Source organism: Lynx canadensis, chromosome X (genome assembly GCF_007474595.2).
Source record: "Lynx canadensis isolate LIC74 chromosome X, mLynCan4.pri.v2, whole genome shotgun sequence".
Lineage (NCBI taxonomy): Eukaryota > Metazoa > Chordata > Mammalia > Carnivora > Felidae > Lynx > Lynx canadensis.
Window position 1 is genome coordinate 55,569,253 of NC_044321.2, and position 72,089 is coordinate 55,641,341.

General features: G+C 42.5%; 3 protein-coding genes across 3 annotated transcripts; 2 read left to right on the forward strand and 1 right to left on the reverse strand.

Moving 5' to 3' along the window:
* Positions 1–14,734: 14,734 nt before the first annotated feature.
* Positions 14,735–36,416, forward strand: LOC115507503 (ectodysplasin-A; the record flags this gene model as incomplete). The annotated part of the gene is made up of 6 exons (XM_032592060.1): positions 14,735–14,756; positions 25,069–25,248; positions 26,868–26,902; positions 27,833–27,884; positions 30,499–30,629; positions 32,440–36,416. Coding segments are annotated over 6 exons (672 nt in total), but the record flags the coding sequence as incomplete, so codon positions are not given.
* Positions 36,417–37,621: 1,205 nt separating this feature from the next.
* Positions 37,622–45,647, reverse strand: AWAT2 (acyl-CoA wax alcohol acyltransferase 2). Its single transcript, XM_030305937.1, has 7 exons — positions 45,563–45,647; positions 40,088–40,198; positions 39,635–39,705; positions 39,184–39,388; positions 38,781–38,955; positions 37,997–38,196; positions 37,622–37,776 (listed from the first exon to the last, which is right to left on the reverse strand). Exons 1-7 carry the CDS (start codon positions 45,645–45,647, stop codon positions 37,622–37,624), a joined length of 1,002 nt encoding a protein of 333 aa, XP_030161797.1.
* A 24,384-nt stretch (positions 45,648–70,031) lies between these two features.
* On the forward strand, positions 70,032–70,907 carry OTUD6A (OTU deubiquitinase 6A). The gene has a single exon (XM_030306414.1). The coding sequence runs from the start codon at positions 70,032–70,034 to the stop codon at positions 70,905–70,907; it is 876 nt and encodes a 291-aa protein (XP_030162274.1).
* The last annotated feature ends 1,182 nt before the right edge of the window (positions 70,908–72,089 follow it).

Consider the following 72,089-nt stretch of genomic DNA (forward strand, 5'->3'; position numbering starts at 1 on the left):
GATGTAACAGATATATACAGAACATTCCATCCCAAACAGAAGAACACAAATTCTTCTCAAGTACACATGGAACTTTCTCTAGAATAAATCATGTTATCCCACAAAATGGATCTCAATAAATTTCAGAGATTGAAATCACATCAAGTATCTTTTCCAACAACAATGGTATAAAATTAGAAGTCAATTAGAAGGAAAAAAATGGAAAAAACACAAACACATGAAGGCTAAACAACACGCTACTAATCAACAAATGGGTCAATGAAGAAATCAAAGAGGAAATCAAAAAAGAGCTGGAGGCCAACAAAAAATGAAAACACAACAATCTAGATTCTTTGGGAGGTAGCAAAAGGAGTTCTAAGAGAGAACTTTACAATACAGGCCTACCTCAAGAAACAAGAACAATGTCAAATAAACAATCTAACCTTACACCTAAAGTAGCTAGAAAAAGAACAAAGTCCAAAGCTAGCAGCAGAAATGAAACAATAAATATTAGAGCAGAGTAAGTGAAATAGAGACTTAAAAACAATAGGAAAGATCAGTGAAATCAAGAGCTGGTTCTTTGAAAAGATAAACAAAAGTGATAAACCTTTAGTTAGAGTCATCAGGAAAAAAGAGGACCCAAGTAAACAAAACCAAAAATGATGGAGAAGTAACAACTGACACTACAAAAATAGAATTATAAGACAGGGTGCCTGTTGAGAGTTCAACTCTTGATTTCAGTTCAGGTCATGATCCCAGGGTCATGGGATTGAGCCCCCACATCCAGCTCCACAATGAGTGTGGGGCCTGTTTAGGATTTACTCTCTTCCTCTGCCCCTCTCCCCCACTCATACTCTCTTTCTGTCTTAAAAAAGAAAGAAAGAATTATAAGACAGTAGTATGAAGTTATACGCCAAAAATTTGGACAACCTATGGGAAATGGATAAATTCTTAAAACATACAATCTTCCTAAACCAAATAGGAAAAAATAGAAAATTTGAACAGACCAATTACTAGTAATGAAAGTGAATCAATTTTTTTTTAAAAAAGGGGTGCCTGGGTGGCTCAGTTAGTTAAGTGTCCAACTTCAGCTCAGGTCATGATCTCACGGTTTGTGGGTTCCAGCCCCACATCAGGCTCTGTGCTGAATGTTTGCTCAGACCCTGGAGCCTGCTTCAGATTCTGTGTCTCCTTCTTTCTCTGCCCCTCCTCTGCTTATGCTCTGTCTCACTCTGTGTCTCAAAAACAAATGTAATAAAATTTTTTACATTAAAAAAAACAAAAGAACTCCTAACAGACACGTCTGGGTGGCTCAGTTAGTTGAGCAACTGACACTTGATTTTGGCTTAGGTCATGATCTCATGGTTGTGGCATCAAGCCCTGTGTCCGGCTCCACACTGGGCATGGAGGCTCCTTGGGATTTTCTCTCCCTCTGCCCCCTCCCCTGCTCATTCTTGCTCTCTCTCTCACTCTCTCTAAAAATATAAAGTAAACTTCCTAGCAAACAAAAGTACAGGACTAGATGGATTCACAGGTGAATTCTGCAAAACATTTTAAAAAGAATTAATACCCTATTCTTCTCAAACTATTAAAAAAATAAACAACGAAGAAAAACCAATATTCATTTTGCGAGGTCACCATTACCCTGATACCGAAACCACATTACAAAAAAAAATTCATGTCAATATCTATGATGCACACAGATGTAAAAATCCTCAACAAAATATTAGCAAACCAAATTCAACAGTACATTTAAAAAATCATTCACCACAATCAAGTGGGATTTATTCCCAGGATGCAAAGTGATTCAATATTTGCAAATCAATTAATGTGGTAAGTCACATTAACAAGAAGAATACAAACCATATGATCATCAGTACATGTAAAAGCATTTGACAAAATACGGCATCCATTTATGGTTAATAACTCACAACAAAGTAGATTTAGAGGGAACATAGTTAAACATAATAAAGGCCATATATTTAAAAACCCACACCTAACATCATACTCAGTGGTTAAAAACAGAAAGCTTTTCCTCTAAGTTAAGGAAAAGACAAGAATGTCTGCTCTCACCAGTTTTATTCAATACAGTACAGAAATCAGACAAGAAAAAAATAAAAGACATCAAAATTGGTAAGGAAGAAGTTAAATTGACACTATATGTAGATGATAGGATACTATACATAGAAAACCCTAAAGACTCCACAAGAAACTATTAGAACTAATAAATTAATTCATAAAGTTGCAGGATACAAAACTAATATACAGAAATCTGTTGTGTTTCTATACACTAATAATGAAATAGCACAAAGAGACATTAAGAAAACAATTCCCTTTACAATTATATCAAAAAGAAAAATTAGGAATAAATTTAACCAAAAAAGTGAAAGGCCTACACTCTGAAAACTATAAGACATTGATGAAGGAAATTGAAGATGACACAAATGGAAATATATACCATACTCATCAATTGGAAGAATTAATATAATTAAAATGTCAATACTACCCAAAGCAATCTACAAGTTTAATGCAATCCCTATCAAAATACCAGTAGCACTTTTCACAGAATTAGGAGAAAAAATCCTAAAATTTTTATAGAACCACGAAAGACCTTGAACAGCCAAAGCAATCTTGAGAATGAAGAACAAAACTGGAGGTATCACAATCCCAGATTTCAAGATATATTGCAAAGCTACAGTAATCAAAACAGTATGGTTCCAACACAAAAATGGATACATAGATCAATGGAACAGGATAGAGAGTCCAGAAATAAACCCATGCTACATGAATAAAGCAAGAGTATAGAATGGAGAAAAGACAATCTTTTCAATAAATGATGTTGGGAAAACTAGACCGCTAAATGCAGGAGAATAAAACTGTACCTCTTTCTTTTTATAATCTTTATTTACCTTTGAGAGAGAGAGAGACAGTACAAGTGGGGGAGGAGCAGAGACAGAGGGAGACACAGAATCCAAAGCAGGCTCCAGGCTCTGAGCTATCATCACAGAGCCTGATACAGGGCTCGAACCCACGAACCACGAGATCATGACCTGAGCCAAAGTCGGACGCCCAACTGACTGAGCCACCCAGGTGCCCCTGGACCTCTTTATTAACCACACACAAAAATGAACTCAAAATAGATTACAGACCTAAATGTGAGGCTTGAAACCATAAGGCTCCTAAAGGACAGTGTAGACAGTACTCTTTTGGACATAAGCCATAGCAATACATTTATGGCTATGTCTCCTCAGGCAAGGGAAACAAAAGCAAAAGTAAACGATTGGAACTACATGAAAATAAAAAACTTTTGGGGGTGCCTGGGTGGCTCAGTGGGTTAAGTGTCCAACTTCAGCTCAGGCCATGATCTCACAGTTTGTGAGTTCAGGCCCTGTGTTGGGCCCTATTCTGACAGCTCAGAGCCTGGAGCCTGCTTCAGATTCTGTCTCTGTCTCTGTCTCTCTCTCTCCACCTTTCCCCTCCTTGTGCTCTCTCAGTTTCTCAAAAAATAAATAAACATTAAAAAATTAATAAAAATAAAAAACTTTTGCATAGCAAAGAAAATCAGAAACAAAACAAAAAGGTAACCTAATGAAGGTATTTATAAATTATATACCTGGTAAGGAGTTAATATCCAAAATATATAAAGGACTTCTACTACTTAGAATTCAGGAAAATGGTGGCAGAGTAGGATGGCCCTAGACTCACTTCATCCCATGAATACAATTAGATAACTATCAAATTATCATAAATACCCCAGAAATTGATCTTAAGACTAGCAGAACAAACTCCATAGCTAAAGATAGAAAAGTGGCCACATCGAAGAAGGTAGGAAGTACAGAGACATGGTTTGGGAGAGAAACAGATCATGGCCACTGCATCAGGGAGGGAGCCACAATTGTGAAGAAGGGTGAGAGACAGACTAACATACAGGAGAATGCATGAAGAAAATGAATTCCCCATAGCAATTGGCTTGGAAAATGAAGGGGGCTGAATTTTGTAAGTTATTGCAACCAGTGGGGATTAAAGCCTGGAATTCTTAAGGTCAGTGGTCTTGCTAGGGAAGAGTCTGGAGGCATTGGAGCTGCTCTTGGTGAGACGGCAGAGCAAACAGCGTGAAAACATACAGTATGTAAACAGCAATCTGAAGAAGGCTTAAGTCACATAGTGGGGAGGTTATTTGCTCATCTCAGAGCTTGTCTCAGAGAGGCAGTATTAATGGAGACACTCCTCCAGGAACAAAGGAACTGATAGGCATCATTCCCCCACCCCCACCACTCCTCAGCATAAACACAGAGCCACCTGTAGGAACCAGTACAGTGCCAACACTGGCTACCTACATTGCTTATACCAAGCCCCATAGTTCATGCTCTGTTGGAACCACCCTTCCTAGTCATACTTGCCTCAGCCCCAACACAGATGGCCCCCTCCTCCAGAAGACCAGCCTAAACCCATACCCACGCCATGTCTCCTGACCCAAAAGTTTTGCAGGACCTTGTTTCCAGCAGCAGTAGTGACAGGTCTCATTTCACAAGTACACCAAGCACACCTGGTTAAAACACACCATATTCAGGCCAGGAACCAAACACCACCTATAACAGGCAAAGGCATCCTCTGCAGATGACTGGCCAGAAGGATAAAGCAGCCAGGACACAATAGCTGAGTACACACAGCACACATTGGAGACATTCCCTGTAGTGCCAGGACCTGGGGAACAAAGGACACACTGCAGGGCACTATAAGTCCTCTTCTAAATAAGGCCATTACTCTCAACAACAGGAAAAGTAGCTGATTTTCCTAACATACAGAAGCAGGCACAGAGACTTAGACAAAATGAGAAGACAGAGGAATCTGTCCCAGATGAAAGAACAGAAAATGGCCACGAACAGATATCTAAGTGAAACAGATATGAGTAACATACCTGATAGAGAATTTAAGGTAATTATCATAAAGATACTGGACTAGAGAAAAGAGTGGACAACATCAGTGAGACCCTTGACACAGAGTTAAACAATAACATACCAGAGATAAAAGGCTCAATAAACAAAATGAGAAACACATTTGCTGGAATGAACAGCAGGCTAGAAGAAGCAGAGGAATGAACTAATGACTTAGAAGATGGAGTAATGGAAAATAATCAAGCTGGAAAAAAAAAAAGAAAAAAGAATTATGAATAATGAGAATAGACTTAGAGAACTCAGTGAATCCATCAAATGTAATCACATTGGCATTATAGGAATCCCAGAAGAAGAAGAGAGAAAAAAGAGGGCAGAAAAATTATTTGAAGAGATGATAGCTAAAAACTTCCCTTCCCTAATCTGGGGAAAGAAACATATATCCAGATCCAGAAAGCACAGAAAATCCCAAACAAAATCAACAAAGCCAAATCCACCCAAGACATATTATAATCAAAATGGTAGGGGCACCTGGGAGGCTCAGTTGGTTGAGCATCCGACTTTGGCTCAGGTCATGATCTCACAGCTTGTAAGTTCGAGCCCTGCATCAGGCTCTGTGCTGACAGTTCAGAGCCTGGATCCTCTTCGCATTCTGTGTCTCCCTCTCTCTCTGCCCCTCCCCCACTCACACTCTGTTTCTATTGCTCAACAATAAATAAACAAATTTTAAAAATTTAAATGGTAAAATATACTGACAAAAAACTTTTAAAGCTGCAAGAAAAAAAAGAAAGCAGTTACATAAAAAAAGAAACCCCATAAAGCTACCAGCTGATTTTTCAGCAGAAACATCCCAAGCCAGAAGGGAGGGTCCTGATACATTCAATGTGCTGAGTGGGAAAAATCTGAAGCCAAGAATACTGTATCCAGCAAGGCTATATTAAGAATAGAAGATGAGGGGCGCCTGGGTGGCGCAGTCGGTTAAGCGTCCGACTTCAGCCAGGTCACGATCTCGCGGTCTGTGAGTTCGAGCCCCGCGTCAGGCTCTGGGCTGATGGCTCGGAGCCTGGAGCCTGTTTCCGATTCTGTGTCCCACTCTCTCTCTGCCCCTCCCCCGTTCATGCTCTATCTCTCTCTGTACCAAAAATAAATAAACGTTGAAAAAAAAATTTAAAAAAAAAAAAAAAGAATAGAAGATGAGATAAAGAGTTTCTTAGACAAATAAAAACTAAAGGAGTTCATGACCACTGAACGAGCCCTATAAGAAATATAAAAGGGGACTCTTTGAGTCAAAAGGAAAGAACAAAAGTGGCAGCATGAAGGTAGGAAACACGAAAGCAGTAAAAATAAATATTTCTATAGATATCAGTCAAAAAACTCACAAAGTAAAAGGATATAAAATATGATGTCATATACCTAAAACATGAGGATGAGAGGAGTGGAGAATGGGTTTAACCTTAAATAACCATCAACTTAATATAGACTGCTATATGCAAAAAAGGTTATATACAAACCAAATGGTAACCATATATCAAAAATACTAATAAATATGCAAACAATACGGAGAAAGAAATCCAAATATATCACCACAGAAATTCAGCAAAAATGAAAGAAAGACAAGACAGTATCACAGAAAATCTTCAGAAACAACCACAAACTAGTAATAAAATGGCAATAAATATATATCTATTAATAATTACTTTGACTGGAAATGGACTATATGCTCCAATAAAAAGACATAGAGTGACAGAATGGGTAAAAGAAAAAAACATGGCCCATCTATATGCTGATTACAGGAGACTTATTTTATTTGTAAATTTTTTAATGTTTATTTTTGAGAGAAAAAAAGAAGGAGTGGGGGAAGGGCAGAGAGAAATGGAGACACAGAATCTGAAGCAGGCTCCAGACTCTGAGCTGTCAGCACAGAGCCCAGTGTGGGGCTTGAACTCATGAGCTGTGAGATCATGACCTGAGCCAAGTCAGACTAAGTCACCCAGGCACCCCTAGGAGTCCCATTTTAGACCTAAAGACAGCTTCAGAGTGGAAGTGAGTAGATGGAGAAATATTTATCATCCAAATTATTGTCAAATGAAAGCCAAGGTAGCAATACTTATATCAGGCAAAATAGACTTTAAAACAAAGACTGTAACAATAGATAAAGAAGAACACTATATAACAATAAATGGGCAATCCAACAAGAAGCTATAACAATTGTAAATATTTATGCACCCATCAAGAAAGCACCCAAATACATGAAACAGTTAATAACAAATACAAAGTAACCAATAATAATATAATATTAGTAGGGCACTTTAACACCCCACATACATCAATGGACAGATCATCTAGGCAGAAAATAAACAAGGAAACAATGGCTTTGAACGATACACTGTAACAGATGGATATCAGATGTATTCAGAACATTCCATCCTAAAACAGCAGAATACACATTCTTTTCAGCTGCACATGGAACATTCTCTAAAACAGATCATATATTAGTCTACAACAGAAGCCTCAACAAATTTAAAAAGATAGAATTCATACCATGCATCTTTTCTGACCACAATGCTAAGAAACTAAAAGTCAACCACAAGAAAAAAATCTGGAAAGACCACAAGTACATGGAGATAAAAAAACATGCTACTAAACAATGAATGAATCAGCCAAGAAATAAAAGAAGAAATAAAAAAGTGCATGTAAGGGGTGCCTGGGTGGCTCAGTCAGTTACGCTTCACCACAGGTCATGATCTCATGGTTCGTGAGTTCGAGCCCCACGTTGGGCTCTGTGGTGACAGCTTGGAGCCTGGAACCTGCTTCAGATTCTGTGTCTCCATCTCTCTCTGCCCCTCCCCCACTCATGCTCTGTCTCTCTCTCAAAAATAAACAAACATTAAAAAAATATTTTAGGGGGGCGCCTGGGTGGCTCAGTCGGTTAAGCGGCCGACTTCAGCTCAGGTCATGATCTCACGGTCCGTGAGTTCGAGCCCCACGTCGGGCTCTGTGCTGACAGCTCAGAGCCTAGAGCCTGTTTCAGATTCTGTGTCTCCCTCTCTCTGACCCTCCCCTGTTCATGCTCTGTCTCTCTCTGTCTCAAAAATAAATAAACGTTAAAAAAAAATTAAAAAAAAATATTTTAGGGCTGCCTGGTGGCTCAGTCAGTTGAGTGTCCAACTTCGGCTCAGGTCATGATCTCGTGGTTGGTGAATTCAAGCCCCAAGTTGGGCTCTGTGCTGACAACTCAGACCTGGAGCCTGCTTTGGATTCTGTGCCTCCCTCTCTCTCTCTCTCTCTCTGCCCCTCCCCACTTGCACACTGTGTGTTTCTCTCTCAAGAATAAACATTAAATTTTTTTAAACAAGTTTTAAGTACATGTAAGCAAATTTAAATGAAGACACAATGGTTCAAAACCTTTGGGATGAGACAAAAGCAGTTCTAAGAGGCACATTGATAGCAATACATGCCAACATTAAAAAGAAAGATAAAGCTCAAAAAACAACATAAATACATAACTAAAAGTACTAGAGAAAGAACAATACACAAAACCTAAAACCAACAGAAGGAAAATAATAAAAATAAATATTACAGCAGAAATAAATAAAATGGAAATGAAGAAAAATAACAGTTCAAAAGATCAATGAAACCAGGGGCTGTTTTTTTGTAAAGATCAATGTAATTGATAAACTTCTAGCCAAATAAATAAAATTACAAGTGAGAGAGGAGAAATAACAACCAACACACAGAAATACAAACAATTATAAGAGAATATTTGAAAAACTGTATACCAACAATCTGGACAACCTAGAAGAAAAGGATAAATTCCTAGAAACAAATAAATTACCAAAACTGACACATGAAGAAATAGAAAATTTGAACATACCAACAACCAGCAGAGAAATTGAATTAGTAATCAAAGAACTCCCAATAAACAAAAGTCCAGGACGAGATGGATTCACAGGCAAATTCTACCAAACATTTAAAGAAGAGTTAATAGCTATTACTCTTAAACTATTCCAAAAACTAGAAATGGAAGGAAAACTTCCAAATTCATTGTATGAGGCAAGCATTATCTGATACCAAAACCAGATAAAGACACTACAAGAAAAAGAGAACTACAGGCCAATATCCCCAATGAACATAGATGCAAAAATCCTCAGTAAAGTACTAGCAAACCAAATCCAACAATACATTAAAAAAATAATTCTCCACTATCAAGTGGGATTTTTTTCCTTGGTTGCAAAGGTGATTCAATACTGATAAATCAATCAACATGATACATCACATTAATAAAAGAAAGGAGAAAAACCATATGATCATTTTAATAGATGCAGAAAAAGCATTTGACAAAGTACATCCATTCATGATAAAAGCCCTTCAAGAAAGTAGGGTTACAGGGAATATACCTCAACATAATGAAAACCATATATGAAAAACCCACAGGTAATAGCATCCTTAATGGAGAAAAGCAGTGCTTTTCCTCTATGGTCAGGAACAAACAAGGATGTTCACTCTCACCACTTTCATTCAACATAGTACTGGAAATCCTAGCCCCAGCAATCAGATAACAAAAAGAAATAAAAGCCATCCAAATTAGCAAGGAAGAAGTAAAACTTTCACTGTTTGCAGATGACATGATACTCTATGTAGAAAACCTGAAAGATTCCACTAAAAAACTGCTAAAGCTGATAGATAAATTCAGTAATTCACAAGATACAAAATCAACATACAGAAATCTGTTGCATTTCTATAAAGCAATAATGAAGCATCAGCAAGAGAAATTTAAAAAACAATACCATTTACAAGTGCACCAAAAATAATAAGATACCTCAGAATAAACCTATCCAAAGAGATAAGAGATCTGTACTCAGAAAAGTGTACAACACTGATAAAAGAAATATAAAATGACACAAAGAAATGGAAATACAGTCCTGCTTGTGGATTAGAAGAACAAATACTACTTTTTTAACTTTTTAAATGTTTATTTTTGAAAGAGTGTGTGGGATGGGAGCAGAGAGAGAGGAAGACAGAGCATCCAAAGCAGGTTCCACACTGACAGCAGAGAACCCAACACAGAGCTCAAACTCACAAACTGTGAGCTCTTGACCTGAGCCGAAATAAGACACTTAACCAACTGAGGCATCCAGGTGCCCCAAGAACAAATATTCTCAAAATGTCTATACTACTGAAAGCAATCTACACATTTAATGCAATCCCTATCAAATTATCAATAGCATTATTCACTGAAATAGAACAAACAATCCCAAAATTTGTATGGAACTACAAAAAAACCTTGAATAGCCAAAGCAATCTTGAAGAAGACAAGCAAAGTAGGAGGTATCACAATTAGGACTTCAAGTTATATCACAAATCTATAATAATCAAAACAGTATGGTATTGGCACAAAAATAGACACATAAATCAACAGAACAGAATAGACAACCCAGAAATGGACCCACAACTATATGGTCAACTAATCTTTGCCAAAGCAGGAAAGAATATCCAATGGAAAAAAGTCGCTTTAACAAATGGTGTTGGGAAAACTGGACAGCAACATGCAAAAGAATGAAACTGGACCACTTTCTTACACCATACACAAAAATAAATTCAAAATAGCTTAAAGACCTACATGTGAGACAGGAAACCATCAAAATCCTAAAGGAGAACATAGGCAGCAATCTCTTTTACCTCAGCCATAGCAACTTCTTACTAGACATGTTGCCAGAGGCAAGAGAAACAAAAGCAAAAATTAAGTACTGGGACTTTATCAAGATAAAAAGCTGCACAGCAAAGGAAACAACTAACAAAACTAAAAGGCAGTCTACAGAATGGGAGAAGATATGTGCAAATGATATACCTAATAAAGGGTTAGTATCCAAAATATATAAAGAACTTATCAAACTCCCCACCCAAAAAACAAATAATACAGTTAAGAAATGGGCAGAAAATATGAATAGACATTTTTCCAAAGAAGACATCCAGATGGCTAACAGACACATGAAAAGATGCTCAACATCGCTCATCATCAGAGAAATGCAAATCAAAACCATGATGAGATACAAAACAAAACAAATGAGCAAAGGGGTAAAAGAAAGAAAGACAAACTAAGAAATAAACTTTTTTTTTCTTTTTAGCTTTGTATTTAAATTCTAGTTAACATACAGTGGTTTCAGGAGTAGAATTCAGTGATTCATCACTTGCATACAGCACCCAGTGCTCATCCCAGCAATTGTCGTCCTTAATGCCCATCACCCATTTAGCCCATCCTCTACCCACCTCCCTCCGTCAACCCTCAGTTTGTTCTCTATCTTTAAGAATCTCTCCTTGTTTGTTTCCCTCTCTCATTTTTCTTTTTTGTTTCCCTCTCCCCTGTGTTCATCTATTTGCTTCTTAAATTCCACATATGAGTGAAATCATATGGTATTTTTCTTTCTCTGCCTGACTTATTTTGCTTAGCATTGTCTAGGTCCATCCATGTCATTGCCAATGGCAAGGTTTCATTCTTTTTGATGGCTGAGTAATATTCCATCATATATATATATATATATATATATATATATATATATTCCATCATACACACACACACACATACCCCATCTTCTTTATCCATTTATTACTTGATGGATAGTCGAGCTCTTTCCATAGTTTGGCTATTGTTGACAATGCTGCTATAAACCTCAGAGTACATATATCTCTTCAAATATATAGTTGTGTGTCCTTTGGGTAAATACCTAGTAGTGCAATATCTGGATCATAGGGTAGTTCTATTTTTAACTTTGAGGAACCTCCATACTGTTTTCCAGAGTGGCTGTACCAGTTTACATTCCCACCAACAGTGCAAGAGGGCTTCCCTTTCTACACATCCTGGCCAAAACCTGTTGTTTCCAAGAAACAAACTCTTAACTATAGTCAACAGACTGATGGTTACCCAAGGGTAGGGGGTGAGGGGATGGGTTAAATAAGTGATGGGGATTAGGGAGTGCAGTTGTCATGATGAGCTTCAGGTGATGTATGGAATTATTGAATCAGTATATTGTATACCTGAAACTAATATAACACTGTATTTTACTAACTGACACTAAAATAAAAACTTAAAAAAAGAACTTTTACAATTCAACCCCCCAAAAATATAATTTAAAATGGGCAGATGACCTGAATAGACATTTATCCATAGAAAACATACAGATAGCCAAGAGACACATGAAAAGATGCTCAACATCACTAATCACTAAGGAAATATAAATCAAAAACACAAGAAGATACCACTCGTCAGAATCACTAGAATCAAAACAATAAGAAATAATATTAGCCACAGAAGAGTGGGATCCTGCAAATTGTGACATTGATGGCCCTAGAAGGTATAATGATGCTAAGTGAAATAAGTCGGACAAGGAAAGATAAATACCATAGATTTCACTTACATGTGGAATCTAAAAAGTAAAACTAATTAATAAACAAAGAGCAGAATCAGAGCTATAAATACAGAAAACAAGGTGAGAGTTGCCAGAGGCAAGAGAGGTAGGGCGATGTGCAATGGTTGAAGGGGAGTGGAAGATACAGGCTTCCAGTTATGGAATGAATAAGTCACAGGGGTAAAAGATACAGCATAGGGAATCAGGCCCTGTGCTAAAGGCTCGGAGCCTGGAGCCTGCTTCGGATTCTGTGTCTCCCTCTCTCTCGGACCCTCCCCTGTCGCACTCTCTTTCTCTCTCTCAAAAGTAAACATTAAAAATTTAAAAAATAAAAAGATACAGCATAGGGAGTATAGTCAATAATATCTTAATAGAGATGTATGGTGACAGATGGTAGCTACACTTGTGGTGAACATAACTTATAGAGTTGTCCAATCACTATGTCATACACCTGAAACTAATGTAACATTGTGTCAACTATACTTCAGTTAAAAATAAGAATCACTGAAAAAAAGAAGAAAAGAATGGAATAAAAATAGTTGTGTTTAAAAAATATTTTTTCTTTTTTCTCTTCCTTTTTATGTACATATGTATGCATTTATATATGTACAATATAAACACAATAGAAGTTAGAACATTTTTTTAAACTTCCCTTTCCCTCTTTTCTGTTGTTGATTTAGTTCAGACTTTCTCCAGGAAGCTTTTTTGTTCAACTAGCCAGTATATTCCCTTAGGTCTCCCCTCTTTAGTATTTTCGTATCCAATTGTAAGTTCTTTCAGGATAGAGTTGTGTTTCATTATTTACTGTGCTGCCTTCCATAGTCATGTTTGGTGAGGGCTGGTTGCTTGGTGATGGTCTGATTTCCTCAAAACCTGCTTTGAAGTATGATGTAACAATGCTACCTCCAGCCAGCTAAAATGGTCAGAAACTTGTCCAGGGCTAGCACAACTTGTCTATGAGTGCAGTGTTGCTGCATTGGCTACCATATCACCATTCTGCCAGGCTGAGGTAGCTGACCAGCTGGCTGGTAGCTGGCTGATGGGACTGGGTTTTTCCGTGTAAATTGTTCCTCAAATAGCTTTTTTGGTCAAGGACATGGCCCTTCTCATGTTGAGTGCTGCCTCTTAGTCGGCAGTATTTGTGTAGCCATGCTTCCTTGCCAGAACCTCCCTGCACATTGTCAAGAGCTGTCAATGCCATTAGAAACATAAAGGATAAGCCCCAGAGAAAGAATACAAAGGACTGGGAGGAGGAAAAAGAATGGAGAGGTATGACCTTAAGTGTGCAGGTTGCTAAACACAATGTAAAACACACCCTGCACATAATAATTCCTACTGTTACACATGAAATTTAGCAGGAAAATTATGAAAATAAAATTATTTTGCAAGGGGAGTCTACACAGACATTGGTTTCAAGGGACCTATATAAGGTTTCATGGCCACACTGGTGGCCCTCCAGGTTGACTTCAGATTGAGCCTGCCTCTGTTAGAGCCTGCTCTTATAAAGATCATTCTAGGCTTGTTGCAAGGATAAAATGATATGATGCATGAAAATTATAAAACAATATGCAAATACTTGGTGTTCTTTTTGTAAGCTCCTGAGGGCACTGACAGTGGTTTAATGTTGTCCAATAGTGTCTTCATGGGAGTTTGGAACAGATTTTAAACACCTGTATCTGAAGAAAATCAAATCCACCTACAGAATGAAGAGAATTGGGTCCCCAGGAGGGAAAAACATGTCTGGGAGATACCTAAATTGTGTCTGGGGAGTGGTCGTTACCTAACCATGTAAGAAAAACCTTGGGTTTCCTGAGTGTCCTCAATTGATGAGAATTGTTTTCTTTAGAAGTAATTTCCAAGAAAATGCCTGTGATCTCATTGTCAGTGAAACTGTTGACACTTCTTTAAAAAGTGTCTGTTAACTTATAGTAAATTACAGTGGGAGTGCATGTGGTCCCCACATGAATGTATTATGGTCACACTGTTTTAATAACTAAAATTTAAATCACAGTAAGTGACTAAAAAGTAAACTGCTGCTGCTTCTGCTGCTTCCATGAAAATGACCCTTTTTTCCATTTAGCTTCAATGCATGAGATTTCATATCAGTTCTTCACCTGAATGCATGAGTCTTCAATCTCAGGAATGGTTGTTGACTTCTGTGTTTATGGGCATTTCATCCCCATGAAGCACTACCCATTCCCTCGCTGCAAAGACTGAGCCTGAAAGATTTTTCTAAGGAAGAATCTTTCTTATACCTTTCTTGTTACAGTAGTCAAAAAACACAAACAGACTGGGGAGGTCTGATAGTTGGGAGATACCTTGCCAATAACCTGACCCTTGGTGTGGAGCTCCCTCCAACTCTACAATGTCATGGGAGTTTCTCCTGTGACTGTCGTGGAGAATAAACACTCTCTGCTAATGTCCAGTGACTTAATTTTCCATTTTCTTTTTTTAACAGGTCCAGTTAAAAACAAGAAAAAGGGTAAGTTAAGCTCCTGATTTTATGAAATTGCTCTCATGTCTTTTCTAAAATTAGAAGAAAAGGGGCACCAGGGTGGCTCAGTCAGTTAAGCATCTGACTTCAGCTCAGGTCATGATCTCACAGTTCGTGAGTTCAAGCCTCGCATCAGGCTGTCTGCTCTCAGTACAGAGCACACTTGGGATCCTCTGTCCCTCCTCTCTCTGCTCCTCCCCCTCCCTCCCTCTCTCTCTCTTTCCCTCTCTCAAGTAAATAAACATTTAATTTAAAAATTAAATAAATAAGTAAATAAATAAATTTAGAAGAAAAAAAGGGAGTAGGATTTTTATATATTCTTTCAACGCTGTTTGTTCATTGATTTATTCAATCACCTGTGATCTTCTCGAGTATTGTAGCTTCTGTGGAACAAGAAATAGAGATTGTGTTTTGGTGATGATCCATGAAATTGCTACTCTAGCAGCATATGAAAGTTGTTTTTATTTTTCTTTCTTGCTCCCTCTTTCATACAATTAAATTTACATCTCTTTTATTCATTCTTCCTTACTCTTTTCCCTGTCCTCCTTTGTCCTTTTTTTGCTCTCCTTTATCAAATCACTGATCATCTATAAATTAAGTTCTGATGAATTAAGTCCTGAGACAGCTTGTGGGGACTAGGTATACTACCTTCTGAAAGATGTCAGTACCCTATTCTTGGCCTAAAAGCTATCCCCATCCTATGTCTCAGTCAGGGAAGATGTTTCTTGCTTTGGAGTTTCAATATCATTTTCTCTGTGATGGAAAAACTAGGCTGAAGTAATACCCTGATCTTTTAGTCTTTTCAAAGAAGCTTCTCATTGAGCAGATCCATTTTGCCATTGCTGGCTCAGTAAGTTTCTGATATACCTCCAACAGGACTGGTCCAAGAGCTTGTATAAGCACTTGCATACTTGAAGAGTATACAAACATACATACAAAGAGTATCCAAAGACAGAACAAGTTCCAAAACACAAAAGTAGGCAACATGGCAATATGGTCCACTCCTTAGGACTAAAAAAAAAAGAAAGAAAAAGAAACTACAAAACCAGTTTTAAATACCTATTTGTTTCTGTTTTCCTACATAGAAAGAAAAAAGAGTGAAATTAATGATTTTTCATTAAAACGCTTTAACCAAAATGGTTCGGTTAAGATTTCTGGAGCTTCATAGTACGCCAATCCCAGAGTAGTCCAAAAAGACTGGTTTCAGCCACTGCCTGCCACTTCTCTGAGCACTAGGGTACTCTGGTGGCTTGAAGTACCATGGCCCACATGGAAAACCTATGTTGCTACTGTAAAGAAACTGAGGAATAGTCTGGCCTCCTGAGGACCTCATCTGAGCAAAGGTGGAAAAGAAGCCAAGAGCTGGGATCAGTTAGGAAATCTTTCTCCATTGGGCCTGGGCACTCACCAAGATATTATGTATTTAAGAAAGTAAATTTGACTTTTAAGCATGTATATTTTTTTTCTAATAGTTTTTTTTTTTAAGAGCAGGTTTAGGTTCACAACAAAATTGAGGGGAAAGTACAGAGTGTTCCCATATATTCCCTGCCCCCACATGTGGATAACCTCCCCCACTGTCAGCACCTTGGACCAGAGTAGTACATTTGCTGTAATTGATGAACCTCCATTGTCATACCATTATCACTCAAAGTCCATAGTTTACGTTAGACTTCATCTTGGTGCTGTACATTCTATGGGTTTTGACAAATGTATAATGACATAGATCCCCATAGATTACAGTATTATACAGAATAGTTTAACTGCCCTAAAAATCCTCTGTTCTTTGCCTCTTCATCATTGCCTCTGCCCTAAGCACTGGCAACCACTAATATTTCTATTGTCTTTTTAGTTTTGCCTTTTCCAAAATGTCAGTATGTAGCCTTTTGAGACTGGCTTCTTTCACTTAGTAATATGCATTTAAGTTCCTCCATGTCTTTTCATGGCTTGATAATTTCTTTTGATTTTTTTCCTTTTTTTCTTTTAAGTTTTTATTTTAATTCCAGTTAGCTAACATAAACTGTAATATTAGTTTCAGGTGTACAGTATAAAGATTCAACAAATCCATACATCACCCGGTGCTTATCACAAGTGTACTCCTTAATCCCCAGCCTCTATTTCACCTATACTCCCTCCCCTCTGGTACCATCAGTTTGTTGTCTATAGATAAGAATCTGTTTCTTGGTTTGTCTTTCTCTCTCTGTTTCTCTTTCCTTTTGCTTGTTTGCTTTGTTTCTTAAATTCCACATGTGAGTGAAATCATATGGTATTTGTCTTTCTCTGACTGACTTATTTTGCTTAGCCTAGTACCCTCTAGCTCCATCCATATCACATCTTCTTTCTCAATTCATCAGTCAGTGGACACTTGTGCTATTTCCATAATTTGGCTACTGTAGATAATACTGCTATAAACATCGGGGTGCATGTATTCATTTGAATTAGCATTTTTGTATTCTTTGGGTAAATACCTAGTAGCACAATTGCTGGACTTTAGGGCAGTTTTATTTGTAACCTTTTCAGGAACTTCGATACTGTTTTCCAGAGTGGATGTACCAGTTTGCATTCCCACCAACAAGGCCAGAGGGTTCCCCTTTCTCCACATCCTCACCAACACCTGTTGTTTCCTGTGTCATTAATTTTAGCCATTCTGACAGGTGTGACGTGATACCTCATTGTAGTTTTGACTTGCATTTCCCTGATGATGAGTGATGTTGACCATCTTTTGATGTGTCTGTTGGCCATCAGTATGTCTTCTTTGGGAAAATGTCTATTCATGTCTTCCACTCATTTTTTAATCAGATTATTTGCTTTCATGTGTTAAGTTTTATAAGTTCTTTACATATTTTGGATACTAACCCTTTATCAGATATGTCATTTGCAATTATCTTCTCCTATTTTGTAGGTTGCCTTTTAGTTGTGTTTATTGTTTCCTTTGCTGTGAAGAAGATTTTTATTTTGATGTAGTCCCAATAGTTTATTTTTTATTTTGTTTCCCTTGCCTCACGAGACATATCTAGAGAGAAGTTGCTATGGCCAATGTCAGAGAAGTTACTGCCTGTGTTCTCTTCTAGGATTTTTATGGTTTTAGGTCTCACATTTAAGTCTTTAATCCATTTTTAATTTATTTTTGTGTATGGTGTAAGAAAGTGGTCCAATTTCATTCCTATGCATGTTGCTGTCCAGTTTTCCCAACCCCATTTGTTAAAGAGGCATTCTTTTTCCTACTGGTTATTCTTTCTTGCTTTGTCAAAGATTAATTGACCATATAATTGTGGGTTCATTTCTGGGTTTCCTATTCTGTTCTATTAATCTATGTGTCTATTACAGTACCATACTGCTTTGATTACTACATCAAGCATGTAGTTTTTAACTTTTGTCATATCTCCTTTAAAATAGAAATTATATACTAGCCAACTGGATCAAACAATACATTTAAAAAATTATTGGGGCGCCTGGGTGGCTCAGTCGATTGGGCGTCCAACATCAGCTCAGGTCACGATCTCGCGGTCCGTGAGTTCGAGCCCCGCATCGGGCTCTGGGCTGATGGCTCAGAGCCTGGAGCCTGCTTCTGATTCTGTGTCTCCCTCTCTCTCTGCCCCTCCCCCGTTCATGCTCTGTGTCTCTCTGTCTCAAAAATAAATAAACATTAAAAAAAATTTTTTTAAATTATTCACCACGACCAAATGGGATTTATAGGGATGCAGGGTTGGTTCAATATCCGCAAAACAGTTACCATGATTCATCACATCAATAAAAGAAAGGCAAGAACCATATCATCCTCTCAATAGATGCAGAAAAGCATTTGAAAAAATACAGCATCCTTTCTTGATAAAAACCCTCAAGAAAGTAGGGATAGAAGGATCATACCTGCAGATCATAAATGCCATATATGAAAGACCCACTGCTAATATCATCCTCAATGGGGAAAAGCTGAGAGCTTTCCCCCTAAGGTCAGGAACATGACAGGGATGTCCACTCTCACCGCTGTTATTCAACATAGTATTGAAAGTCTTAGCCTCAGCAATCAGACAACAGAAAGGAATAAAAGGCATCTAAATCGGCCAGGAGGAGGTCAAACTTTCACTCTTCGCAGATGACATGATACTCTATATGGAAAACCCAAAAGATTCCACCAAAAAACTGCTAAAACCAATCCATGAATTCAGCAAAGTTACAGGATATAAAATCAATGCACAGAAATCGGTTGCATTCCTATACACAAATAATGAAGCAACAGAAAGACAAATCAAGAAATCAATCACATTTACAATTGCACCAAAAACTATAAAATGCCTAGGAATAAATCTAACCAAAGAAATGAAAAAATCTATACACACCAGAAACTATAGAAAGCTTATGAAAGAAATTGAAGAAGACACAAAAAAATGGAAATATACTCCATGCTCCTCAATAGGAAAAACAAATATTGTTAAAATGTCAGTACTATCCAAAGCAATCTACATATTCAGTGCAATTCCTATCAAAGTAACACCAGCATTCTTCACGGAGCTAGAACAAACAATCTTAAAATTTGTGTGGAACCAGAAAAAACCCCAAATAGCCAAAGCAATCTTGAAAAAGAAAACCAAAGCTGAAGGCATCATAATCCCAGACTTCAAGATGTATTACAAAGCTGTAATCATCAAGACAGTATGGTACTGGCACAAAAACAGACACTCAGATCAATGGAACAGAATAGAGAACCCAGAAATGGACCCACAAACGTATGGCCAACTAATCTTTGACAAAGCAGGAAAGAATACCCAATGGAATAAAGACAGTCTCTTCAGCAAATGGTGCTGGGAAAACCAGACAGTGACATGCAGAAAAATGAACTTGGACCACTTTCTTACACCATACACAAAAATAAACTCAAAATGAATGAAAGACCTAAACATAAGACAGGAAGCCATCAAAATCCTAGAGGAGAAAGCAAGATAAAACCTTTTTGACCTTGGCCACAGCAACTTCTTACTCAACACATCCCTGGAGGCAAGGGAAACAAAAGCAAAAATGAATTATCGGGACCTCATCAAAATAAAAAGCTTTTGCACAGTGAAGGACAATCAGCAAAACTAAAAGGCAACTGACATAACGGGAGAAGATATTTGCAAATGACATATCAGATGAAGGGTTAGTACCCAAAATCTATAAAGAACTTATCAAACTCAACACCCAAGAAATGAATAATCCAGTGAAGAAATGGGCAAAAGACATGAATAGACACTTCTCCAAAAAAGACATCCAGATGGCCAACCGACACATGAAAAAAATGCTCAACATCATCATCATCAGGGAAATACAAATCAAAACCACAATGAGATACCACCTCACACCTGTCAGAATGGCTAACATTAACAACTCAGCCAACAAAAGATGTTGGCAAGGATGCAGAGAAAGAGGATCTCTTTTGCACTGCTGGTGGGAATGCAAACTGGTGCAGCCACTCTGGAAAGCAGTATGAAGGTTCCTCAAAAAATTAAAACTAGAACTACCCTACAACCCAGCAATTGCACTACTAGGTATTTATCCAAGGAATACAGGTGTGCTGTTTCAAAGGGGCACATGCACCCCCAATGTTTATAGCAGTTCTATCAACAATAGCCAAAGTATGGAAAGAGCCCAAATGTCCATTGATGGATGAATGGATAAAGAAGACGTGGGGTGTGTGTGTGTGTGTGTGTATCTATATACACACAATGGAGTGTTTCTCGGCAATCAAAAAGAATGAAAATCTTGCCATTTGCAACTACGTGGATGGAACTAGAGGGTATTAAGTTAAGTGAACTTAAAGACAAATATCATATGACTTCACTCATAAGGAATTTAAGATGCAAAACAGATGAACATAAGGGAAGGAAAGCAAAAATAATATAAAAACAGGGAGAGAGGACAAAACATAAGAGACTCAAATATGGAGAACAAACAGTTGCTAGAGGGGTTGTGGGGGGGGGATGGGCTAAATGGGTAAGGGGCACTAAGGAATCTACTCCTGAAATCATTGTTGCACTATATGCTAACTAACTTGGATGTAAATTAAAAAATAAATTAATTTTTAAAAATGGAAATTATAATAAATGTAGAAAGCTCACCTGGCTTTAACAAGGATACTCTCTGCTCCTAACACAAGTCCAGGGATGACTTTCCTTCTTAATAGGTAGACTTGGGAACACTTTCTAATTACAGCTACTAGTTTTGTTTTGTTTTTTTTCACCCATTAACTAAACAATGAATAAGCATGTTATATTTATCAGGAATAGAGATACTGAGGTAAAAAAAAAAAAAAAAGTGGGGAAAAAAAAAAGAAAAAAAGAAAAGTGGTGCCTGCCCTCTATCTTGAATAGTGGAAGTACACACAAATAATTACAGTGTAAAAAATGCTATCATAGAAGCATGAACAGCGTGCTGTGGGAGCATAGAGAAAGAACATGTAGTTCTCCCTGGTGGAGTAAGGAACCACATCTAAGAAAAAAAAAAAAACAGGGCTGCCTAGGTGACTCAGTTGGTTAAGCATCTGTCCGACTCTTGATTTTGGCTCAGGTCAGGATCTCAGTTCATGAGTTCAAGCCCTGTGTCAGGCTCTGCACTGACAGTGCCGAGCCTGCTTGCGATCTTCTCTCTGCCCCTAGCCCCCCCTCAAAATAAATAAATTAATAAGCATTAAAAAAGACAGAAAGAAAGGGGTGCCTGAGTGGCTCAGTTGGATGTCTGACTTTGGCTCAGGTCATGATCTCAAGGCTTGTCAGTTCGAGCCCCCATGTCAGGCTCTGTGCTGACAGCTCAGAGCCTGGAGCCTGCTTCAGAATCTGTGTCTCCCTCTTTCTTTTCTCCTCCCCTGCTTGTGCTCTCTCTCTTCTTCAAGAATAAATGGGAAAGAAAGAAAGAAAGAAAGAAAGAAAGAAAGAAAGAAAGAAAGAAAGAAAGAGAAAAAGCAGTATTTAACCTGGACTTTGAAGGAGAGGGGAAGAAAGAGGGGGAAAAACATTCCAGCAAAGGGAACCGCATATTCAAATCCCCCAGAAGGATGAGAGCATGGCATGTTTGGTGGAACTGCAAGTAGGCTAGAGATGTACTATAGGCCATGTGTGTGGTGGGGAGTGGCACCCAGTTGTAATGTTCTCCAGTGAGTGAGCACTGAGAGAACACACCTGCTAGTGACAATAGAAGGCAATTGTCCAGGCTAGAAGCCCTGTAATTACAATCCATAGAATGCAATGCCTCTGGCAGGGACTCGGATTGCTGCTTAGCACTGCTACCTTGTATGGGCCATTATTGGAAGGAGAATGCACATAGACCTTAAACATTTACTTTGACTGAAAGTGATTTAGAAGCCACTTAATACAGATTTCCTTGGACACAGCGAATAGGCACATGCGTGAAGAGGTAAATTGAGTTGTTCATTTAATTTCCATCTCTAGTAGAATTTTCCCCTTCTATAACTAACTCACTCACACTCATTCTCTGTCTCTCCCTCTCCCTCCCTCCCTCCCTCCCTCCCTCCATCTCTCTCATTCTCACTCACTTGCTTTGATTTGTTTTTTCAACAATTTGGTTTTCACTAAAAGGTTAGGGAAATGCCCCTTCTGTGAAGTTTAGCTTTGAAAAGAATGAGATTACTCTTCCATCTAAGACTGCACAGGATAATTTTCTAACTACAGAAGTCTATGGGCTTTTGTGTCATGAAGCATCCTGTTAAAGTAAGGAAACCTGGAGAAAGAATTCAACCCTGTAAATGCATCCTCTCATCCAGAGGTCATTTTGCACATGCTTCTCTCTGGGCCAACTTTCTGGAAGTTACACAAGTGTGAGAAGCACACATGCCTAAGCCTGGTTACAGAGGAGCAAAGAGGACCAGCTGCAGAACTGGATCCCAGCAGGAGCTTTTTTCCAAATGCTTTCCAACATTTTCATAAGTGAACATCCTCTGTTTATGCTGCAACCATTATTCTTTTTGACTAGAGGAGTTTCTGGCTGTAATTCTTCCAACATTACATTAGCAATCACAAGAGATTCACAGTCTTGACACTGAAGTTTGTACCCAAAGAACACCCTCTAGCTTGAAAAATCAGCTAGGCCTGAAAATTCTGGGACTTAGAACAGTCTAATATGCACCTTCCTCTACATCTATGCCACCCAGAGAACAATATGGAGAAACAAACCTTACAACCAGGCTAGGGCAGTTTCCTGACTGCCAGGGTTAAGTCACTCTTCCTTATGGAACCTCAGTCTTGGGAAGAAACTGAGAGAAATCATCAAGGCCAAGCTCCTCGTTTCACCAATGGAGAAATTAAGGCTCAGGGAGAGGAAGGGATTTGCCCAAAGTGCGTCTGTGGCAGACCTGGGGCTTACAGCCTTATCTCCTGACTACAGATTTTGTGTTCTTTCCACTGCACTAGCTGGAATTGAAACTTGGGCACTGAATAAGCCTGACTTGGAAGCCGCCCAAATCTGAAGGGAGATGGCTTTCCTGTTCAGCATCTTGAAATTGGCTAATCTAGAAACTGGGCAGACCCAATCTTTTGCTGCTGCTACGTGCAGGGAAAACACTAAAGCTCCTTCCTGCCTCTAGGTCTTTAAGTCTCCAGGGACACTCCATGGGAGATAAGCTCTTTGGACCTTCCTTTCCTCCCTGGGGAAGGAGCTCCACAGTGACCCCGTTGTTTCATTCCAAATGCAGATGTGGTTAGACATGGACAACTGGCCTCTTAAATGGCATTGCCATAGGGATTGAGTTTCTTGAACATGCAGCATTATTTTTAAAGGAGGGCCTGATAAACTAGGTCACGATTCTCCTGCCTAAGAGTCTGGGGAGTAAGGAGTCATAGTTATTAAGGAGATGTTTAAGTGAGATTTAAGAAGGTTACATTTAAAACTAAGAGAGTACCACTGGTGGAGATACTGTCATGGAGTCTCTGATCAAAGCCCTGTATTCCTAGGATTTCCACAAAATTGTGAGAAAGTAGTGAAGGGAAGAAGACACCCCTTCTATGGCTACCTGCAGTGGGTAAATTGGGCTGCACAGAGCCAAGGAAGTAAACAGGACTTGCAGGTTTTGGTTCAAGACCACAGTTATGACTCAGTCAAATAGCTACATCCTGGTGGGAATGTTGGAAAGACTGGAATATAGAATAGAAGGGCCAGGATTTTTCTGAAAGGACAGTGAGGAGGAAAAGGGGAGGAGTTGGTGGGTTTGATTAATAATACATTTGAGAGAATAAGGCTTCTGAGGAGAGATGTTGGGAAGCTACATTGTGCAGCCTATAAAAATGGAGGTTGATAGGTGATTTAATGTCTTTGAGCATATGAGGGTGATTATGTGTATGATGGTAACTATTCTTCTCTATCTACACAAAGAATAGAATAAGAGCTTCAATTGCCACAGGAGGAAATTTCAGTTAAATATACAGAAGAACTTCCTAACAGTGAGGGGGTGATAAACACTGGAACATGTTACCAAGGGAGTTTGCAGAAGTGTCTTTCCCAGAGATCTTTAAAAATAGGGTTTAGAGAGGTCAGCTGAAAAAGCAAAACCTGCCAACTGCCTCTTTAGCTTTTTCTACTCTCCACCTCCCCTTCTTTCCTTTAATCTCTCTTTCCTTCCCTCCCACTCTCCCTCCCTCCCTCCTTCTCTCCCCATTCCCCCCAACCTCTCATCTCCCAAACTCCTTCTCTTTTGCAGCTACAACCACCTCTATACCAAGCCCTAATTCCTGTACATCCTGACTTCTCTAGGAAACCTTCCTGGAGTTGATATTATTCCCAAGGCCAGGCCGTCCTCCTAGCTCCCTCTTGTCATCTGCATCAATTCCACCAAACTGAGCAGTAAATATGAAAGCCACACTCTTTAACTATAGCCTAATTCTCAATTCTAAAAAGTGACCCACAAGTCTGGCCACTTGGTAATTCTAATCTTTTGGACTCAGCTGAAATGTAACCTGTTTTTTGAAGCCTTCTCTGACCTCTTAAAAATTTTGTCTACTAATTTTGCCACTAATATAGCACTCATACTATCCTGTGACTGTGTCTGTTTCCTAGTAGACTGAGCTCCTTAAGGGTCATTTATTTCTATATCTTCAAACCAGTTCTGTAAATAATTATTCATGAAAGAGGGTAGGGATGTGTGTGTGTGTGTGTGTGTGTGTGTGTGTGTGTGTGTGTGTTGTATAGTGTAATAAAGGTGTTTACCTTTATTACAGCAGGAATTCCCAGAGGGCTGACCTTGTTTCCTTAGAAGTCTGTAGAACTCCTGACAGTATATTATCAGTCAATAACTACAAATTTAACACTAAATCTTGTCTTTTAGGAAAGAAGGCAGGACCTCCTGGGCCCAATGGCCCTCCAGGACCTCCAGGACCTCCAGGACCCCAAGGACCCCCAGGAATTCCTGGAATTCCTGGAATTCCAGGAACAACTGTTATGGGACCACCTGGCCCTCCAGGTCCTCCTGGTCCTCAAGGACCCCCTGGCCTCCAGGGACCTTCTGGTGAGTTCCTCTGTCTCTCCACCTGCCCCCAGGCTCCTTGCAAGTACCTTAAAAGAGCAGGAGTAGGGGCGCCTGGGTGGCGCAGTCGGTTAAGCGTCCGACTTCAGCCAGGTCACGATCTCGCGGTCCGTGAGTTCGAGCCCCGCGTCAGGCTCCGGGCTGATGGCTCGGAGCCTGGAGCCTGTTTCCGATTCTGTGTCTCCCTCTCTCTGCCCCTCCCCCGTTCATGCTCTGTCTCTCTCTGTCCCAAAAATAAATAAACATTGAAAAAAAAAAAAAAAAGAGCAGGAGTAGGTGATCCTGAGAGAAGTTTCAAATGGTGGTGATGGCTTTGGTGAGCAGTAAGAAAAGCAGGTCTCCCAGCTCCCAGCTCCGTGGAGAGCTGGGAATGTAAGAAGGCAGGAGGGCCTGCCCTACTCTAACTTCCTGTGTATACCAACATGTCAAGGACAGGCCACCTGTTCTCAACCTTTTCATCGCAATCCCTCCCTGACTCTAGGCCTCCCTGTATTGAGCAAGTAAACTCGTATATATCAGAGTTCCAGTGGGGGGTGGATTTGGTCTGTTCTGATTTTCAGCATCTATCACCACATGGCCGGCATCTGATTAGAAGCAGGCTATGGAGAGGAATGTTGGGGACTAGAAAAAGTGGCAAGCTTTATAATAGTCTCCTCCCATGAACTCTGACGTGCCTTTCCCATAGAGGTAGAAAAACAGTCACTGGTGGTCAAGCAGTTGGAAACTTACAAGTCCCTCAGACTGTGGAAGAAGCAAATGCAGTCACTGAGACTGAGGAACCAAGTGCCTCTTGCACTACATCATTACTGCACCTCATTGCCCATTCAAATAGCATCTAATCTCTTTGCATCTTTTCCCTTGGGCCCAGAAGGGCATCCAAAAGGTATAGATGCCAGTCCAAACCTGCCTAATTGGAATTGACAGGAGTCAGACTGCCAGGGCTTAGGTCAGTTGTTATTTCCTCCTCCTGCTCCCCTCTTGTATCTTGGGGCTTTAAAGAAATGGACTCTCTACAAAACTGATTTCTCTAGGCCCCAAAATTCTGGGTCTTTGACTCATAGTTCAAGTGGGGCTAATCGGCATTACTGTGACCACAAGAGAAGGAGATAGAGGGTTTTTTTTTTCTTTATCCAATCTTTCCACAGATACTGAGCATTTTCTACATACAAGAGATAGATTGATAAGTGGTCCCTGTTCCCATGGAGTTCATGTCCTAGAAGAGGAGAGACCTGATTAAAGAAGCAAGATATTTACAAATGGCAAAGCTGTCTATGAAGAAAATTAAAGAAAGGGAGCAAAAGACTAAGGAAGCAAGTAACATTGTCTCAGGGTTACACAGTGGCAGGACTGCTCTCTCATCTGTCTTTATGGGTGCACAGTGAGGCTTGCCTTGGGCCAGCATTAGCAAGAGGCCCGTTTCCCTGCTGGATGCTAGGCCCTCTGAAGAGACAGGTCAGGGACAAGTAACAGAAGGAAGTGGTATCCTCCCCCATCCCCAGGCCTGGCTGCCCAAAGCAAGTCTCACTGCCACTGGCTGCCTAGGTAAGGGGAAAGGGAAGTAGAAGGAGCATGCCCTCTGATTGTCCTGTCCTATTTTGCAGGTGCTGCTGATAAAGCTGGACCTCGAGAAAACCAGGTTGGCTGGGAATTGCTTTCTTCCTGGGGAGGAGGGAAGGCCACAGGCTAGAGCCACCTTAGAATTTGCTCCCTATTAAAATTGCTGAGGCTTTGTTTTGGAAGGATACCCTGGAGCTCCTGAGATGGTTCACTCACAGCCCCCTCTCGTCTATGAGCAGAAAAGCTTTTCCCCAGGGCCTGCCATTAACTAAGGGAACTGAGTCTTGCCAAGGCCATTCCCCCCCACCCCCCACTGCACAGAAGACAGAGGGTCACCATATCCAAGCTCAGGAGTCAGCTGAAATGAGATGCCAGTCAGGCCTATCGACCTGAGCCTCCAACTTCCCAGCTACCCCAGACACCTTGTCAGCACTCAGGCACTCAGACCGCCTAGGATCAGGAGCTTGAAAATCAGCCAACCAGCTCCAAGCCAAACCCAGCCTGGGCTTCTGCCTTAAAGGCCCAAAGGGCTCCTCCCTTGTCTTTAGAGCTTCCTAATCTTTGTCTATTGGCAAGTTCTGCTGCCTTGCCTCATCTCATCTCAGCCCTCCCTCACTACAGCTGTTTGGCCACAGTTATAAATGTACACAGCTGCACAGTGCTTGATGGCTTGCAGGGAATTTTATATCCATCACCTCATTTGATCTTCAGACATCCCTGTGAGAGAGGCCAGACAGAGATTCTTTAAAATCCCCATTTTACAGTTAGGGAAATGAAGCTTAGAGGCATTCCATTCTGCTGAGGTCACATAGCTAGGAAGTGGCACAGCTACAAATCATATTACTCACTAGCAGAAATGTGGTCACTGGCATCCCAAGACAGGAGAAACGGGTCAGAATTGGGATATGAAAGGAGAGTAGAAGTCAGAGGTGAAAACATGGAAACTGGTGGCTAAGCAAGAAGCCATTACTCCCAGTGACTACTCTTTCTGTCCTTCTCATCCTCCCAGCCAGCTGTGGTGCATCTACAGGGCCAAGGGTCAGCAATTCAAGTGAAGAATGGTAAGAGTCCAAATAGACTCTCTCCCCAAGAGGAGCTTCTCCTCTTCCTTACCCCTAGCCTTCAGGTAATCACCAGCCTAGCTCCTCCTGGGCTGCTAAGTACCCTTGGCGGTAGGGGGCCATTCTGCATGCCATTTGCCCTCTACTGGCCATCCTGGGTAATTGCTTGCACTGAGACTCATCACCACATACCAATTCCATTTACAATCACTGATGAGGAAGCTGAAAGGGACTTGAGACATCATCGAACCTGGGAACTCCTGGGAGAAGCAGGTTGTATCAGAGTCACCATGGGGATATGTGTAGTTTGATCAACATTTTCCCAATACAAGCTAGAGAAGGTAAAACTACAGAAAATTAAATTCTTCTTGTCTGACAAGTCTCCACAGAAAATGGGTGGAGGGATTTTTTTCTCAGGGTGAGGTGGGAGCATGTTAGACTCTCTACGGAGTATGAGATGCTAGTATCTATAAAAAGGTGAAACAGGTTTAAGGAGGTTAAAAAAACAGATTTAATGTAACCCCTACATTTAAAAGATGGGGAACCAGAGTCCCAGAGAGATTCAATAATACCATAAGAAATCATACTGCCTTATATTTGTATGTACTTTAAAATTTTCAACATACTTTCTTTGTCTTTCATGTTATATGATCCTCACAACAACCCTATGATATAGGTATTAGCTCCTTTGTGCAGAGACAGAAACTGAAGCTCAGAGAGGCTAATTAGCTGGCCCAGGTTTTCAGCTAAGTGGAGGAGCCAAGATTCAAAATTATGTCCATCTGATTCTTTCCACTGCACTATGCTACTTTGGTGATGTATGTACACTCCCCTGAATGGCTAGGTTCATCATTTCCCCCAAAGAGACATGAACATTCATTAACAAACAGCACTTTAAAATAATGTCCAGTCCCCAGGGTGCACAAAGCCTAAAATGCATGAACCCCCAGGAGCCTTGGGAAGCAGCAAGCCAGCCAAGATGCCAGATGCTTACAGAGCTTGGAGTGGAAGGGAGGGGCTCTGAGTGCAGAAACAGTGAACGAAGCTTAAGAAACCTGCTGCATGGGGACAGCTCCTAAGAGCCCAGTCAGTCCTGAATTGGCTGTGCTGAGCTTCGTTAATGATTGGGCTTAGCCACATCCTGGACTGCCACCTGGATGCCTGGAATTTAATAGCCTCAAAAGTATAAGTAGGAACAGAATAGTAGCAAAACCCAAACAATCCTGCTGGGACCAGGTGCCTTGGGTCCTGGGGTCTTGGATGGGCCATAATCACCATCTGTCCAGGGAGGAGTGAGACAGGCAGGAAATAGATTTGTCTGGGTGGACGGGTGGCCTCTGTGCTTATTCTATGCCGGAAGCTACAGATTTTGCTCCCACTACCACACAGCAAGACTGATTCCAGCCCCTCTGGGCCAATCCCTAATAGTAGTTTATGCTGATCTTCAGTTCTACCACAAGCAGAAGGGAGGGAGGCAGGGGTAGAAGGACATCATGCAGAGCAGTCATTTGAAGGGATAGAGCCAGGGCTCGCTTCCTAACTCCTATCCCACCCACTTTCACCTCGAGGGAAGATGAGGTCTTCCAGAAGGCCGGTTTCCTCACACCTCAGAGAACCAGGCCTCCTGAGACTAGCCCAACATGGACATTCAAAACATAATTTCTTGGGTGAAGAACGGAAGGTTTTGATGGGTAAAGACCCCATGGGCTTGGACTCCCTCCTCTGGTGGTAGGAAGGAACATCCCTCTCTGTGCAGGATTGAAATGGAAGCTTGTCCTCTGCCCTCACATACAGTTTCTCACTGTCCAGCAAAGGTGGTAGGATTCTCCCTCTGCCCCAAATGGGGTTGGGCTGACAGACAGATGCTTTACTAAGGGTGCCTCAGGTCCCAGATACCCTCAACATCCTTTTGGTTCATTCTAGTGCTGCTTGGTGGGCTATCCCTCACTCTCATAAAAGATACCCCTCTCCTGTGGGGTCCTATTACCAGTGGTCACCCATCCCAGCTGCCATGAAATCTGACTCACTCCTGATCCCTAAGGTTCTTCAGGTGGACAATTCCTTGGGCTGAGTGGTTTCCTGGAGGGCCCAGGGAAGCCTTCCAAAAAGGAATGGGCATGAAAGAGCTATAAAAAGGAATCTTTTAAGGAAAAGGCCAGACAACACCCACGAACCTGTAAGACAGGAGAGAGACTCAGGAGCTATGGCTGAAGAAGTAGAATGGAATAATAAGACCTAGCCTGCCACTCAGTGTCTGAATTTTGCCTGTGCAGTCCCCAAAACAACAAAGAAAATAGGGCAGCATGCCCACTCTCTTCTTACCCCCACTCCCAATTCCAGCCAGAAGGTGTTAGTTACAGACCCTTCCAGATGGAGGGGTCAGGAAAGGAGAGAGGGAGACAAACAAGTAGACCCCAGGAGCCTGAGGCAGGCCTGGCAGCTGCTTCACAAACTGAATGCTGTCTGCTTCCAAATGCTGTTCTTAAAGCTTGGCCCCCTGGGCTACCCAGGTTGCATTGGGATAGGGGTAGGGGGTTGCTGCTTGATATTTCTTGTTTCTGTTGCCCAGATTATTCTGACATGTACTGAGTGACTGCCCTTCTCTCATACTGAGATCTTTCAGGTGGAGTGCTCAATGACTGGTCTCGCATCACTATGAACCCCAAGGTGTTTAAGCTACATCCCCGCAGCGGGGAGTTGGAGGTACTGGTGGACGGCACCTACTTCATCTATAGTCAGGTAGAAGTGAGTACGGTCTCAGGCCTAACTCTTCTTACATCCAGAATGCAGATCCGGTGTAGGCCACATAGGGGCACTGTGGAGCCAGCCAAGACCAGCTAACTTCCTGCTTTCTAGGGTGACTGGGGTGGGGGCCCTTCACTAGGAGAGAGTTGAAAGGAGGGGAGAGAGAAGGGACTGTTTTGGTTTGGATTTTTTGCCCCCTAGCGAGATATCCTTGAAAAACTGAAAAGAGGCCCTTCCCACACCCTGCCATCTGATTCCCTCCTGCGGGGCCACAGAGCCCTTGTTTCCCCACCGAGCTGTTTGGTTCTACTGCCAAACTTGATCTCTGTCTCCATGTATTCTTTGAAAGTCAGTTGCAGGGCTGCTGAGCACCCCTTCCCCCCCGCCACACACACGGCCAACTTTACAATAAATAGTGCTCCTGCAGACTTTCTCTCCACCTCGAAAACATTTTTGACGGTCTTTCCTTCCTCTCTCTCCCATTTGCTTGTCTACCTTTCTGTTTCTCTGTCTTTCCCTCCTCCTTCCTGCCATCATTCTCCCAGCCCCTTTCACCCCCAGTTTCTGTCCTTGTCCTGCCCTGGGCCCATTCCCCACATCTGCCAATGCCCATCCACTTCCACGCCTGTTGTTTGCCTCCACTGTGGTGGCTCCTCCAAGCTAGAGGTAGATGAGCCCTGAGGTTGGGGCTTCTGTGGGGCAGGCAGCAAGCAGGCAGATGGACAGAAAGACTACAGAGCCAACAGAAGGATCTCACGGGACAGTGGCCAGAGAAGGTGGGTTAACCAGCACTTGCTAAGCCCACCAAGCATTCTGGCACAGCCTGGGTCCTGACCCAAGAAATCATATGGCACCCAAATACAGTACTCCTTCCTAAAGAGCCTATGGAGGGAGCAACCTTTCATAAAGTGATTTAGGATGACAGATGAGGGTTCCAGTGTCCAGGAGGCCCATAGGTATAATCCCAATGTCCTATAGGCCATTTCTCCTAAACTCCATTGGCAGGGGGAGAAGGGGACTCAAAGCTTGGGCTGGGGTGTTTTCTGGGCCTAGAATAGAGCTGGGAGTGGCCTCAGGCCTTGAACACCTTGACAACTGGGAAAATTTCCCTTGACACCAGACCTTTGAACATAGGTTAGCACTTCCTCCAGGCCTGGGTTTTGTCCTTTATCTCATTCGTGGTGGATAGCACTCCAACTCTCTGGATGTTTCCTTAATCATCAGGGGGCCAAGAGGCAACTGTCAAAACCAGTGAGAAAAATCCAGTCACGGGGAGGGGGCACCACAAGCTGAGTGAGTGGCCATCCTTAAAGAGCCTAAGGAATGGCAGGTTGTTACTCCACCCTGTCTGGGGAATCAGTGACTTCTAAGTTCAGCCACAAATAGCCCTTGGGGCTTGAATTTGGCAGTTAATTTGTATTCATTTGTCTGTAGCTCCAACTGAGCACCTACTGTGTGCAGAGCACTGTGCTTCATACCAGAGCTGAGGAGGGCAGAGGGCAGGGGAGGGGTTAGGGGGAGGCAGAGGGGTGATAAGGGCATGGTTCCTGCCCTCACAGAGTTTACAGCCCGTGTACTATTGAAAAAAGATTTGCTCAGCCACCCAAGCCAGATGGAGTGGGGGAAGCACCGTGTATAAGCCCATCATCTTGCCTTTCCTGTTGACCAACTAACATGCCCTCAGTGGCACTGCCCCCTTCACGAGGTGTGCTCGCAGCTCATCTGAGACAGTCCTGTCTGTTGCCGCAGGGAAGGGCCCCACCCTCTCTTTCCTCTCTCCCCCAATCCCTTCTCGTTGCCTCTCACCCAGGTATACTACATCAACTTCACTGACTTTGCCAGCTATGAGGTGGTGGTGGACGAGAAACCCTTCCTTCAGTGCACCCGCAGCATCGAGACAGGGAAGACCAACTACAACACTTGTTACACCGCCGGCGTCTGCCTCCTCAAAGCCCGGCAGAAGATTGCCGTGAAGATGGTGCATGCTGACATCTCTATCAATATGAGCAAGCACACCACCTTCTTTGGGGCCATCAGGCTGGGCGAGGCCCCTGCGTCCTAGATTTCCCCTGCCCTCTGTTTTGCCCCTGCTTGTGCCCCTGCCCCAGGTTTGGGAGCCAGGACTCCCAGAACCTCTACAAGCTGCTGTGGAGTGAGGTATATGGGTGTTGCAGCCAGAGACAAATACCCCAGTGCTATTTATTCCCCAGTGACTCCAGGATGACAAGGCCTGCTTGACTTTCCAGAACAGCCTTGAGTTAACAGGACAGTTGATAGAGCCCCAGAGTTTGCATGAAGCAGGACCTTCTTCCTTGGCTTCATGTTTACTGGCTCCTGGCGTGACTCTTCAACCTCAAGCTCCCTATTGTCAAAGTTTTATTGTTTCTTGCACTAAAGTGAGGTTCCAGGGAAGCAGGCAAGAGAAAGCAAAGGTGTACACCAGACTGCGGGGAGTGGGGGAAAACCTCTGAGCCTAAGGGGCTACTGTTCCTCTCTTGGGTAGGGCTAGGGGCAATTGTGGGATGAGAGCAGAGTGCTGAAGCCAGAGCACAGAGGCAGGGAGGGGAAAGGCACGTGCTTGTGGCAGAGACCGAAAGAGAAACCTGCCAAGCAGGGCATCCTCAACAGTGGAAGCATCCTTGCTGCTCTGCGCCACAGCCTGCCAGAGGGTCAGAGTGTTCTTCCCACTCAGGCTGAGAGCCACTTTGAGGCAACTCACTGGGCTTTGGGGACAGGAGGTTTGCTCTTGGAGCAGTTGCAGAAAATGGCCAGAAACCAGCCTGCCTAAGAACCTGAAGGCATACTGGGGCAACACGTCTTTCACTTTGTTTACAGCCACACTCCATGCTCAGAAAAATCTCTGGCTCCCTTTCCAATTGCTCTCTTTCCCAGCCTGACCAGAACTCCTGTCTTCTCTCTCCACAGAGCCTACCTCTGTCTGAGACAGGTGCCTAACCTGGGACCTGTGCTTATTCAAGTCTGGGATACTCTTTAGATGACCTGGGCATAAAGAGACTTTCCCTTTTATTAAGCAACACAAATATTCATCTAGTCAAGTTGTGTCTGGGGGCAATGGGTTGGACTGGATGGCCTCCAGGAGTCCCTTCAAATTCTAATATTTAGCTTCCATGATAGTCTACAAAAATTCCCAAACCCTAGCCTGCCCCTGGGCATCAACAAGGCAGAACTTTTCTGCATGACCCCAAAAGGGCAAGAAAGAGGAGAGGACAGTGGGCTTTTTTCAAGTTAGCTGCAACCCAAGTGGTCATTAGCCTAGGCCTTATCCAAAAGGGCAGCACCTGATGCCCTACTGACCCACTTTTCTTCACTCTGGCTTTAGAAAAGCCACAGCAGAGTCACCATGGATTCCAGTGCTGCTTCCCTGAATCCAGGCTCAAGAGAAGCCAGCATCTAGGCACTGGGCAAAGCTCTGTCCTGTACCCAGGTCCAAAGACACCTTCCCCCCGCCACCCCAAGTTTCCCACTGAATCATAGAGTGGGACCATTCAAGGGCCTTATTTCTAACTGCCTGGGACCAGTCTGGTTTCTGGATGCTGGGTCTAGTCCAAAGCTGGGGAGGGCCCATCTTGTATAGTCTGCTACCTCTGCTCCTGAAACAAGTTTCCCTTTGGAGAGATTGGGGATAAAGCCCTTCAGGCAGTGGAAACCCCCCAAGAACAGGGACTCATTTCTCAGCTGTACCTTCCCTTTCCAAACAACTACAGTGCTTGGCCCTTCAAGGGTCAGGGTAAGAGGTGGTGGGCTATGACACCATCATCTGGTTGCTAATGAGAGCCTTACAACCCCAAGTAGGGCAAACTGTAGGCATGTGTCTGGCCCAGGCTCCTCTAAAGTGCCTTAGTCCTCAGTTATAGCAAGAACTGAAGGGAACCTCTCCTTAAAGTTTGGAAAGTACTTTCTTATTATGTCCTTCGATGATACTATAACTCCCATCATTTAGACAAGGCTCAGAGAAGTTACGTGCTTTGACCAGGATCTCAGCCAGGTCGGACTCCAAAGCTATTCCATTGTGCTACACCATTGCGTTGTATTTGTGGTCTAGAAAGAACCAATAAAAATGGGAATGAGGACCCCAAATCCTTCAGCGTCCCTGAGAGAAACCCAGGAATGCTCATTTCCATTCCTTGATGGCAATTCCTTGATGTTCTTTTGGCTGCCAGGGGCTTCATGGAAAAAGAGTAGGCCATTTCTTTGGGAAATAGCCATCAGCCATAGAGCTCTTATGAGAGCTCAGAAGAATTGTCTTGGCACCATGTCTAAGCAGCAGGCCTCTAGTACCAACAGAACTGTACCCCTCATGTTTTTCCACTCACCTGGTAATCCAGCCACCCATCATGTATCCAGCCCCTGCTGCAGGTGAGGTCTTCCATTGGTTATCCTATAGACAGTTTATAGGAGCTGGTCCACTTCCCACAGCTACTAAATGATTCCTTATGTCTTTCTACCATACCACAGAGAGCTCTGTCTACCAGGATCTGTCCTAATGGAGGAAAGACCCGAGAGGATGTGTGAGGAGAGGGAAGGAGAAGGCTTCCTAATTGTACCCCTAAAGGACATTCTGAAACCCATTCTATTCTCCAGACATAGAGGGGATTATAGGGGGAAGAGGATTTGCACAGGATGCTTTATTCATTGTGAAGCCCCAAAAGGAACCCTAGAGGGAAGGAGGTGATGAAGGAAGCAACAGATAGCTGGGGAGCCCAGTTGCAGCAGTCATTGGCAAAGTGGTGAAGCAATTTACTAGTAAGAGGATGTGGAAATAGATTTATGGTCTGGAATTCCACTGATGTGAGTTCACCAGAGGGCCAAGGCTAGTGTGGATGATAGGACGAGGACATTTGTGAGTGAGCAGATGGCAGAGGTTTGAAAGAGAATTGCATGGCAGGGGCCTTTGCCAGCTACTTGGGGTTCAACAGCCAAAGCTGGCATAAAAGATAGCTTTGGGGGGCTGCTCAGCTACTGGCTCCTTGGGAAATGTAGTCTTGGCCTTAGGTCCCCCTTCATCCATCCTGAGTCAAATCTCTTTTCCTGAGTAGGAAAGGGTTAAGAACCCTGGAGGTGAACAAAGACTTCAATCCATGTGCAAGTACATGTGTTTCCTATAACTTCCGGTGGGTGCAAATAGATTCAGAGAAATTTAGAGCTAGAAACAGAGGCCCAGAGATGGAAGGTGACCTACCCAAGGTGAAGGAGCCCTGACCTGCTGACACAAAAGAGTGAGGGGGTGGAGCAGTCCCTGTCCCACACGGAACCCCTTCTTTCTTCTACCCAGAGACTTCAGACTAGAAGTACTTGGCCCCCTTCAGGAGCCTGGCCAGGCAGGGAAAAGAGTAGCTGTAGCCTTTGTCAGAACTCTTCCCCCAAGGCATTCATTTTCCCTACTCCGGCCTCTGGACTGAAAGGCTCTCCACTGGCCTAATACCAGGATGTCCTGAGGCCGCCCTGGCACTGCCTCATCCCCCACCTCCCAGCCTAGAGGCTCCCCTAGACCATGTAAGCACAAAGAAGGAACCAGACTCTTTCTTTTAATTCATGTCAGGGCTCCCTCCAAGAGGACTTGGAGTGTGTCATTTCTTTATTCAAAAAACTTCCACTAGGGGTGGAGGGTGGGCTTCACGGAGAGATTGGCCTGGAGCAGGCCCAGTGCTGCTTTGGGGGTCAGCATCCAGTGTGAGATACTATGTACATAAACTATATATAATGTATATAAACTGGGATGTAAGTTTGTGTAAATTAATGGTTCATTCTTTGCAAATAAAGCTTTTTTCCCCATTCTTGAAATAGACTTAAGCACTACCTATATGCTAGGTGCTTCTTTGCAAGCGTTGTCACACATGAGCTAGGGGAAGGACCAAGGCACTCATGTCAGAGGGGGCAACAGAAGGAAGGAGGTCTGAATTTCCTGTCCCAAATCCCACATCCTCTCTGTGCGTCAGATCACACGTTCCCCATCCCTAACACCTTAGGTCTTTTCCTGTAATTGCCTTTCCAGTAAGCCAGAGGTCCTACAAAGAAAGGAACATTGTCCTGAGGCAGAGACACAGCACGGAGTTACCCTTAGCTTGACACTGTGGCATCTGTAATGGATATTTCATGCCTGAGCCCATAACAGCTTGGGTCTACCCAAGATCCAGCCTCCAGCCCCCCATGATGTATCATCCCATTTTGCAGATGAGGAGACCAATGCTTAAGGAATGATGCCCAACTAGAAAGGTTACTTAAACTTCCGAAGGGCTGTTGACAAGATCTTACACTGTAAATGTTCTTTTAAACATTCAGATGCCATGGAATTTAGGGCATAGTTTGCTCAAGGATAGGAAATGGGCAAAATAACTGGAGGAGAATAATTTCGTATAGCTGTCCAATTTCCAAAGTTCAATCACATTCAGTATCATTTGATCTTCCCAATGGCCTCTGAGGTAAGCAGGGGACGGATTCTTCATCCTACAGATGAGGAAATTCGGGCCCAGAGATGACAGATTGTTCCATGTCCTATGGCTTGAGGATGGTGGAGTCTGAACTCCAAGCACACAGGATCTCAAGGCACCCAGTCCTGTAGGAGTCTCGATGCCAGGAGATGGGGCTGCGTGAGAGCTAGAGAAGCAAAGCCATGATCAGGGATCCTAGGCCCTTAAAACAGACTACTTGGGGCACAATGAGTTTCAGAAGAAAATCTTTTTATTCTGTCCATTATTTTCCTCAGTACTGATGCTGAGTGAGCATGGGAAACCTCGGGGTACTTCTCTCTTAGAGCTTTCCCTGAGCTTTGGGACTATTTCCCTTGTAATCGCAAGGAAAAATCAGAGAAGTGCTGGAAGGAGAGAGATGGAGGAAGAAGAGGGGTCTAGAGAACAGCCAAATGGACAGCCCCGCCTCATATTGAGGTCTGGCCAAATCGGGAACAGGAGGCCCATAGGTGACTTTTGTCCTATTTCACAGGTTCCAGGCTGAGAAGCTGCTGGGGATGTCTGTCAAACTATCACCAGTTCCTGGGTCTCTGAGATGCCAAACTTGGTCTTATGCTGGTCAAACAGTTTGCGTAGGGCATCAGTATAGAGTGCGTGGTATTTAGCCACAGTCTCCTGGCTCGGGTTCTCGATCTTGGGCAGTGGTAGAGGCTTCCCAACTGCCAGAGGAGACACAGAAGGAAAAGGGGAAAGCATCAGAACAGCCCACTCCTTAGAATGGGCCTCGGCCCTCATGCCCAGTTTCTCCCCACCCTTACTGCAACCATGCCCCTTATCCTGGCCAGCCTCTCTGCCTCCAGACACAGCCAAACCCAAGGCTCAGCCTCAGAACTGGAGCCTATATCCTAGATGTGGCTGCCAGTGGAAAGGCTCACTCACCGATGGTGGTTACAGGCTGAGCATAGGGCAGTAAGCCCCAGGAGTTCTCAGTGAAGCCACGTCCATAGAAAGCACAAGGGTAGATGTGTACCATACTCTGGAACCACTTCTGGAATCGATTCACCAAGCCCCCAGGAGTGAAAATGTGCTGACTGTAGAGGTCTGCCTCCCCAAAGGCATAGGCAGGGATTAGAGGCACTCTGCAGAGGAAAGGCATATACTTTGATGGCCAGAAAGGTAGGTACCCTGCTGAAAGCCAGATGTGCTACCAGTGGTCCCTAGGTCTCCCTATAGGTTTCTCAGCACCTAACTTAGCTGGGCCTACGTCCAGACTAAGTGTGAGGGCCCCACTGTCTACCCCAGGCTGCCCGTAGGGGCAAAATATCAGTAAGCTAAAGGAAGCAAGTCCCAGACCCTCCTGTGAACCCACAGGTCTGAAACACTAGAAGATAAGACCCAAGGGCCATCTCATTTAGCTTTCTTCCCTTTAACCCAGACAGTAATGTTGGTTCTCTCTGACATGAGGTTACAGCCTTTTGTCGAGGTACTTTCGTATAGGTATTGGCCCAGATGAGAGGCTTGTTTGAGGCAGAGCAGCTCAGGGCTAGCCCTCTAGCCTTTCTTCATAAGCAGAAATGCCTCCAGGACATGGCCCAGGCTCTACTCCAACACAGAAGCAACTTTCTACCTCCCTTTTTGGATATAATTTCTTCAAAACCCCTTACTCCTTCCCTGCTAGGCTTTTGGAGCCCTTCTGCCCATTCTGGACCAGAGGTGTCCTTACCCATGCCGAAGGGCCATGCGTACAAAGCCAGTTCGGTTCTTCAAGACCAGGGTGGTAGAGCCTGGAAGGCTGTATTTGCACTCAGCCAGGCCACCAACCACCACAATCAGCATGTTGCCTGTGCCTCTGTGGGTAAGCAGAAAGTCCATGGAGGATTGGCTCACAGAGCAGGTCCCTGGTAGGCAGAAAATGCCAAAAGCTGATTGGCCACTTCCCACACCTCCTAACTTTCCTCCCTACATCTTCAAAGAGGGGAGAGCCTCACATCAGGCAGATGAGCCTTAGGTAGCTTTTTAAGACCAGAGAGGATCACTGAGTTGGCCTTGCTCTCACCCATTCCCCCAACACTTCTCCCTTAAGGAACCACGTTTCCTTTGGCTTTACGTCCTAGGAGCCAACTCACCTGAAGACATGACATAGTCTCTGAGCAACGGCACCCAGAAAAAGGCTCCCAGTGTGAGAACATAAGGGGTGATACCAGGAAAGATCTTGGAGAAGCATAAGCCGTTTGTGGCAAACTGGCCAAACCACGAGTGGGACAAGACCCCATGAGGATGGCAGACAAGGATATAGTTGTCGCTGGGGGAGATATCATGAGTCTTCAACAGCTGTAGAGGAAAGTGGAGTCAGAAGGGGCATAGCCAAGGAAGAGTATTCCTCTTTATGGCCAGAGACCTGGAAGGGGAAAGGGCTGCTGTGTCCAGCCACACAGGCTGGGTAACGCACAGCTCCAGGGGGCATCATTCATGTGGGCCTCAATGGGAATGATGCCCCCAACCTCCACCCTGGCCCAACCACTGGCATTGGAGTTGGGGCTGGGCCTGGGACCCAAGTGGGGATCTGGGGCTACTTACCCTGAGGGGGAAGTAATCACAGTAGTGTTTCCACAGGCGCCAATTCCTCACAGAGGTAACCCGGCGGCCACCTGAAAACGGAGCCAATGTAGCCAAGTTTTCCCCACCCCCACTGTCTTCTTCAGAGCCCTTGTCAATGAGCCATTGGGGGGCCCCTCACCCCCTACTGTTTCCTGGCCTTGTGACAATCAGGATGGGCTATGTCACATTCGGGCCAATTTGGGACAGGCCTGCATTTCTGCTTTATTAGCTGCCTTTCCCCTAACCTACTCCAGTTCTGATCTGGGCCTTTCTAGCACTTTTAAAAAGACCCCCTTCCCTCAGCTTCTCTAAGCCAGGTAGGGACAGGCTTGAGGACTTCTTGGGAATTGGCCAGAGTCTCTTAGAACTATAATAAGAGAAGAGGAAAAAGCCTGTGGCAGGTACCAACGCAGCCCCCAGGGGGGCCCCTACCTCGCTCAGGGGTCTTCCAGTCATAAGCCAGCCAGGTGAGAATGAGCACAGTGACCGGCCAGTACGATGTGAACACCACCAGGTACAGGTTGACAAAGATTACGGTGATTACTGCAGGGAAGCCCAGCCCAGAGTTAATGAATTATGAACAGTCCTTCACACTTGCCCTCCCTCTTGGGGTCTCTCCACCTCAAGGTCACACACACTCCGCCCACATGCTCACTCAGTGCTCTTGCTTCCTCTCCTTAGCACATGGTCTCTGTGCCCACGTCCCCAGCCCTCCATCTCCTCTCTGTCCTTGAGAACCTGCTTCAGGTCTGGAAAACCAGATGTTTTCCTCTCCAGCTGTGGTCCATGCAGTAAGCCCTCTACTCCCCAGGACCTGCTCCAGCACTGCTCTGGGCTGTGTTCAATGGCAGGGAGCCAACGATGGGTCACATTGATCCAACCACTAGAGGTTGGGAGTCCTGGGACAATAGAGCCAGGAGCAGTTTTCCTCCAACTCACATTTTCTTCTCCAGATCTTCTCTGTGAGGCATCAGTGGAGGGAATACAAGAGAAAGAGAAGACCCAGTATCAGCCAGGTTGGGAGTACACAAGTTCACAAATGAAAAACAAAGGAAAGGGCAAGGTGGGGCAGAATCAGATACTGGACTGTGTCAAGCTCCAGTAAGACAGGAGCACTGTAAGGTAGAATAATTAGGACAGACTTAATGGAGATGAGTCCTAGGGAGCCGCACTCACTTAGAATTATTACCAGACTCAGTTTTTAAAACAGCTGTGAATGAGACTGTGTGAGAGAAAGTGGGTCAAAATAAAGGTTAGAAAAGACAAAAAACACTTCCAACTGGACATGGCAGATTGAACACAAGTTTTTATTTTTTTTTAATGTTTATTTTTGAGAGAGAGAAAGAGAGTGAGTGGGGGAAGGGCAGAGAGAGAGGGAGGCACAGAATTTGAAGCAAGCTCCAGACTCTGAGTTGTCAACACAGAGCCTGATGCAGGGCTCAAACCCACAAGCTGTGAGATCATGACCTGAGCTGAAGTCAGACGCTTAACTGAGCCACCCAGGCATCCCACAAGTTTCTATCTTGACTCCTTGCCGAGGCCTCGCTAAAGTTACCATAAGAATGTTTTAAAAAGTATAGATCTGCAAGAAGAAAAAGAATTAGAGAGATACCAACAAGAGTGGACAAGAGATACCAGCAAAATGTTTGCATGCTTGAAAGTAGTTGAAGGAAGGAGTAAGTGACTTCAAGGAAAGAAAGCTGAAACCTAGTTACCTGCAAGGGGAATGGCTACAAGAGCAAGCCTGTTTGTTGTAGAAAATATAGGAAAGACTCATAATTTGGAGTCATTAGATGTGACAAAAAGCACTGTGAGGCACAAAGCTTGATTGAAAGTCTATCAAAGAGGTAGTTAGAACCCCAGGTCCAATCCCCACCCCTACACCATTGGACAATGGGAGGACTATTCTCTGAAAAATTGAACCGAAGAGACTCTAAACTCAGACACTTATAGTAGACACAGCTAAGACATTCTATATGCAGCCAAATTGTGAATCCAGTATGAAAGAATAAGGACCATCTCAGACATATAGTCTCAGAGAGTTTATCTCCCATGTCTGTTTCTCAGGAAACTACTGGAGGATGTATGTGGTCCATCAAGGTAAGAGAGTAAACCAAGACAGAGGAAGGCATGGGATCCAGGAAAAAAAGGAGCCAATGGAGGAAGAACTGACCAGGGCCAGGGGTAGGGTGAGGCAAGCAAGGTGCTTAGGACACAAAATTTAAGAAGACACTCTCAGGGTCAGGCAAGTACTGACCGAATACTTGCACAACCCGGAGAGTGAGCACCTTCTTAAATTATGCACCCAAGGTACCTCAAGGGCCCTGGAGGTGAGAGCTATGTGTAAGACCAGATTGTAACAGGAAGATGCTGGGCTCCAGCAGCAATATCCTCAAGGAAATAAACAATGGGGGACAGGAGAGGACCTTACAGATTCCTGATGTGTTCACTGATATTGAGAGATTAATATCTCTGTGGAGAGTTTGAAGATGAATTGGTGTAACTAATAGATAGCTAATAGAGCATAAACGAAATTTAAAATGAGGCAATTGTAAGTTCCAGAGAAACAAAAAATTGTACAAGAAAGGAAATATACTCTCAGTACACTAAATGGCTCACCTAGGGATATTCCTAGTCATAGTCAGGCATTTAACCAAACCTGTGCTACAACAATCTCGGGAGAATGAAGGAAATGGACAGATCTAGCAGTAGTGTATAGAACCAAATTCTCATCTTCCATATTAGAAAGTCAGTGACAATATCTAAAGTTGTTAAATCAGAAACTAGCAATATTTAGACATTTTAAACAGTAAAATGTAGACACGTGGAGATAAATACCAGAAGAAAAAGCTAACAAAGCTGAAAATGGCTACCTCTAGGGAACAGATGTAAGGGTGAAACAAAGGCCAGCAGTTTTTAGCTTTTGATATACTCCTTATAAAACTATTGGACCTTTCAAGAAATAGAGTCATGGGTCTAGTCCAGAGGACACCTCCCTGTTTCCCTTGGGCTTTGCTCAAACCAGATGGTGTTGGGGACATCTTGTGAGGCAATGTGGCCTCAGGTAGAGTGCCCTGACAGTGAGATGAATCCTGGCTCTGCCATTTACCATGAGTCTGCTCTCAGACTAGTCACTGAACTTCATCTGCCAAGTGGGAATTACACTACCAATGTCTGCCTTATCTTCCTCATAGACTTATTGTGAGGGTCTTCTCTCAAAGCCTTTAGGGTCCAAAGGGATATGATTCCATGAACAGAGTGAAGAGCTTGGAAGGTTCCAAGGGGCCATTTGCTCCACCCACCCCATGTGAGCTAGCAAGGGAAGGGGGAGTGCTGGAACCCACATTTCCTAAGGCCCAGGCCTAGAGCCCTCCTGCCTGTTCCATACTACCTCTCTGTATGTCCCACAGGCAGACTCTAATTAAGACCTCTCTGGGACAGTTTGCCCCCTGCACTCATCTCCCTTTCTGTCGCACACCTCCTTCAGCCTCTGCTCCACCTCAAACTGGGCCCTAAGCCCTCCGTCTTGCCTTTTCCGTTTCTCTTGCCCATATCTTCTGATCATCAAGCCTTATTAATTCTGTTCCAATTTCTCAAATCTCTCCTTTTTTTCCCTCTTGTCTCCATCCCAATTACTACTGGTCTGGTATGAATCACTACCGTCTCTCACCTGGATGATTTCAACAGCCTCTTCCTATAACCAATTTGCTACACAGAGCTATAGTGATCTCTTGAAAACACAAATCTGATGCTGTCGTCCTGTGCCAAACCCTATCATGGCTCCACATGACCCTCAGGAAAAAGTCCAAACCCTATTCCTTAGTTTACAATGCCCTGCACCATCATCCCCAAACTGCCTGCTTCTCCAGTATCCTTTCTTCTGTCTCCCATTCATTCACTCGATATGGATTGGGCATCAGTTCTGTGTCTCTTGCCCCTCATCCCGCTTAACCACTGTCAGCTCCTTGAATGCTTTTTGCTCTCCCTCATCCTAGCCTTGTCATGTGTCACACCCACTCTCTGCCCTGAACAATCCTCCTTCTTCACCTAGTTCCTATTTGTGCTTCAAGAGTTAACTCATTCAACAGAAAAAAATGGGCAAAGATTATGAATGGGCAGTTACCAGAAATTTTAAATGAGGCAATTATGAATTAGACTGCACCCTGGACTAACATGTGCTCCAGGGACACATCCAGATCCAACCTCCCAATCAGCATTGAGTGAGCTGAGGCAAGAGGTAGGGAAAGAAATTCATAAGCTGGAATCAGGCCCTTGTGGGCTCAATTCCCAGGCCAGTTACTCTGCTTCCTAAGCTGTGTGATCTTGGACAGACCACTTACACTACATGTACCTCAGCTTCCTCATCTGTACAATGGAGATTATTTGACACATAAGGTGCTTAGAACAGTGCCTGACGTGATAAAAGGGTGCAATTAATGTTAGCTAATATGAATGTTAGCACTTATTATGTATGTGTGGCTATTGGTATATATATTAGTGCTTATTATGTATGTGTGGCTATTGGTATATATTGGTATATATATACCTATATATATATATATATATGCCAATGTATATATATATATATATACACACACCAATAGCCACACATAGATAATATATATGTATATATCATATATAATATATTACTATATATATAATACTATACTATATATAATAGTATATAATATACATATTAATATATAATTATAATATTAATATTAATTAATATATAACTAGTTATATAAATATATAGTATATATTAATATATAATAATATAATACATTATAATATAATAATTATTATATATTTAATATTATATAATATAATGAATATATAATTTATAATTATATATAATTATAATATATAACAATTAATATGTAATACTATGTAATATATAATACTATATATATTATGTAAATATATATATGTGCATTATATATATATAGTATTATTATGCATAATAATAGCTTCTACATCATGAAGCTGGTGTGAGGCTAAAATGAAGAAATAGGTGTGAAAATACCAGGTACAAATTACCTAATACATATGAATTTCTTTCTGCTGGTCTCTTCCTGCTCTGATTGCTAATCATTCCTAGGTTAACACTGCTCTTTTCAGCACAGAGGGGTCCTGGTGCCCACCCCAGGCAGGCCTCCTAGCCTCCCATTGTCTGTCCTCTAGCCCACGCTCCCTATTCACTGGCAAGCCCCAGACTCCCAAGGCCTACCTGCAGTCCTTCCCAGATATCTTACAAGGTCATTTGGTTCACACCCTTGCCTCCAGCTAGTACTCACTTAAACCACCTGACAAGTGAGAATTTTTTCCCAGCCCCTCCCCCTCCCACAGGGATGCTTTGCTTCAGCACCTAGAATACAGTGGCCAGCATCTAAGTAACTCAGAAAGTGTTTGTGGTATAGATAGTAGCGGAAAAAATGGCTGGATAAATGGATGAATTGCTCTGGACAAGAGGTTTTCAGAGCCTTCGTCTGCCACCAGGCTGCTATTCCCCACTGGTGGTTCATGAACAGCTAAGTCCTTTTGCAGCTAAGTCCTTTTCCTTGACTAGCCTCAGTGAAACTGCTCCACATCTTCCCAAAACATGCCTGGCATGCCCCAGCGTAGACCCAGGAGAGCTCCCCATTCACATCTGCATCAAGGCTCGCTTGCACACACGCATAGGCACCCTTGCATAGGCACACACCTCTATGCACACACACACACACACACACACACATACACACAATCATATACACTCAGAGATTCCATGAGTACCACCACCAGGCACGTCAGGCAATGCCTGGGATGACCCGGGTTTTGGCATTCAAAATCCTGCTAAACCCTAAAACCCCTCAGTCCCAGGCATACCAGGGCAGTTGGTCACCCTACCAAAGGCTGAAGACTCACCAATAAGAAAGACACTTAGGGGCCACTGAAAAACAGCAAAGACCTCCAGGGCAGTCTTAAGGTCCTTCTTAGAGGGCAAGAACATCATCCTCGCGGTCTCCAGAGACTCCAGGTGAGTGCTGTTCCTTTGGTTTCCTAGGCTTGATTGCTCAGGAGCCTTCAATATTTCCTCTCTTCATGCTTTCTTCTCCAACCCCTAGCTAGTCTCCACCCCCCACATGACAGCAGGGACGCATGCCGCCTCTGCTTGCCCAGCTCCTTCCAGCAGTCTACCCACATGCACTTTTACCCACTTGGGCACAGCCTAGGCTGAGATTGTGACACCCCCTTGCACACCTGCGTAGAGAAATGCAGACGAAACTCTGGTGTGGGAAGTGAGTGGGAGGGGGTTTTGGGGCTGATGAGAGGCCTCCAGAGCCAGTGTCATTGGTGGGGAGAGGCAGGCAGGGAGGAGCCCAGGGCACCCACTTGCCTGGTGGCCTGCATTTCCATTCACGACACCCAGTTGTGTGTGCATAATCTCTCAGTGACAATGTGATTGCAGGGGAGGAGAGAGAAGGTCATAGGTCATGCCTAGAAATAGCTTTGGTCTTTGGTCAGTCCGGGAGAACTCATTACTCCCCATGAACAGACATCAGATATAGGTCTCTGAGCATATGGTAGGTGCTGCATGATTTTTTTATTGAATGAATAAATAAATGTAAGTACATATCAAATTATTCTGTGTAAATAAAATTCTAGAACAGACAAAAACTAACCCATCGTGAAAAAAATCAGAGTAGTGGTTGCCTCAGCTAGTGAATTGACCAGGAATGGGCATGATGGAAATGTTGGGAGTGACAACAATGCTCTCTATCTTGATGGAGCTTTGAGTTACACAGGTGAAATCAGGGCATCTGGGTGACTCAGCTGGTTAAGTATCCAACTTCACCTCAGGTCACCATCTCACGGTTCATGAGCTCGGGCCCCACATTGGGCTCTCTGCTCTCAACCCAGAGCCTGGAGCCTGCTTTGGGTTCTGTGTCTCTCTCTCTCTCTCTCTCTCTGCCCCTTCCCCACTCATGCTTTGTGTCCCTTCCTCTCTCAAAAATAAATAAACATTAAAAATTTTTTTAAATAAAAAAAAAAACTGAGTTACACAAGTCAAAAACTCATTTGTCAGAGCTCAGTAAATGTACACTTAAGATTTGTGCATTTCTCTGTATGTAAAGTTTACCTAAAAAGCAAACAAATATTGAATTCTCTCTAATGCTAAAGTAGGGGGAAAGAATACTTAAATGCATATAGAATGTATTGATGGATGGATAGAGAAATACATTCATAGATAAATGTACAATAAATCAAATTAGCAAAATTTTATCTGTACAATCCATGTAGTGGGTATTCACTTCACAATTCTTTCAACTATGCTGTAGGTTTGAAATATTTTATAATAGAATTTTGCCAAAAAAGGTGCCTCAAAATCATAATAAAAAATTAATTTCAAAAATGTGATTTGTCCACGCATGTACATGTGACTTTGCATATGTGAATATATATCTAAAAAGGTAAAAAAAAGTATCTAGTTGTCAACTTACAGTTATATATCCACATATATATCTGCCATCTCTGAGCATGTGTCTCTGTGCTCTGGGGATGTGTGACTGTGAAAGCATCTAAGTCCAGCCAGGTGTGTGCTATGGGCCAAGTAGATGAAATTGTGAAAGATTGGAAGGGTTTCTTAAAGCAACATACAATTAATGAGGGCACAGTATATGCCAGGGACTGTTCTAGGCAGCTGGGTTATATCAGTGAGCAAAACATTTTAAAAATTCCTGCTTTTGTAAAGTTTACATTTTGGTAGGCAAAGACAGATGATAGACATTAATTAATTACCTAACTATATAGTGTGTTCTAAGGTGGTAAGTGCTATGAGAAAAGAAAAATAGTTTGAACCGAGTAAGAAGGAGCCAGAGTGCTGGGGGTGGGGGTGGGGATTAGGTAGGGAGAGCAGACTCTACAATTTTAAAAGGCCACTGAAAAGTTGGCATTTGGGCAAAGAGATGAGGAAGCAAGCCACATGGCCATCTGGACTGAGAATGTTCTGTGATGAGGGCACAACCAATGCACACACCCTAAGATGGGGTGTGTCTGACAGGTTTCGAGAAGCAGAAGACTTGAGCTGAATGAGGAGAAAGGAGGAGGAAGGAGAGGCCAGAGAGCATGGTAGGGTCAGATGGTGTACAGCCTTGGCCATTTACTTTGATTGAAATGGGAAACTGTTGTGAGGTTTTGAGTGACAGATTCAAACAGAGACAGGATTCCTTATGGTTTTAAAAGGCCAGTGAAGAAGAAGGAGGCTTTTGAGGGGCTAGGGCAATAATCCATGTGAGAGATGATGGTGGTTCGGGCCAGATTGGTGGTAGTCAGGATGGTGAGAAGTGGCTGGATTCTGGATGTCTCTTCTGAAGCAGAGATCCCATGTGGGCACTCTCCTCTCTGATGCTCTGATGCTTTTACAGGGGAGTCCCATTGGGGAGCAGCTCCCCTGGGTCTTGGCCTGGGTAACTTCCTTGCATTCAGCCTTGTCCTGTCCAGTTTTGCAAGAAGTATGTGGAGGGTGTTAGGTGCAATTCATCTGCTTGGCTGGAATAGTGGTTCTGTTGAAGGGGCTGGTGGGAATTCAGGCTGCAAAGGGCAGCAGAGTCAGTCTCCAAAAGAGCCTGGCACAGGGATGAGGAGTTTGGTCTTAATCATGTGGACGCCGAGGAGGCAAGATCAGCTTGTGAGCAGGGATGGTGACTTGTGCCAAATGCTACATGAGGACTACTACAGGGCATGAGATGAATGTCAAAGCCTAGGGTCCCATATGTCCCTGTGATTGACACATAGGCTCACCCTTTTCAACTTTCTAATGCAGACTTGCAGGACCAGCTCCACGTCCACGGACTGTGAGTTGATTGGCTCATGGGGACCTTACCTAGGACAGAAAAGCCTGTTGGCCCAAATCTCTCTCTTCATTAGACTGACTTTATGGTTTGGGGTAGAGGTAGCCCACTCTTTATTTAGGCTCCTGCTAGGGAAACTTTCTGAGACTATCCCCTATTGGGGAAGAAAACTCCATGAACATTGAATACAGATGAGTGGTGAGGGATAGAGAAGGCCCGACCAATAGGAAATAGTCCAACCTGAGTATTTGGTGTGGAGGTGAGTGGGAAGAGGAGCCACACAAGTGATGGCCAAAGTTCTGGCTCCAACCCTGGGTGGATAGTGGGGATGGGGAATGTGGAAGGAGGAGCACTTCTTGCAGGGTGGGTGGAGCAAATGGTAAGCCTAGTTTGGGCCACCATTTGGGAGAGGGGTCTGTGAGAAGAGCAGGACCTATGATGGCTAGCAAAGCTAGTTGCTGGTCTCTAAAATGTGTCCTGCTGACCCCAGGCTTTCAGAGACATGCTCCAGGGACAACTACAGTGGAAACCAAGCATAGGATTCTGGACTTGCCAGATCCCACTTGAAAGAGAGCACCAGCTCTCTTTTAATCTGCTTTCAATTGGAATTCCACAGAAGACAGTATTTGACAAAAGAGTGAGTGGGGGAAGGGAAGGTGCCTCAAGGCCTTTGGGGAGTTAGCAGGGAAAGGATCTGTACTTCCTTGCCAAGGAGAAGTTGCCTCAGCCTAGCCAGGATGGGCTGTTGCACCAAGCGCGTGGGGCCCAGGGACAGTCCCAAGGGCCAGCAATACAGCAGCAAGTGGACATTGTGGCCTGCCTGAAAAGAGGAAGAGCTGCCTGCTAGAGAGGAAGAATGTAGGGAGGGGGCTAGGGCGGGGTGGGGGCCGTGTATGCTACCCCCTCTATTGAGCCATCCCTGACGGAGTCATCATTCACATTAAGCCTGGCCCTGAGGACTTGTTTTGTTATTCCAGTGCCTCTTCATGCATCTGTCCACCAACCCTGACTCCTCACCACCCTCCAGCCCCTGCAACCTAGTCTGGGAGTTCTTGGGGGCAGAAACTGGGTGGTACTGGGTCCTACTGTTCTCATATGCCCAGCTCCTAACACAAGCCACACAGTAGCAGACACTGACGTGAGTTATAAAAATGCCCAAGTAGGGTGAGGCTCAGCCTGTGTGGAAGGCACTGGGCAAATCTCTGGAGCTTGGTTTCCTCAAATGTAAATAAATGAGTATTGCCTCTTAGACTTGTGAGAATCCAGACAAGTGATGGCCACTTTGTGAACTGTGAAATGGTGTTCACATGTAGGTTGCTGCTATCACTATGATTGAGAGGAGTGGGGAGGGGAATACAGGGCACTGAGGAAAGAAGGCCCAGAGTTCAGCTGGGCCTGTCCTGGGCTGAACTTCCCTCCAAGCAGTGTTACCTCAGAGAAACAGAATCAACAACAGTGTGAGCATTTGGAATCTTCTAGAAACTCACTCTGCATGGGCACAGAGAAAGCCACGTGCCCAGCTGATGCACCTGCAAGTGTCCTACCATCCTAATGATGAGGGAGCATAAGGCAAGCTGAAGACAAAGCACAAGCTAGCATACCCCGTCCCCTGCAGGTGGGCTATGTGTGATGTTCCTCAGTCACTCCTGGCTGCCAAGGACAAAGGAAAGGAAAGAAAACAAATGGTTAACTGATAGAGACCATAGGACTGGAGTCTCCACCAGTTTGCAAATGTCTTAGTAAATTATAAGAAAAGGACAATCTTATCAGTAGCCTAATCTCCAGAAACCTGTAGACTCAAGTTTCCTGGAGCCCCAACATCACCCTCCCCTCCATAGTGAGGTGGGGAACAAAGGCAAGAAGGAAATGACAGGTAAAATTAAATTTCCTTATAACCTGCAGCCCATTGACAAACACTTGAGGCAAATACAGAGTATAACATGTCTCCAGGAACCCCCTACTGTCCTAACATTAATGCCTTACTGGAGGAAAAACAACCTTGCCTTGACAATAGCTAGGCTTCCAGTATCTTGTGAGTGTTCTTTAGCATATGAAGGTCCTTCTGGAGGCCTCCTTTTTGCCTTTATCTCCCCTAACTCCATAGTATATAACCACTCTTCACAACCCCAGCACAGCTCATCATGCCCACAGGTCCTGTCCCCATGCTTTAACAAAATCACCTTTTTGCACCAAGAATTCTTTCTTGGCCATCGGCTCTGAACCCCCACCACTCCCAAACCCCATCACCAACACCAAAGAGAGAAACAGTCAGGACTGTTTGGGAGCTTCCAAGTCTTCAGTCCTATCCCCCTCCATTATCTCCCCACCCCACCCTCTCAAAATCCCTGGAGATTCTGAGGCTCAGAGACTGTCAGAGCAGGAAAAGCTCTTTCAGCTTCTAATTGCAAGCCACCCAAGGAAGGCTCCTCAGGGCCTTCATTGAGCCCCTTGCCAATGAAATCCTTCTTCCTGCTCTCTGAACCAGGTCCAACTCCCCACTGGTCCTACTCTGGGCCTCTGGAAACAGACAAAAAGTAAAGTCAGTCCTTCCCTTACATAGCAGTTTTCACTTTACCCAGCTAGGGTTACCAGATAACATACAGGATGCCAGTTACATTCGAATGTCATGTAAGCAAAGAATGTTTTAGTAGAAGTACATACCAAATAGTGCATGGGACATACTTCTAAAACATTATTCATTGTTTATCTGGAATTCAAATTTAATTCTATTTTACCTTTATTTGCTAATTTTGGAAGCACTATAACCCAGGATTATGTGGTCAGCAGTTGCCATACTGTGGCAGCCAGGGCCAAGCCCTGTCTACCACATCCAGAGAACAAATTCCACTCTGACCCAGGAGGCCTGTGTGTCACCTTTGATTTCTCAGCCGCCCCAGAAATCAGGTTAGCTCCCATCCCTTGCACTTAATGATTTAGTTAAATTCTCTCAAAGTGTTGCCACTATGCTAGGGGATTTTTCCTGCATGCCCCACACTCACCCCCATCCCATCTATCTCTTCTGCTTGCTGGTCAAGGCTTTCAGGCATTCTGGCTCAAGTACCCGTTTTCCCTTTCTCTTATCTGGCAAACTAAGAAGGATCAGGGGATAGAGGCTTGACCAAGAAACCAGAATGGAAGGTTACTGATGGGGGAAAAGAAAGGCCAATACTCAAGCAGTTGGAAGGTGCCAGAGCCAGTCCTTAATGCCTCAGAGGACTGGAGATAGCCACTCTCCTCTGCCCTGGTGGACAATGGCTACCTCTCCTATTTCCAAATAGCCCCAGGATTTGGGGGCCCCACATGGCCATTTCCTCCAGACAACTCACCCCTACCTCTAACCTTATGCCACTGGCGATAGTAATGAGTCTCAAACTCTCCCATGTGTGTTTCATTCATTCCCTTAGCAGATGTTGAAGGGAGATAAGAGAAGCTACTCTGAGTATATAGACCATCAATGAGAAGGAACAAAGGGAGAAACAGGACTAGAACAGGACTAGAACCCTAGTCAAGAAGTTGTGAACCCCTGTCCCAAAGTTCAGCTTCAATTTTGTATGTCATTATGTAGTTACTTGTTTTTTGTTGTCTTTCCTTATTTGACTATAAGCTCCTTCAGGTTAGGGATCTTTGTCCATTTTGTTCACTGCTATATCCACAGTGGCTAGAATAATGCCTGGCATATCGTAGGACTGATAAATGGCAACTTAATGAATGAATAGAGTAGCAAAGCAGGGGAGGGGTAAGAACAGGGTCAGGAACAAGGGGGTCAGTACAGAAACCAAGCATGAGCCGAGCAGGAAACTCACATGACCTTAGATCCTTAAGGGCCAGGTGGGAGGATGAGGAAAGAGCAAATCCTCAGTGATGGGTTATAAACCCTTCAGTGACAGCTTCCTTGTTGTCAAATCTCGCATTGCCCCTTACACATTCCGACACTTACAGCCCAGTGAGGTAATCCCTCATCAGCCAGTGTTGGGGAAACAGTAATTCCCCAGATGTCCAGGAGCTATAGGCACTGGACAAGATGAAAATAATTTCTTCACATCCTCTCTCTTTACACTGAAATATCATTGTGTGCTATTGTGTCTAATAAGGACAACTTAAATATAGTGACTTGTGTTTGACAATTTCTCTTGAGCTCACTGGAAAGCTCCCTCTGATGTGAGTTGGGAACCCAGTCCAGACAGACTCTTAGGGACCATTGAACTCCAAACTAATGAGGAAGCTGATTACCATGGAAACTGCCATATCTGGTGGCCTCTAGAAGGGGAGGAGAAATGGGGGTGATGAAGTGGAAAGGGGAGGATGTAGGAGAGTGGAATGGGGAGCAGAAGCTGGTAGGTAGGGACTAAGGTATGGTAGAGGGAAGAAACTGCTGTTTATTACTATCTTCCTTGGTGCCAGGCACTGAGCTGGGTCCTTGACACACATGTGATCATTACAGCCCCCTGCAAGATAGACATTAATCCTCTTGCCCCTCCCACCTCACTGATTGGCAAAGCATATGCTGTTCATCAACAAGACCACCTATCACCATTCCCAGAGCTTATTATTGGAAAAGGTAACCTTGAACTCCCTGCAATCTAATCCTTACCAAAAGCTCAACTGTGAGAAAAGATATTCATAGGGGTGCCTGGGTGGCTCAGTTGGTTAAGCATCCGACTTTCAGCTCAGGTCATGATCTCACGATTCATGGGTTTGAGCCCTGTGTCAGGCTTTGTGCTCACAGCTCAGAGCATGGAGCCTGTTTCAGATTCTGTGTGTGTGTCTCTCTGACCCTCCACCGCTTGTGTTCTCTTTCTCAAAGATAAATAAATGAACATTAAAAAAAAAAGAAATGATATTCATAGAGAGCTGCCTGAAAAGCAGGCAGTCCATCCATTGCTAAAGATGTGTGGCATATACCCTGGAAATCAGATCATAATATCCGTATGGGAGAGTTTGTGTTGGGGGAAGGTGGCCTAGGGTGTTATGAGGTGGAGATAGAGAGTGCAGAGCTGGGAAAGGCACATTCCGTATTATAATAACTATGGTTTCCTTAACACAAACTACAGACAGTAAAGCTCAACATTTGCAAAGCTGGTTTTTCTTCACTTCAGGCCACAAAAACCAACCCATGCAATGGGGATTGACATTCAAAGGGACCTGTCATCCCTCCTGCAAAATCTGAAAAAGCACTCTTGATTGCAGCAAACAAGCAGACTCTACATGACCATTGCTATCATGCTATCAAAGTCCAAAATATGTCTCTTTCAGGATCAGCATAATGGTTTTCTAAAATTACCATTGCTTTGATGCATTTTAAGTCACAGTATTTAATTTCTTTGAAACATGAAAATGACAGTAAAGGAGAGTGTGACGTATTTCTGTTCATTTAAAATAAAAAGAGGAAAGATGGAATAGATGTATTTTGCCCCATTCCTCTTGTTACAACTAAAAAATAACATTTGGACATTATGGACAAAACAAACATAAGAAGTCTCTGAAAGGTGGAGAGAAGAAGACAGACCACTTAGGTTCTCGGGACAAGAGGAATGACATGAATTTTCTTTTTGCTTCATATATCACAGACTTGGAGGTGAAGAAGCCCACAACCCAGATGAGATGAGCACAGACAAAAAGAGTCCCAAAGTCTGTTTTCTCTAGCCAAAGGACGGGGAAAAGATCAACCTAGCAATACAAAAGTGCTTAGACAATAACCACTCTACTTCAACCAAAACCAGAGAACAAATTTGGCCCCATCCCCACCCCCACGAGCAAAGATCCAGTGGGGAGCTTAGCCTTCCACACTCATGAGACTGTAATGACATGCCCCAACAACTCCACCCCCATTCCTACTAGCATGGTGTCAGAGAAGGCCAAGTACAGAGCAGAAACTTTCATCCCCACTGGCAGGTAACAAGACCCACACATGTATTATGTCAGTAGAAACAATGTGGGGAGCCTAGAATCCAACCCCACTTGGCAGTAATGAGGTACCTCCTCACTGCCCCTGAGATGATGTCAGAGAAGACCTAGCAGAGAGTTAGGATTTTCACCACTGCTCAATGATAAAGAGGGTCAGGGGAGGTAGTAACAAAGGAAGTAGTAATTCAGCACTCCAACCCCTTCCCTCAAAAGGTTATCAGTGGAGGCCTAGTGTGGAGCAGAAACTCTCAGCCCTGCCCAGCTGTAATGAAGAGTTCCCCTTTGATCAGTGGAGGCCAAGTGGAGAACCTGGACTTCTACTTCCATCTGGTAGTAATGATATGACACCCCTCTACCCTGATGATGGCAGTGTCAGAGGAGATGGCTTAAATGAGGTTCAGAGTCTCAGGACAAGATACCCAAAATGTCCAGGTTTCAATCAAATATTACTCAGAAACCAGAAATATCTCAAATCAAATGAAAAAAAGTCAATAGACAGGGGTGCCTGGGTGGTTCAGTCAGTTAAGCATCCAACTTCGGCTCAGGTCATGATCTCACAGTCTGTGGGTTCAAGCCCCACGTCAGGCTCTGTGCTGACAGCTTGGAGCCTGGAGCCTGCTTCAGATTCTGTCTCCCTCTCTCTCTGCCCCTCCCCCATTAACACACACACTCTCTCTCTCTCTCTCAAAAATAAATAAACATTAAAAAAATTTTTAAAGTCAATAGACAAATGCCCAAACTGAAATGAAAGAGCTATTGTCAGAGATTTATCTGACAAAGATTTGTAAGGGGATCATCCTAAAGATGCTTCAACAAGCAACAATCATGCTTGAAACAAATGAAAATATAGAGTCTCAGCAAAGAAAGAGAAAGAGAAAATTGGAGAAAAATAAAAAGAGATACAAAGTGTCAGCATGGAAATAGAAGACATGAAGAAGACCCTAGTGGAAATTTAAGAACTAAAATACAATAACCAAAATAAAAAACTCAAAGGACAGGCTTAACAGAGTAGGAGGGGCAGATAAAAATAACTCATGAACTTTAACACAGACCAACAAAAATTAACCCACCTGAAGAACAGAGAGAAAACATACTGAAAAAAAAAAGGAATCAAGAGAATGAGAAGTTAAGCCAAGACTGGCAGGAAAGATTTGCAAAATACATACCTAATCAAGGATTGTTACCCATAGTACTAAAAGAATCTTAAAACTCAACAATAACAAAATAAGCAACCCAATTTTTAAAATGGGCAAAAGGCATGAACAGACATCTGTCCAAAGAAAATATAAAGATAGCAAGTAAACATATGAAAAGGTGCCCAACATATGTCAATAGAGAAATGTAAATAGAAACAATGAGACAGTACTATACATCTATTAGAAATGCCAAAATCCAAAAAACTGGTAATACCCAAACACAGGCATGGATATGAAACAACAAAAACTCATTCACTGCTGGTGGGAATGAAAAATGGTATAGCCACTTTGGAAGACAGTCTGGCAGTTTCTTATAAAACTAAACATACCTGGGGAGCATGAGTGGCTTAGTCGGTTGGGCAACTGACTTTGGCTCAGGTCATGATCTCACAGCTTGTAAGTTCAAGCTCTGTGTCGGGCTCTGTGCTGACAGCTCAGAGCCTGGAGCCTGCTTTGGATTCCGTGTCTCCCTCTCTCTGTCCCTGCCCTGCTCACACACTGTCTCTCTCTCTCTCTCTCTCTCAAAAATAAACATTAAAAAAATTAAAAAAAAAAACTTAACAGACTCTTACCATCCAATCCAGCAATCATGCTTCTTGGTATTTACTCAAATGAATTGAAAACTTAGGTCCACGAATAAAAACCTGCACATGAATGGGTATGGCAGTTTCTTTCAAATTTTTATGTAAATTCTAGTTAGTTGATATATAGTGTAATATTGTTTTCAGTAGAATTTAGTGATGCATCACTTACATAAAACACCCAGCACTCAACATGATGAGTGCCCACCTATCACCCATTTAGTCCATCCCCCACCCACCTCCCTCCATCAACCCTCAGTTTGTTTTCTATCCTAAAGGGTCTCATAGTTTGTTTCCCTCTCTCTTTTTCCCCCTTGACAAATGTCCTTCAGTTTTGTTTCTTAAATTCTACACATGAATGAAATCACATGGTATTTCTCTTTCTGCCTGACTTATTTTGCTTAGCATATACTCTAGCTCCATCCACGTCATTGCAAATGGCAAGATTTCATTCCTTTTGAGAGTGGAGTAATATTCCAAAGTATGTATATATATACACACATGCATGTGTATATATATATATATACACACATATGTGTATATATATGTATATACACACACACACATATACACACACATATACATATATACATACACACACACACACACACACACACACACCACGTCTTCTTTATCCATTCATCAGTCGATGGACATTTGGGCTCTTTATATAGTTTGGCTATTGTTGATAAAGCTGCTATAAACACAGGGGTGCATGTATCCCTTTGAATCTGCATTTTTGTATCCTTTGGGTAAATACCTAATAGTGCAATTGCTGAATCTTAGGGTAGTTCTATTTTTAATTTTTTGAAGAACCTTCACACTGTTTTCCAGAGTGGCTGCACCGGTTTGCATTCCCACCAACAGTGCAAAGAGTTCTCTTTTCTCTGCAGCCTCACCAATACCTATTGTTTCTGGTGTTAATTTTAGACATTCTGACAGGTGTGAGGTGGTATCTCATCATGGTTTTGATTTGTATTTCCCTGATGATGAGTGATGTTGAACATCTTTTCATGTATCTGTTAGCCATCTGAATGTCTTTGGAAAAGTGTCTATTCATGTCTTCTGCCCATTTTTCTTCTTAAAAAAATTTTTAATGTTTATTAATTTTTGAGAGAGAGGGAGCAAGTGGGGGAGGGGCAGAAAGGGAGACACAGAATTCAAAGCAGGCTCCAGGTTCCAAGCTGTCAGCACAGAGCCTGACATGGGGCTTGAACTCACAAATGGTGAGGTCATGGCCTGAGACAAGTCTGATGCTTAACCGACTGAGCTACCCAGGCGCCCCTCTTCTGCCCATTTCTTAACTGGGTTGTTTGGTTTAAGGGTGGAGAGTTTAATAAGTTCTTTAGAGATTTTAGATACTAACTCTTTATCAGATATGTCACTTGCAAATATCTTCTCCCATTCCATCAGTTGCCTTTTAGTTTCGTTGTTTCCTTTGCTGTGCAACAGCTTTTTATCTTAATGAAGTCCCAATAGTCCATATTTACTTTTGTTTCCCTTCCCTTTAGCGACGTGTCCAGTAAGAAGTTGCTCTAGATGAAGTAGAAGAGGTTGCTGCCTGTGTTTTCCTCTAGGATTTTAATGCTTTCCCATCTCACATTTAGTTTTTGAGCCATTTTGAATTTATTTTTGTGTACAGTATAAGAAAGTGGTCTAGTTTAATTCTTTTGCATGTTGCTATTCAGTTTTCCCAACACCATTTGTTTAAGACACTGTGTTTTTTCCATTGGATATTCTTTCCTGCTTTGTCAAAGACTAGTTGATCATATAGGTGTGGGTCAATTTCTGGGTCTTCTATTCTGTTCTATTGATCTATGTGTCTGTTTTTGTGCCAGGACCATACCATCTTGATGACTACAGCTTTGTAATATAGCTCGAAGTCTGGAATTGTGATGCATCCAACTTTGCTTTTCTTTTGCAGGATTGCTGTGGCTATTTGGGGTCTTGTATGGTTCCATACAAATTTTAGGATTGTGTTTCTAGCTCTGTGATAACTGCTGGTGGTATTTTGATAGGGATCGCATTGAATATATAGATTGTTTTGGGTAGTATAGACATTTTAACAATGTTTGTTCTTCCAATCCATGAGCATGGGATGCTTTTCCATTTCTTTGTGTCCTCTTCAATTGCTTTCATAATTGTTCCATAGTTTTCAGAGTACAGATCTTTCACCTCTTTCTTTAAATTTATTCCTGGGTATCTTACTGTTTTTATTGCAGTTGCAAATGGGTTAGATTCCTTGATTTCCTTTTCTGCTGCTTCATTTCTTTTTTTTTAATTTTTTTTAACGTTTTATTTATTTTTGAGACAGGGAGAGACAGAGCATGAACAGGGGAGGGTCAGAGAGAGGGAGACACAGAATCTGAAGCAGGCTCCAGGCTCTGAGCTGTCAGCACAGAGCCCGACGCAGGGCTCGAACTCACGGACCGCGAGATCATGACCTGAGCCGAAGTCGGCCGCTCAACCGACTGAGCCATGCAGGCGCCCCTCTGCTGCTTCATTTCAGTGTATAGAAATGCAACAGATTTCTTCTGTACATTGATTTTATATTCTGCGACTTTGCTGAATTCATGTATTTATTCTAGCAATTTTTTGCGTTTTCTACATAGAGTATCATGTTGTCTGCAAAGAGTGAAAGTCTGACTTCTTCCTTGCTGATTTGGATGCCTTTTATTTCCTTTTGTTGTCTTATTGCTGAAGCTAAGACTTCCAGTACTATGTTAAATAGTAATGGTGAGAGTAGACATCCCTGTCTTGTTCCTGACCGTAGAGGAAAGCTCTGTTTTTCCCTATTGAGGATGATATTAGCTCTGGGCCTTTTGTATCTGGCCTTTGTGATGTTGAGGTATGCTCCATCTAACCCTATTTTCTCGAGAGTTTTTTTAAATCAAGAATGGATGCTGTATTTTGTCAAATATTGGTGGGTTTTTTTTTTTTTTTGCATCTATTGAGAGGATCCTATGGTCCTTATTCTTTCTTTTATTAATGTGGCATATCACAATGATTAATTTGCAAATACTGAACCACCTTTGCAGCCCAGGAATAAATCCCATTTGATTACGGTGAATAATTCTTTGAATGTACTGTTGTATTCTATTTGCTAGTAACTTGTTGAGAATTTTTGCATCCGTGTCCATTAGTGATATTGGCCTGTAATTCTCCTTTTTAGTGAGATCTTTGGTTGTGGAATCAAGGTAATGCTGGCCTCACAGAATGAGTTTGGAAGTTTTCATTCCATTTCAATTTTGGGGGACAGTTTGAGAAGATTAGGTATTAACTCTTCTTTAAATGTCTGGTAGAATTCCCCTGTGAAGCCATCTGGCCCTGGACTTTTGTTTGTTGGGAGATTTTTTGATTACTGATTCAATTTCTTTGATGGTTATGGGTCTGTTAAATTTTCTGTTTCCTTCTGTTTTACTTTTGGTAGTCTGTATCTTTCTAATCACCTCTAGTTGTGCATTTTTGCTTTCTCAGTCCTCAGATAGATTTCATGGGTGTTCAAAATGATTTGATGTTTATCTAGCTGTGTTAAAGGGATGAGGCAAGCCTAGGGTCTCCCTACTCCTCTGTCATCTTAACTCCTCAGTGGGCATAGCAGTTTTATTCACAATTGCCAAAACTTGGAAGCAAACAAGATGTTCTCAATAGGTGTTGGATAGATAAACTATGGTACATCCAGACAATGCAATATTATTCAGAACTAAAGAAAAATTAGCTATCAAGCTATGAAAAGACATGAAACAACTAGAAATATGTATTGCTAAGTGAAAGAAGCCAATCTGAAAAGGCGACATACTGTAAGATTCCAACTATATGACATTCTGGAAAGGGCAAAACTATAGAGACAGTAAAAGGATCAGTGCTTGCCAAGGATTAGAGGAGAAAGAGGGATGACCATGTAGAGCACAGAGAGTTTTTAAGGACATGAAACTGCCCTGTATGATACTATAATGGTAGATACATGTCAATATCTTTTTCCAAAGCCATAGAATGTACAACGTGAAGAATAAACTCTAAAGGAAGCTGTGAGGGGCAACTGGCTACTCAGTCAGTATAACATTCCACTTTTGTCTTGGGGTTGTGCGGGGTAGAGGTTACATTATAAACAATCAAGTAAGCTGTGAACTTTGGATAATAATAATGTATCAGTGTAGGTTAACTAACAAATGTGTCATTCTGGTATAGCATAGGGAATATGGTCAATAATATTGTAAAAACTATGTATGGTGACAAATGGTAACCAGAATTGTCATGGTGATTATTTTTTTGCATTTCTAAAAAGTGCTTAATAAAATTACCCTTTAAAAACAACCTATTGGGGCGCCTGGGTGGCGCAGTCAGTTAAGCGTCCGACTTCAGCCAGGTCAAGATCTCGCGGTGCGTGAGTTCGAGCCCCGCGTCGGGCTCTGGGCTGATGGCTCAGAGCCTGGAGCCTGTTTCCGATTCTGTATCTCCCTCTCTCTCTGCCCCTCCCCCATTCATGCTCTGTCTCTCTCTGTCCCAAAAAATAAATAAACGTTGAAAAAAAAATTAAAAAAAAAAAAAAACAACCTATTAGCTGTCACCTGCCTTTCAAATATATATGTAATGCATCCTAATTAGAACAGAACAAACAAACAGCTGAGGCCTTTAGGGTCCCCAAGATCATAAAACTTGCAGCCTCTTTTCTGACACCAACAGCTTTAGGCCCCACCCCATGGTGATCATTTTGTAATGTATATGAATATCAAATCACTATGTTGCATACTTGAAGCCAATATAATATTGTATGTCAATTACATGTCAAAAAATTTTTAATTAAAAATGTTAAAAAATAAAAATTAAAAACCCCACAAATGTGCCACTCTGGTACAGGATATTGATAGTGGGGGAGGCAGTATCTGTGTGTGAGCAAAGGGCATATGGGAACTCTGTGTACTTCCCATTCAATCTTGCTGCCCTAAAAACCAACATCTATTTAAAAAAAAATTTTTAAGTTTATTTATTTATTTTGAGAGAGACAGTGAGCACGCATGCAAGTGGAGGAAGGGCAGAGAGAGAGAGAGAGAGAGAAAGAGAGAATCCCAAGCAGGCTCGGCACTGTCAGCATGAAGCCTGACACAGAGCTCGAACTCATGAACAGTGAGATCATGACCTGAGCCAAAATCAAGGGTCAGATGCTTAACCGACGGAACAAACCAGTCACCCCTAAAAATTGTTCTTAATTGAAAGGAGCCTCAGGGACCTGTGGGACAGTGACAAATGGCCTAAAATTCCTGACAGAGTCCCTGGAGAAGAAGAGAAAGTGTGGGGCTGAAAAAGTACTCAAAGAAGTTATGGCTCAAAACTTCTCAAATTTGGTAAAGACATATAAACCTACATATTCAATAAGCTGAGACAAACTTGAAGAAATCCACACCAAGATACATCATAGTCAAATATCTGAAAACTAAAGACAAAGAAAAAAATCTTCAAAGAAGAAAGAGAAATAAAGAAATAGCATTTCAAAAGACAGTAAATTTCTCATCGCATACCATTGATGAGGGAGCTTAAGGCAAGCTGAAGACAAAGCACAAGCTAGCATACCCCATCCCCTGCAGGTGGGCTATGTGTGATGGTCCTCAGTCACTCCTGGCTGCCCAAGGACAAAGGAAGGGAAAGAAAACAAATGGTTAACTGATAGAGACCACAGGACTGGAGTCTCCACCAGTTTGCAAATGTCTTAGTAAATTATAAGAAAAAGGCAGTCTTATCAATAGCCTAATCTCCAGAAACCTGTAGACTAGAGCTCCAACATCACCCTCCCCTCCATAAGTGATATGGGGAAGAAAAGCGAGGGAAATGACAGATAAAACTAAATTTCCTTATAACCTGCAGCCCACTGACAAACACTTGAGGCAAATACAGAGTATAACATGTCTCCAGGAACCCCCTACTGTCCTAACATTAATGCCTTAGTAGAGGAAAAACAACCTTAGCTTGACAACAGCAGGGCCTGTGGCATCTTCTGAGTCCTTTTAGCATATGAAAGTCCTTCTGGAGTCCTCCATTTTGCCTTTGTCTCCCCCAACTCCATAGTATATAACCAGTCACTCCTCACAGCCCTACTGCAGCTCTTTCTGCCCATGGGTCCTGTCCCCATACTTTAATAAAATCACCTTTTTTGCACCAAAGATATCCATGAACTTTCTTGGTCATCGGCTCTGAACCCACCATCACTCTGAAACCCATCACCACGGAGGCAACAAAAAGGGACACGACCTTTTTCAAGAACTGAAAGAAAATAGTGAACCTAGAGTTCTATCTCCAGTGAAACTATCCCTCAGAAATGAAGGGGAAATCAAGGCATTCTCAAATGAAACCTCAGAGCATTTGTGACAGACTTACCTGAAGGAATGGCTAACTGAAATTTTCTAAACAGTAAAAATAAAAGAAGAAATTTTAGAAAACTGGGAAGAAAAAACATGACAAGCAAAACTATGGGCAAATATAATAGACTTTCCTTCTCCCCTTGTGTTATCTATTGTTTGAAGGTCAAGGCCAAAATTAGAAAACTAATGTGGTTCTAAATTTACATAGAGGACATTTAAGACAATTGTATTATAAATGGGTGAGGGTAAAGAGATGCAAAAGGAGATACAGTTTCTATGCTTCACTCAAACTGGTAAAAATGACAACATCACAGATTTTTGATCACACACACACACACACACACAAATGTACCTAGAATGCGCACTTAAAAAGTTATACAGGGTTACACTCAAAAACACCATAGATAAATCAAAACTGAATTCTAAAAAATTTTCAAGGAACCCAAAGGAAAGCAGAAAAAAGAAAACAGAAATGCACACAGAACAAACGGACAAAAATATTAAATTGCAGAGTTAGGCCCTGACATATTAATAATTAGCTTAAATGTAAATGATCTGTATACACCAATTGAAAAACAGAGCTTGGCAGAATGGATTTAAAAACATGACCCAATTCCATGCTATCTACAAAAAATACACTTCAAGTAAAATAATATTGAGAGGTTGAGAGTAAAAGTATGGAAATATATATCATGCAAACATTAATAAATAAAAAGGATTTGATTAATATCAAATAAAGTAGATGTTAGAGCAAAGAAAATTACCAAAGACAGAGAGGGGCGTTACATAATGATGAAAGGAGTGAATCTACCAAAAAGACAAAGCAATCCTAGGTATTTGGAATTTGCAACAGAGGTGCAAAATACGTGATGCAAAACCTGATAGAACTGAAAGGAGAAATAGAAAAAGCCACAATTACAGTGGGAGACATCCAACATTCCTCTATCAATGATAACAGAATTGGACAGAAGATCAGGAAGGATATAGAAGTCAACAACACTATCAACCAATGTGATCTGAAAAACATTTATAGAACATGTCACTCAACCACAGCAGAATACACATTCTTTTCAAGTGCCCATGGAACATATATCAAGATAGAACATATTTTTTGTCATGAACAAACCCCAACAAATTTATATTATTTTTTTAAGTAAGCTCTATGCCCAACATGGGGCTTAAACTCACAACCCCAAGATGAAGAGTGGCATGCTCCACGGACTGAGCCACCCAGGTGCCCCCAAACTAACAAATGTAAATGAACTGTGTTTAAATGCATATGTTCTCCAAACACAAAGGAATCAAAGTAGAAATCAAAATGAGAAAGATAACAGGAAAATCTGCAAACACTTGGAAACTAATCATTCACTCCTGAATAACCTACAGGCCAAAGAGTCTCAAGGGAATCCAAAACATATATTGAACAGAATGAGAATGGAAATACAATATATCAAAACTTGTGACTTTTGACAAAGGTGCAAAACCAGTTCAATGGAGGAAGCATAGCCTTTCCAACAAATGATGCTGGAGCAACTGAACAACCACAGGCAAAAGAACAAACTGAGACCTAAGCCTCAAAAGGTACACAAAAATAAACACAAAGTAGATCACATATTTAAATTTACAACCTAAAGTTATAAATCTTTGAGTAAAAGACAGGAACAAAATCTTTGGGATCTACAGTTAGACAAAGAGTTCTTGACACCAAAAACATGACCCAGAGGAGGAAAAATTGATAAATAGGACTTCATCAAAATGTAAAGCATTTGCTCTGAGAAACAGCAGGTAAAATGATGTAAAAGACAAGTCCCAGTGTGATACAAAATATTTGCCAACCACATATCTAACAAAGAACTAGTATCTATAATATATAAACAGCTCTCAAAGCTCAACTGTAAAAAACATTCCAATTATGACAAATGACATAAATATTTTACCCAAGAAGATATGGTACAGATGGCAAGTGAGCACATGCAAAAATGAACATGATTAGCCAGTAGGGAAATCAAAGTTAAAACCACAGTGAGATGTCACTACACATGCATCAGAATGACTAAAATAAAAAATAATGACAACACCAAATGCTGGTGAGGATGTAGAAAAACTGGATTCCTCATATACTGCTGGTGGAAATGTATAATGGTGCAGCCACTCTGGAAAATAGTTTCTTAAAAAATTAAAATACCCTTAAAATATAACCAAGCAGGGGATACAAACTGGTGCAGCCATTCTGGAAAACAGTATGGAGGTTCCTCAAAAAATTAAAAATAGAACTACCTTATGACCCAACAATTATACTACTACGTATTTATCCAAAGGATACAGGTATGCTGTTTCAAAGGAGCACATGCACCCCAATGTTTATAGCAGCACTATCAACAATAGCCAAAGTATGGAAAGAGCCCAAATGTCCATCGATGGATGAATGGGTAAAGAAGATGTGGTATATATATATATATATATATATATATATATATATATACACACACAATGGAGTATTACTCAGCAATCAAAAAGAATGAAATCTTGCCATTTGCAACTACATGGATGGAACTAGAGGGTATTATGCTAAGTGAAATTAGTCAGAGAAAGACGTTGTATCTTAAAGATACAAAACAGATGAACATAAAGGAAAGGAAGCAAAAATAATATAAAAACAGGGAGGGGGACAAAACATAAGAGACTCTTAAATATAGAGAACAGAGGGTTGCTGGAGGGGTTGTGGGAGGAGGGATGGACTAAATGGGTAAGGGACTTAAGGAATCTACTACTGAAATCATTGTTGCACCGTGTGCTAATTTGGATGTAAATTCAAAAATAAATTAATTAAAAAATATGTGACTCAGCAATTGCACTCTTGGGCATTTTCCCCAGAGAAATAAAGACATGTTCACACAAAAACCTGTACACAAATGTTTATAGCAGGTTTATTCACAATAACCCCAAACTGGAAACAACCAAGATGTCTTCAACAGGTGAATGGTTAAACACACTACAATATATTCATATCATGGACTACCACTTAGCAATAAAAAGGAGTGATCACAACTAACACAACAGAAATACCAATAATTATAAGAGAATACTATGAAAAGAGAATCTATGAATACTACGAAAAATTATATACCAACAAACTGAACAATCTGGAAGAAATGGAAAAATTCCAAGAAACTCACAAACTTCCAAAACGGAAATAGGAAGAAATAGAAAATTTGAACAGACCCATAGCCAGCAAAGAAATTGAATCACTAATCAAAACTCTCCAATAAACAAGAGTCCTGGGCCAGATCGTTTCCCAGGGAAATTCTACCAGATATTTAAAGAAAAGTTAATACCTATCCTTCTAAAACTGTTCCAAAAAAAAAAAATAGAAATGAGAGGAAAACTTCCAAACACATTCTATAAAGCCAGCATTACTAAAACCAGACAAAGACCCCACTAAAAAGGAGAATTACAGGCCAGTATCCCTGATGAACATGGATGCAAACACTCTCAATAAAATACTAGCAAATTGAATTTAACAGTACATTTAAAGAATTATTCACCACAGTCAAGTGAGATTTATTCCTGGGCTGCAGGGCTGGTTCAATATTCACGAATCAATCAATGTGATACACCACATTCATAAAAGAACCATACGATCATCTCAATAGATGCAAAAAAAAAGCATTTGATAAAATACAGCACCCATTCTTGATAAAAGCCCTCAACAAAATAGCGATAGATGGAACATACCTCAACTTCATAAAGGCCATATAGGAAAGACCCACAGCTAATATCATCCCCAATGAGGAAAAACTGAGAGCCTTTCCCCTATGGTCAGGGACAAGATAAGGATGTCCACTCTCACCATTACTACTTAATATAGTACTGTTAATCTTAGCATCAGCAATCAGACAACAAAAAGAAACAAAAGGCATCCAAATGAGCAAGGAAGAAATCAAACTTTCATTCTTTGCAGATGACATGATACTACTCTATGTAGAAAACACAAGACTCCACCAAAAATTGCTAGAACTAATACATGAATTCAGCAAAGTCGCAGGATATAAAATCAAAGTACAGAAGAAATCTGTTGCATTTCTATACACTGATAATAAAGCAGCAGAAAAGGAAATCAAGGAATTGATCCCATTTGTAACTGCAATAAAAACAGTAAGATACCCAGGGATAAATTTAAAGAAAGAGGTGAAAGATCTATACTCTGAAAACTATGGAACAGTTATGAAAGCAATTGAAGAGGACACAAAGAAATGGAAAAGCATCCCATGCTCATGGATTGGAAGAACAAACATTGTTAAAATGTCTATACTACTCAAAGCAATCTATATATTTAATGCAATCCCTACCAAAATACCACCAGCATTTTTTGCAGAGCTAGAACAAACAATCGTAAAATTAGTATGGAACTATAAAACACCCTGAGTAGCCATAGCAGTCCTGAAAGTGAAAAACAAAATTGGAGGCATCATGATTCCAGATTTCAAGCTATATTACAAAGCTGTAGTCACAAGACAGTATGATCCTGGCACAAAAACAGACACATAGATCAATAGAACAGAATAGAAAACCCAGAAATGGACCCTCAAGTATATGGTCAGCTAATCTTTGGCAAAGCAGGAAAGAATATCCAATGGAAAAAAGACAGTATCTTCAACAAGTGTTAGGTGTTGGGAAAACTGGATGGCGACATGCAAAAGAATGAAACTGGACCACTTTCCTATACCATACACAAAAATAAATTCAAAATGGCTCAAAGACCTAAATGTGAGACAGGAAACCATCAAAATCCTAGAGGATTTTGCAACCTCTTTCACCTCTTTCAGAACACCTTCTTACTGGACACATCGCTGAAGGCAAGGGAAACAAAAGCATGGATGAACTATTGGGACTTTATCCAGATAAAAAGCTTCTACACAGTGAAGGAAACAATCAACAAAACTAAAAGGCAGCCCATGGAATGGGAGAAGATATTTGCAAATGACTTATCTGATAAAGGTTTAGTATCCAAAATCTATAAAGAATTTCTCAAACTTAACACTGAAAAAGAAATAATCCAGTTAAGAAACGAGCAGAAGACATATATAAACACTTTTCCAGATGGCTAACAGACACATGAAAAGATGCTCTATATCACTCATCATCAGGGAAATATAAATCAAAACCATGATGAGATACCACCTCACACCTGTCAGAATGTCTAAAATTAACAATACAAGAAACAACAAGTGTTGGCGAGGATGTGGAGAAAGGGGAACACTCTTACACTGTTGGTGGGAATTCAAACTGGCACAGCCACTCTGGAGAACAGTATGGAGGTTCCTCAAGAAACTAAAAATAGAACTACCCCATGATCCACCAATTGTACTATTATGTATTTACACAGAGGATACAAAAATATGGATTCAAAGGAGTACATTCACCCCAATGTTTATAGCAGCATTATCAACAATAGCCAAAGTATGGAGAGACCCCAAATGTCTATCAACTAATGAATGGATAAAGAAGTTGTGGTACACATATACAATGGAATATTATTCAGCTATCAAAAGGACTGAAATCTTGCTATTTGCAAAGACATGGATGGAGCTAGCAGGTATTATGCTAAGCAAAATAAGTCAGGCAGAGAAAGAAAAATATCATATGAATTCATTCATATGTGGAATTTAAGAAACAAAACTGATGAACATATGGGAAGGCAGATGAAAGAGGAGAAAGGGAAATAAACCACAAAAGACTTTTAACAATAGAGAACACGTTGAGGGTTGATGGAGGGAGGTTGGGGTGATAGGCTAGATGGGTGATGGGTATTAAGCAGGGCATGAGTTGTGATGAGCACTGGGTGTTGTATATAAGTGATGAATCACTGAATTCTACTCCTGAAACCAATATTGCACTGTATGTTGCCTAACTAAAATTTAAGTTAAAAAATAAAATAAAGCAAAAACTTAGGGGCGCCTGGGTGGCTCACCTGGTTAATCGTCTGACTTCGGCTCAGGTCATGATCCTACATTTCCTGAGTTGAGTCCCACTTCGAGTGAGCCCTGCTTCTCTCTCTCTCTCTCTCTCTCTCTCTCTCACCCTGTCTCTCTGCTCCTTGCTTACTTGTGGCCTCTCTCTCAAAAAAAAACATTAAAAGGTGTGAAATTTAATATACACAACAACTTGGACAAATACTTGCCTCATTTGTAAAAAGGTATGGAGGGGGTGGGTCTCGAGGGTCTTCCTGGTTCAGAATTCAAGATACAGGTGACCAGATTGGGGCAGGATGAGAGCATATTTGGAATAGCTTAGGGTTTATATTTATTTTATATTTTATTTTATGTTTTAGAACTTTTAGAGATTCAAAATCATCAGGAGTGCCTCAATGAATGCCAGCTGTTATGTTTCATAGGGGCGCCTGGGTGGCTCAGTCGGTTAAGGGTGGGACTCTTGATTTCCACCCAGGTCATGATCTCAGGGTTGGTGATTTTTTTTTTTTTAATTTTTTTTTTCAACGTTTATTTATTTTTGGGACAGAGAGAGACAGAGCATGAACGGGGGAGGGGCAGAGAGAGAGGGAGACACAGAATCGGAAACAGGCTCCAGGCTCTGAGCCATCAGCCCAGAGCCCGACGCGGGGCTCGAACTCACAGACCGCGAGATCGTGACCTGGCTGAAGTCGGACGCTCAACCGACTGCGCCACCCAGGCGCCCCAGGGTTGGTGATTTTTGAGCCCCACATGGGGTTCTGTGCTGATGGTGCAGAGCCTACTTGTGATTCTCTCTCTCTCTCTCTCTCTCTGCCCCTTCAGCCCTCTCTCTTTCTCTCTCAAAATAAATAAACGTTGGGGAAAAAAAAAAAAAGAATTGTGGCTGTTGCCTTCCTACACTGAGATGGGACAGTGTGAATTACTGTGAGACCTAACATGAGAGGAGTCTGTGTTCCCAGGAACATAAGGAAATGTAAAGGTTCACCATTCAAGGGACCTGAAAAAACGAGAAGGCAGCATTGCCATCTGAACACTAGGAGTGATGGGAAGTCCATCGTCAGAGCACATTTGTCTGGTGGGATAGTATTTGTCACATGATTCAAGCCTGACCAGTGTGTAAACTGTGTTCAGGTTCGGAAATGAAGTAGGAGTGAGAGTCCCGTTAACAATTCTACAAGACTAATTGCTGCACGTAGTATTCAAAAGCGAGATTTTAGGCATGGGATTTGGGGCCATGCTAAAAGCAGAAAAAAACGGTTGCTACGGGGTCTAACGGGGGCGTGTTTAGGGGCTCTCAACAGCCAATCCTAGTGCCAAACGTTCTCAAGGGGGCGTGGCCGTGGGGAGACAGTAGCCAATGACAGGGCCGTGAATAGGGTGGGGCAACCAGCCGGTGAAAAGAGCCGAGTGCAGCAATTGGGCGAGGCTGAGGACGTGAGGACCCATAGCGTGCTCCGTCTCTTGAGCTGTTAGTTTTAAGTGTAGCTGGTACTTCAGCTACCACCAAACTTCGAGTCTCAGCTGCCGTTAAACATCATGGAAGATTCTCAGAGAGAGCAAGAGCGGATGATACGACGCCACCTTCGCGAGAAGGAAGAGCTTCGGGCCCGCATCCAGGGCATGAAGAACTCGGTCCCCAAGAGCGACAAGAAGAGAAGAAAGCAGTTGCTCCTAGACGTGGCCCGCCTCGAGGCTGAGATGGAGCAGAAGCACCGGCAGGAAATGGAGAGGTTCCAAGAGAGTTGCCCTGATAACGGCAACCTCGATTCCATCACAGAAGATCTTGCCAAGATGGATCTTGAGAACCGGCCTCCCAGCGTGTCCAGGGCACAGAAAAGGCGCGAAAGAAGGGCGGCCCTCCAGAGAGAGCGCCAGGGGAGCATCGCTGAGGTGGAGATGGAGCATCTGGCCAGCTTCCGCCGTGAAGAGGAGGAGAAGCTCGCCGCCATACTGGGACCCAAGAACCTGGAGATGAAGGACATCCCGGCCGACCGCCACTGCATGTACCGCGCCATCCAAGACCAGCTGGTGTTCTCCGTGACCGTGGAGAGCCTGCGGAACCGCACCGCCCTGTACATGCGCAAGCACGTCGACGACTTTCTGCCCTTCTTCAGCGACCCCGAAACCGGCGACGCCTACAGCCGCGATGACTTCTTGAGCTACTGCGACGACATCGTGCGCAAGTCGTTGTGGGGAAGCCAGCTGGAGCTGAGGGCCCTCTCGCACGTCCTGCAGACCCCCATCGAGGTGATCCAGGCTGAAGCGCCCATCATCGTCATTGGGAAGGAGTATACCAAGAAGCCGCTCACCCTCGTCTACTTGTACTACACCTGCAACCTCGGGGAGCACTACAACTCGGTGAGGCCGCTGGAGGCCGGAGCCGTCGGGGGCGCGGCCCCGCGGCTCTTCTAGGCCCCCGCGCCAGCTGCCGTGGCCACTGGAGCCGGAGCCGAAGCCACCGCCGCACCTCCCCAGTAGGCTCCGTTTTTTTTTTTTTTTTTTTTCCTTCGGTTTTCTCGGTTTTTTTCTTGGTTCGTTTCACTCGAATGTCGAACCCCTCACTCCCTCCCCTCCCCCACCCCCACGCCCGCGCTCTCCTACCTGGCAGTTCTTTCTTCTCTCACCCTTGTGTTGCTTTTGAGGGGTAGGGGGGCGGGGAGGCTCAGCACACGGGTAATATAATATCTGTATTGTGCTACCCAAGGGGAGGGAGTAGGTTTGCTAAAGTTGAACCGCCTCTCGCCCTTAGGGGGCTTCGCCTCCCTTACCAGTGAGAATTGTTCGCTTTGCACTTACCTTTGAGATAAAAATAGAAATTTGGTTTGATGCCTTCTTGGGAAAAAGCAGTGGAGCTCAGGATCTTCAGATTGTCCCATGAATGTATTATATTGGATTACTTAAAGTTGGAGTTTCTGTGATCGAAATGCTTTGTGAATGCCTTTTGCTTACTAGTTCTTTGGGAAAAAATGTATCCTGGTCTATTTTGACGGTTACTTTTTAGAGCCCAGCTGGGCTCTTCTGGAGATGTCTCAAGTCATGGGTAAGAGCTCCTCTAGTATTTTGCTTTGTTTTTTTTCCATACAAACTTGTGTGGTTCCCAATTAATTTTAGTTATTTAGGTATTTGCTAAATTCTACTTAAAGCGTTTGTTAAACTTAGAAATTAAATGTAAGTGCTAAACATAGAAGTTAAATAATTAAATTTACAAAAATTGGCAGGTTAGATAAGGTTTGCTCTAAGATGCGAAAGATATCAATTTAATTTACTTTATTAAAGATAGGAAGGGATATGACTTCATTCAAGTAGTTGATCCATTTCATTGTGTCTACACCAAGTATGAAGCAAAAGGAGACATACTGATAAGTAGCTTAACTTACTACAAGGCTGAGATCTGAACCAGTAAGTTTTCTTTAGTCTGTGACATAAAAGGATACAACTTTATTTCAAATAGTTGATCCAGTTTGCTGTGTCTACAAGTGGTATAAAGTTTGAAAGATCTGAACTTAGCATGTTTTCCTTAATTCTTAGAGATAGAAAACTTTTTTAGAAGATTTTAAGAAGTAAAAATAGTTGATACATTTTGTTACATCTACA

What these genes read in the sequence shown, in the direction of transcription:
- AWAT2 (XM_030305937.1), bottom strand. Translation starts at nt 45,647, where the DNA reads ATGTTCTTGCCCTCTAAGAAGGACCTTAAGACTGCCCTGGAGGTCTTT. An exon ending in CTGGAAGACCCCTGAGCGAG is followed by an intron (nt 39,706 to 40,087) that starts GTAGGGGCCCCC and finishes CTCCGTTTTCAG; the next exon opens with GTGGCCGCCGGGTTACCTCT. An exon ending in AGACTATGTCATGTCTTCAG is followed by an intron (nt 38,956 to 39,183) that starts GTGAGTTGGCTC and finishes TCTGCCTACCAG; the next exon opens with GGACCTGCTCTGTGAGCCAA.
- OTUD6A (XM_030306414.1), top strand. Translation starts at nt 70,032, where the DNA reads ATGGAAGATTCTCAGAGAGAGCAAGAGCGGATGATACGACGCCACCTT.